At 31.5% G+C, this 72,089-nt stretch overlaps 7 protein-coding genes and 1 pseudogene across 9 annotated transcripts in view; 5 read left to right on the top strand and 3 right to left on the bottom strand.

Moving 5' to 3' along the window:
- The window catches only part of LOC130797286 (auxin-responsive protein IAA3-like), a 1,523-nt gene extending 1,323 nt beyond the window's left edge, over positions 1-200 (bottom strand). The window contains exon 1 of the mRNA XM_057659829.1: positions 1-200. This exon is cut by the window's left edge and continues 157 nt beyond it. Coding sequence (XP_057515812.1) covers positions 1-7 — 7 coding nt within the window. The 5' untranslated portion in view covers positions 8-200.
- A 21,243-nt stretch (positions 201-21,443) lies between these two features.
- Positions 21,444-25,960, top strand: LOC130797285 (auxin-responsive protein IAA16-like). The gene is made up of 5 exons (XM_057659828.1): positions 21,444-22,129; positions 24,508-24,728; positions 25,118-25,253; positions 25,357-25,418; positions 25,669-25,960. The coding sequence occupies exons 1-5, from the start codon at positions 21,789-21,791 to the stop codon at positions 25,704-25,706; spliced, it is 798 nt and encodes a 265-aa protein (XP_057515811.1). The 5' UTR covers positions 21,444-21,788; the 3' UTR covers positions 25,707-25,960.
- A 3,585-nt stretch (positions 25,961-29,545) lies between these two features.
- Positions 29,546-31,001, top strand: LOC130797283 (uncharacterized). The gene is made up of 2 exons (XM_057659827.1): positions 29,546-30,170; positions 30,249-31,001. Exons 1-2 carry the CDS (start codon positions 29,546-29,548, stop codon positions 30,926-30,928), a joined length of 1,305 nt encoding a protein of 434 aa, XP_057515810.1. The 3' UTR covers positions 30,929-31,001.
- Positions 31,002-49,295: 18,294 nt separating this feature from the next.
- On the top strand, positions 49,296-51,411 carry LOC130797282 (rRNA-processing protein fcf2-like; annotated as a pseudogene).
- A 588-nt stretch (positions 51,412-51,999) lies between these two features.
- LOC130797281 (phenylcoumaran benzylic ether reductase Pyrc5-like) lies at positions 52,000-55,571 on the top strand. 3 transcript variants are annotated; one of them, XM_057659826.1, is made up of 6 exons: positions 52,000-52,189; positions 52,278-52,412; positions 53,575-53,815; positions 53,898-54,101; positions 54,822-54,990; positions 55,126-55,571. In XM_057659826.1, coding segments are annotated over exons 1-6 (933 nt in total). In that variant the 5' UTR covers positions 52,000-52,006; the 3' UTR covers positions 55,127-55,571. The 3 variants fall into 3 exon arrangements, with proteins under 3 accessions (XP_057515809.1, XP_057515808.1, XP_057515807.1); XM_057659825.1 differs by having other exon boundaries at positions 55,123-55,571; XM_057659824.1 differs by having other exon boundaries at positions 54,822-55,571.
- Positions 55,572-56,134: 563 nt separating this feature from the next.
- LOC130797280 (LEAF RUST 10 DISEASE-RESISTANCE LOCUS RECEPTOR-LIKE PROTEIN KINASE-like 1.1) lies at positions 56,135-59,285 on the bottom strand. The gene is made up of 4 exons (XM_057659823.1): positions 58,097-59,285; positions 57,786-57,818; positions 57,447-57,683; positions 56,135-57,362 (listed from the first exon to the last, which is right to left on the bottom strand). Exons 1-4 carry the CDS (start codon positions 58,884-58,886, stop codon positions 56,329-56,331), a joined length of 2,094 nt encoding a protein of 697 aa, XP_057515806.1. The 5' UTR covers positions 58,887-59,285; the 3' UTR covers positions 56,135-56,328.
- A 1,522-nt stretch (positions 59,286-60,807) lies between these two features.
- On the top strand, positions 60,808-65,805 carry LOC130828459 (pathogenesis-related protein PR-4-like). The gene is made up of 3 exons (XM_057694447.1): positions 60,808-60,929; positions 62,842-63,127; positions 63,290-65,805. The coding sequence occupies exons 1-3, from the start codon at positions 60,808-60,810 to the stop codon at positions 63,476-63,478; spliced, it is 597 nt and encodes a 198-aa protein (XP_057550430.1). The 3' UTR covers positions 63,479-65,805.
- Positions 65,806-68,036: 2,231 nt separating this feature from the next.
- LOC130797279 (uncharacterized) overlaps positions 68,037-72,089 on the bottom strand; it is an 11,035-nt gene continuing 6,982 nt past the window's right edge. The window contains exon 2 of the mRNA XM_057659822.1: positions 68,037-68,945. Within this exon, the coding sequence (XP_057515805.1) occupies positions 68,915-68,945 (31 nt within the window). The 3' untranslated portion in view covers positions 68,037-68,914. The remainder of the gene's footprint in view (positions 68,946-72,089) is intronic.

Below are 72,089 nucleotides of genomic sequence, written 5' to 3'. Positions count from 1 at the left end.
TCTCCATTTTAGTGATGATCTAAACTTCAAGAGCTTAAGTTTGTATTTATATTTGGTATAATACTAAATACAAATATATGTGTGGTTAAAGCATAAGGCAAGGTGGTAATGGTATTATATAGAAGTATAGATGTAGAAATCTGCTAACAACCACTACTATAATTATTTGTCAGATTCCAATGTAGAAGACATGGAGAATAATCATATCTGTAGTGTACCTCACGCTGCGTTCTTATTGGTAGACAAGATTTATTATCAAGTCTTTATTTTTTCATTGACTTACTTTTTACCTAACATTACTTGATTTATATTATATCACTTCTAAAAAAAATTTGATACTTTATTTTCATTATAATACATGAACTATTCATGTAAAAACACCCATCAAAATAAAAAGCTCATAGTTTTTTTTTTATATAAATTTTTATTAATTAGATTATTTAGGTTATGTATAGAATACTTCTCATAATAAAACAATTTTATACAATAATTTATAATAATAGATAGTAGGATGTTTTATTATTTGGTTGATTTAGTGAATTTGTTTGACTAAATAGTAGCATTGAAATTTTTGTTACCTAATATATTTGTTCTAAACTACTTGTAATGATTGTAACATATTGCGTTGAGAATGAAATGTCACTCTCAATTGCATATATAATGGAACGGAAAAAACATTAAAGTAGGTATATTAGCTAGTTGTTATTAACGAGTTGTCTAATAAATTTTATTGTTAAGTGTTAGTTGTTTATAAGAGAAAAATTAAGTTAAATAGCTGAAAATAGTGAAACGCTACAAAGACTAGTTTTTCGATTTTAACTAAACAAATAATTTTTTTATTGTTTAATTAATGATAGGTCGTTTTACTACCAAAAATAATTCATAATTCACCTAACTAGTATAGTTGGGAAAGTAGGGTCGAACCACTGTGGAAGGACAAATAAAGTCACAATTTGAACCAAGCTCACTATTGCTAACGATCAAATGTTGGATTTTTGTTTATCTAAGTAAAACGCAAAAATAAGAGATGAATAGAATTCAATACTTAAAAACCTAGGGCTAAAAGGATTCACTATGCATCGATCATGATTTATGAACAACAATTGGGATAGGAATGAATAAAGGCGAAGGAAGATGTTGCTCTCGCAAACAAATTCGACAATTAAACAATAAAAACAAGCTATCGCGATTAAAGCTTAATTGTTCAAGGAAGGAAATCGTTCACTCAAACTCGCAACTCTCGCTTATAAAATTGAGCGAATAAAACTTGCAAATTGGCCAAACATGCAATCAATCTAAAAACCCATCAATTGAATCTCCTAAACAAACCAAATTTAAATCCTAAAATCGAACAAGAATCATGATCTTTTGCATAGCTTCACCAAACCCTAGAAATAAAACTACTCACTAAGCATATTAAAACTAACTAGAGATTCAATAATTAAATTCATGGAGGAAATCAAATTCAAATTTAATGGAGAAGCAAACATTCAAAAATAATAATGATAAACAAGAACAAGAGATTGGAATTGAAACTAATACCCAAATATAATGAGAATTACAATGTTCAAGTGTTGATTAACAATCCCCCATGGCAAGTAATATGAGAAATCTCTTCAATATCAAACCCTCAAAAACAGAGAAAAAAAAACAAGGAACAACGTCTCTCCTTCTATTACATTCCCTAATGATAAAATATAAACTGTGCGAAAAACGGTTATTAAAGCAGGACCGGACCGGGTTTCTGGAAGACCGGACCGGGTCCGCATGCTGGGAGTTTTCAGAGAGCAAAAATCGCAGGACCCGACCGGGTTTAGGCAAGACCGGACCGGGTCCGTAAGCTGAGCATTCATGCAAGTGATTATTGACAGACCCGACTAGGTTTAGAGTATACCCGATCGGGTCCTGGGCTTGGAGGCTTACATTCCTATTTCTCAATTGAAATCGCTCGGGTATGAAAATACCCGCCCGGGCCCATCATCATGTGCTTATTTTTCTTCATTAGAACACGGCAAAAGTACAAACGAGACCCAATGGGACTAAAAGCATATCCGAATGGACCCGTGAGCTCACAAAAGTGCCGTAGTGCGGTCTCGAACTCTGCCAAATCTCGAAGCACGCATCCTAATGCTCAGAAGTGATCCGCTTCCAATACAAGAGTGGAGTAAAATGGCCTGAAATAATCAAAGACACACAAAAACTCCAACTAAGCGTAAAATCACATGGAAAATGCGAAATCATACATCAAAATGCCATAAAATGCAAGGGAAAGAAGCATAAAAATATAGTATAAAGTGCATACATCAATTAACTATTGTGCAAAAAGTTATTTATCAAAGACACATGATGTGTGTTAATATAATTTGCTATAATTTAAAAGACAACATAACTACCTTTTCTTATTATACATTTTTACCCTTTCTATTTATTTTTTATCCTTCAAAATTATTTTTTTTTCAACATCCTTCTAATTTTTTTAAAAAAATCAATAACGATGTTTGAGGTATGTGAAACCTTTTTTGATAAAATTCATTAATTATTAAGGACGTGACTTCATTTCAGAAAAAAAAATAAAAGAAAATAAAAATGACGTGACTTTTTATTTAGGAAAGGGTAGTTTAAGGACATGGATATCCCAAATGCATGTATTTGGACAAGAATGGCAGCTAAGTATTTGAGGAAACTGTCCTAATGTTTTTGGGACAGGTTTAGGACAGACCTTACCACAACTATTTTGGAAAGTGTGATTATTATAAATATGACGGTTGAGATTAATTCTTGGGGTAATAAAAGGTTCTCTACAATCTAGGCCATTGGATCAAAGTTAGTGTGTGGGTCCTTACCACATGGCTGCCCTTATTTGACAATTAATGATCTTTGGATCTTGAATTATTCACTGCTAATTCATGAAATTTGGGTTCAGTGGATTTGTAGTTGATTTGCCTTTTACCATACTCTTAAAAGTTATGGGCTTAGTCCAAAATATTATATCATTTTGCGAAAATTTGAAATGTTTAATCTAATTTATCAAAAAAATGAACAAAATCATACAACTTTCAACTTTATTCCAAAATTAAGCGTGAAATTTCTAAATCTGAGGTTTAGGAGTGTTCGCAATTACTAACTGCGAACAGCCCTTTGACTAGTTTTGACCTGTTCGCAGTACTAACTGCGAACAGAATGCTCTACAAATACACAGATCAACTTTCTATTTTCCCATTTTCCCCAATTCTCAAAACCCTACCTTATCACTCGACATTCTCCTTCTAAAACCATAGATTCAATCCATCAATTCTTGCATTCCTCTTTCAATATGGGTTGGTACAGGGCATTCCACCACCTTGTGACACTGAACCCGAGCTGCACCTGATTTCGCGCAAAAATCAGGGTACGGCAAACTGGATGGAGATCAACTGGCACCACATCACTCGTTGGGATCATAGACTAGAGCCGTTGGCCCAAGGTGCACCGATCGATGTTCATGGCGCACCTACTACACCAGACTACATGACGTAGTTTCTCTCCATCACTCGCGGATGGATAACACCACGTGGCATCATCGCAGCATTACATTATGCATCTGTTGCGCCTACGATGACCCAATTCGTAAGTCTTTATTTGCATTTAAATGATTAAGTTGCCGATTACATAATATAATATTACATCCACTAAATATTAATTGAAGGCACAAGGTGCGACAGCAGTGATGCGGTACAGCCACGAGGAGCCGGCGAGGGAGATTGCGCAAGGCATGCTCGTCGGCACGCAGTTCCAGCACTTCATACCGGAATTCGCTGCAGAGTCCTCACCGACTACCGCCCATACGCACGTCTCATCTCCTGCTTATGACTATCATTTGGAGGAGATGGACCTTTCATACCCCGTTGACGTTGCAGGGACCTCGCAGGCTGGGCCATCACAGCCATCACAGTACCAGTCTCCTCCACTGCAGAGCGACACCCGAACACCTCTTGCTACCGTAGGAGGCGTAGGAGACCAACTCAGTCGGATAGGGTATATGAGGGTCGTGAGTGTTAACGTTTTGCTTTTGTGTATTTGGATCGATTATGAATATATATATATGTGTATATATATATATATATATATATATATATATATATATATATATATATATATATATATATATATATATATGTATATATATATGTATATATATATATATATATATGTATATATATATATATATATATATATATATATATATGTATATATATATATATATATGTATATATATATATGTATATATATATATATATATATATATATATATATATATATATATATATATATATATATATATATATATATATATATATGTTTATTTAGTTGTATATTTCAAACATTTGTATATATTTTGTTGTATATATATGTTTATTTACTTTATCATAGCCTCCAAGTTTTGACTTACAAATGTTCGGAGTTTTGACGATGAATCATTTCGCCTGAAACATACATTGACTTATAATTACTTAATCTAATGTCTCTAATGCAAATACAACAAATAACAACTCAATAATTAGGAAAAATAAAATAAAGGGGCTACTGCAAACAAGTCAAAACTGGTCAAACAGCTATTTGCAGTTAGTAACTGCGAACAACTATTTTGTCTGTTTTGATCTGTTCAGAGTATTATATTGTATGAAATGCAAAATGTATAACTTAAATAAAATAAACGACTCTTAATTTTGTAATTTTCTGCCTACTTTCCTCTTCAAATCCTAGCTCTTGTGTTCCAAAAAATTCTTCCCATGCAAAAAAGAATAATTAAGTATGCCAAATCTCCAACATATTCTTCCCTTGCAAGTGAGAATTTAATAAGGGTTCAACTAAACTTGAAACTTGAACTTACTAAAGCCTAAATAATTGATCAATTTTTCATAAAAAATTATGTGTATACAATTTGCAACATTTTCATTACATGGTATATAATCTTTAGCTCAGTGAAAAAAACACATGTTGTTCGATTGTTTCATATTAAGAGTTAGAGGATTAATGGTCTTATTGGCGATGGACTCTTTGGTTGAATTCTCCTTTATGGTTATCTCTTCAGACCCTAATCATAATTTATGAGCGTAAACATTGGGTACGATGATGATTGCCCCTCATCCTCCACCACGTACTCTGATGTCTTGGTCCTTTATCCCACATCGGCAAACTAAAGATGGTGTGCAAACTTTATAAGTTATTAGAGCCCTTCTTCTCATTGCCATATGGTTTTGGATAGTATGTATATTCTTGGCTTATTATAAATTTGTGCACTTATCGTATTTTTCCAATTAATATGCTGACATTCATAATAAATCCAGCCTAATTTAACAGTTTCCAATCTTCTACATTGAGCAGTAGTGTTTCATTGTCGGATTTTTATGGCTACTTTTAATTTGATGTGCTGTAATAATATTATGAAATACAATAGCTGTTCGAATGACCTAACGTTAGGGGAATAATCACGGGCATGGCATGCATGAGACAATTATTAGCTGGGACGCTTGGCAATAAAATCACTGTAATAGCTGTAGCAAAATTATAGAGTATAACGAACTAGTGAATGGTTTACTCATCTACAGAAGCGATCCAAAAGTTCAGTACTACAACCGATTAAAAATGGTAGAAGTTACTCTTTAAATTTATAAAGTAATATATTATTCTCTTTTATTTATAACATCTGTGATCTGAAAAGGGTTGGAAGACAGCAATCTATACATGTGTAGAATGATGTAGCCAAAGAGTTCTTTGACTCGAGAAAAAAACCCAGATGGAGAAAATCATGCAACAAGAGCTTGAGGATGAGTGAAGTTTAATCCGCACACTTGTATCTTACAACACAAATTGGATCATTAGTATAATTTTAAAAAAATAAAAATAAATGAGTAAATTAGTCATCATGTACTTTCTTCAATTTACATCAATTGTCCCATTTGGTTTTAAAACTCTATCCATTACACTAATTCAATCCTAAATATTTTTATTTGTGCATAATTAAAAGTTACAAAAAATTAATATTAATAATATTTGCATTAACACGAATCAAATAAGATCTTATTTGACTATGTTTTGACATAAACTAAAAATAAAATATAAATTGAGAGTGGTCGATAAATAATGTGAAATATCATGTGAGAAAATTCCTCTGAATCTCCCAATTTTATGTAGAGGGTGTTTGGCAAATGGTTGATAGCTGATTATAGTGACTAATTTGACTAACTGATTTTATTAACTGGTTTAACCAGTTGATTTTGAACCACAGCCTATTCATATCAATAAGTTATTTCAACCAGCTAATTCACCAAACACTAGCATTAGCTAGTTTGACCACCCAACCCTCTATATATATCAAAATAAACAAAAATTGCTCAATAAGCTAATTTACCAAACACCCCATAATAAGTACTAAGTAGTGCCTGGAGCACATCATGATTCATCATGAGTCGGATGGATGTAATGCATGATGCTTACCGAGGTCCGTACGTAAAGTCTTCATTGTAGATTGTATTCGCAGAAGCCATATTGATTTCTAATGCTAAAGGTATGTCTTTTAATCATCAAACATCATATCTGATATGTCTCGCTCATTAAAATTAAAAAAAATGTAATAAGCATATTATACATATAATCATTTAAAATAAAAAGTCTCAAATATTAGTTATACTTTTTATCCTTATTTATATTTTAAAAAATAAAGTTAAAATTTATTATTTTTAAAATCACGTCGAAATATATATAGGATAATGTTCTTATTAGATAAATTCACAAGGACAATTAAAAAAATTAGTGGGGTCATTATTCAATATTATGTTTCATTTTCTAAAAATGAATTTGTTGTGTAGTGTCATTATAAGATTTCATTCAAATACTCACCTAACTAGCTACTTTAAACATGAAGGATATATATCATGAATATATGGTTGGTATGGTTTGATACATGTAATACACAATCTAACCATTGCTTTGGTTTTTCATATCAGTCCACAAAAATTAGCCCTCATTAGTCTTTATCCTTTTAAGTGAATACAGACAGTCTTTAGGACTTGTCAAATTTTTAGCTAATGTTGAATACTTTATATTCATAATTAATTAGGTACAAGGCCTAACAATATAATGGTCATGTATTCAAATAGAGCTTACACTATATAGACAACAAACAAATAGAAGTATAAAGTTAATTTAACTCTTTTAACAGTTGCTCTTATGAGATACCGTCTCTCAAAGAGACGACATTAAAATAAGAAGTTCAAATTCTTATTTTCTCTTTAATTTGTATTGATTGGGCTATTTAACCCATATATTACGTCTCTTGGAGAAACCGTCTCTCACTACGGTTTGTGACCCTTAAATAATTATATAACTAATGAATTCAATGGGGGTTAATTTTTCTAAGGCATCTAATAGATGTTATAAGAAGAGCTTTTGTTTAGCTGACTTGAATTTATCATCTTTCGAATTTGATGCAATCATTCATTGAATTTAGCATTATAAGTAATTTTGATACTCCCTTATATTCTGATTAAAATGTCTCTTTTTACTGTTTATTTATCACTCACTCTTACTTTGTAATTTATTTTGTAATATCAACTTTTCTAATTTTTTAACCAAGCACAATTAAAGATTTTTAGGATTATTAATACATCGATAAGTGTGTAAAACAAAATGAAACATTTTGGAGAGGTTATTTTATACTATAACTATGATTACTTATTCGATTATAATAATCATCTTCTCAAATTAAAATCAGTTCGTCTTGTATGAGACCGTCTCACCATGAGACGGGTTCATATAATAGCCAATTTCTTCAATTGATTACTTTAAGATCATAAGAAATCTTTTTAATGTTATAAGTGATCATTTTAAGACAAAAAATATATATTGGACCAGCCCAATAAAATTGGTCTCACCATAAGACCGTGTCATTTGAGAATTAGTGAATTAAAATTAGTGACTTGGCCTATACTCATAAATCATGAAATGGATTTAGGGCTTAATCTTGTACCGACAGCCAAGTTATAGTAGTTGCATACATTTTATTGCGACGGTGACATGTTTGAATGTGAGAAAACAACCTTCAGCTGAATAGTTATGGACTTATCTTAGCTTTCAGGTTGTATATGTTTGACTGGTTGTTTTCCTTTTTTTCCTCAAAATGTCCCTCCAATTGGATGGTGAAGCTACATTATTGGATGCCAAATAATTACTTTGTTCCTAGCAATTTTCTCATTTGCTTTTTCACACTAGTTATCTAATTTATTTTTCAATCTTAAATATTTTTAATTATATATAATTAAAAGTTATTAAAATTGATATTCATAGAAGTTATACTTAGGCGAATTAAATAAGATCTCAAATGACTATGTTTTAACATATAAATTAATGTTAGAGTATATAACATATCCTGGGCTTCAAATATCAACTAAATTTTTAGTTGAGTTGGTTCCTTAACATGGTATCAGAAGCCAACGTGACAAAAGTTCACGGGTTTGAATCTCATCCACCCTTCATTTGAAGTGGAATATTCAGCGCCTATGCGCATTCATACTTCTAGTCAATGGACTCTCGCTTGAGGGGGCGTGTTAAAGTACATAACATATTCTGGGGCTTCAGCCATCAGCTTAATCTTTTTGTTGAGTTAGTTCCTTGACAATTAAGAATAAAATACAAATTAAGATTGTTCAATAAATAGTGTTAAAAAAACAAATATAACGATAAATGAGAATTAAATATAATTATAAATGTATTTGTCGTACTATACTAAGCACTACTCATATATCTAAACGTTAATCTTCAGTTGTGTAAATATGTGGTTTTAGGGCTTTTTTCAATGTTCTCTTGATAGGGATCGAATGGTACATCTCTCATGATTAAAAATTTGATATTATTTTGTCGGACACGTTACATGTCACAAATTTGATGAACAAAGTGTTTTAGTTCATAGAAATTGTAAAGAGATTAAATGCCTTGTCTTATACATATTTTATAAATTTTTAATGAGATATGACTCATGAGGTGATATAGAATTGCTATGTGAATTGGAGTTTGAGGAGGATAAAAATTATATTAAATACGAATGTTTTTAATATCTTGATGAATTTACGCATTTTTATATATTTTATTTTTAATTAATGGTATGTGCTTATTTTTAAAAAAATAATAACTAATACCAATGCTTTCATCAATAATCCTTTAATTTTTGGGACAAGATCATCATGACAATCAAAAAATAATTTAGATTCAATGTAAAAAGTGAAATTCGTCTAGTGTTTTTTTTCCATTCATTTTATCATATATTTCATTGTAAATGTAAAAATCAGATAACTTCAATTGCAATTTTTTAAGAATTGTAGAAAGTTTATATTTGAGAACTATATAATAAGACGAACCCACTAATATGTCATATGAATATATTTTCATACATATTGATGAGGATTCGTAGCTAGAATCAAAACTAAAATATATTTATTTGTGAAAAATATAAAAAAGTGAGAGTAATAATGAGATAAAAAAAGTCACTTCACATTCTTATGAAGTTTGCAATTAATTTATAGACATTGAAAAATATTGCAAGGAAAAAATTACTGTTAATATACATAACTGATTATATTGATACTAGTATAAAGACCTGTTACAATGCACGGATTTATTAGTATTAAAATATAAGAGTATTATGTTTTTTAAACAATGATATGATCATATATTATTGTTATCAAGTTAAAACTTTCACATTAAAATTTTATGATCAATATAATTATAAAACAATGCGATAGATACATTTTTTCAATTCCCTTTAAAGTATATTATTTCATTTTTTTGAATTGTTTTTTCACATGAAATTTTCCGGTTCTTTTAATCAATAGTGTGATTCAGTATAATATTGAAAATAAACTCTACTATTGTTTATTACTAATTGCTGCAATTTTCTCTATTTAGTTCAATAGATGTAACAATTGACCAATTTAGTTATTCCATGTGGCAAATCTATGTGAGGATACCGTATAAAATTTTCAAATCCTTTTAGCTAATTGTATGATACAATGTCATGCAATAGAATAAAATTAATTTTACTTTATTAGTTAAATAAATATAGCAATTGATTAATTTAATTATTCAATTTGACAAATTTTTGTGAATGTAGCACAATCTTTTTTAGTATCACAATCTTTTTAGAGTATAATCAAAATCAACAAAAATTACATGAATCATATAAAAGAAATGAAAACTCCTATTGAATTTGAGTAATTATTATTTTCATCTCAAAAAAAAGAGTAAATATTATTTGCATTCGTTTCCACTGAAATAATATAAACTTTTCTGAAAATTTCATTTTCTATTTAACTTGATCGATTTAAAAAAAAAAACATAATTACAAATTTTAGTATAATACGATTTCACCATAAGACATGTCTCATACTTGAGTTCAATAGTCTAATAATAGAAACTTTTAGTTTATAGGCTTCTTATTTTAAAGTTGTCTTATCATAAAATAGTCTCATACAAAACATGCTGTATTTTAATATATACTAACTCCATATAAATTTCTACTTAAACTTTTAATTATAAATAATACCCGTCAAAAATTGTTTCTTCCATTCTTAAAGGTTAGAAATTAGAAGTTAGAGGTTAGATGTTAGAAGTTATATAATAGAGCTATCTCAATGATGAGTGAAAATTTTATTCTGCAAGTGTATTTCAATGATGAAAATCCACAAAAACTTTCTTAACTGTTTCTAAAAAAAACTGCTTGTGTGGAAAATTTTCAGAAAATATCTTTTTATTAGAACATTTTTGTTCACCCAACATATAAGAATTTGACACATGTCCAAACAACCTTTTTTATTTTTTAAATAGTTTATATATATATATATATTATGCTCTATAATTAGATACCCATTTTGCTATATTTTAATATGCTTTAAATTTTTCAATTTTTTTTTCTAATTATACATAAATTAGTATTTAAGAAGTGGTGAGCTTTTTTGTTTTCTCATTGATTTGAATGAAAGGGAAAGTGTAGATATACATTTGGGAAAAAAAAATTTTCAACAGCAATGAGAGTATTCTTAGAATATGAATAAGAACAAACCAAGTAATAAATACTCGTATCTGGTTATTGACTATTTTTTCCTGTTATATGAAATTTGTGTTATACTCCCTCCGAATCAATTTAGATGTCCCATTTGCTTGGGCATGGTTATTAAGGATGGTGTGGGGTCCATTAAAAAGGGTAAGTATTAAAGGGTAAGTAGTGAAGGGTAGTTGGATAAGTAAGGTATATGGGGGTATATTCGTAATTACTTGTGTGAACAAAGGATATTTAGGTAAAAAAGATTGACAAAAATAGAAATGGGACAACTAAAAAGACTTTGCCAAATAAGAAAATGGGACAACTAAATTGGTTCGGAGGAAGTATTTTATTTTAGTTTGTTCTGTTAAATTTTTTATAATTTTTATTTACATATTTAATTTATATTTTTTAATTCATTTTATATTTTTTTACTACCTCATAATATTTATTTTTATGTTTTTTTATTTCTCTGCTAAAATTGGGTGAGGACAAATTTTGTGGGACCGACTAATGTATGAGGTATTGTACAACATCAATCATGTCCACAGGAAGAGGATCAACAGCCCATTTTTCATTTTTTGGGAGCATTAAATGCACACGTGTGGTTACGAAGTTATGGGCTTAAGTATTGGGCTCATGCTTTAAGCCTTAATTACCTAGAAATTAACAACAGATAATCAGTGGGCCCAGATCCAAGAAAATGACAAATTATGGTGGGGGCCCAAAACCCACGTGTGGGAGTATGGATTAGTTGTCATGGGCCCACTTGATCTGTTTTCATTGTAAAATAGTAGGAGGCATGTCATTTTCAAGATTTTTATTTGCCTTTTGTGTTGTCAATCCTTTAACATGAAAAAAACGGAAATGGAATCTTTAATAGCGTTGCATAATTACATTCATGGATAATGGCAATTGCTAAGGTTGATTGTCTTCAAACATCATCATATTTCTTTGATGAATTTATGGCCTTTAGAGGATTTCCCACTATACTTGTTTGATACCCTCATTATACGACCCAATGTACCTAAAAAATAGTGTCAAATCTGATCGAAGCCCAAACTCATCTTTTATACACGTTAGTTTTACATTATCATTTTCAGTTACAAGTCATCGTTTATAGTTGGGATCGCTATATTTCTAGTCCATTTTATATTGGGTCAAACTTTTATTATTGTAGCGCTATAATAGGTATATTGATCCTTTTATAAGAAAAAACCTTCTTTAAAAAAATTATTTTATATATGTTTTTTAAGATAAAATTTATGATAAAATATACATTTCGTCTTGTACCAAATCGTTTTATCATGAGATGGATTCATATAATTAGCTTATTTCTCTAATTGATAACTGTAAATTGTAAATGAATACTTTGAATTCATAAGTGACTCTTTAAAGCTATAAAAGTGATCACTTTAAAATTGTCATTGATCACTTTAAAGTTATAACTTTATAAGTGAATACTTTAAGATAATACTCACTTTTATTCACCCAATCTGTCTCATTTGACTTTTGACCATTTTTTAGATGGTCAAATGGGACCACAAATGAATGAAAAAAATATGGCGTTTTTAAATTTTAATAGGAGTAAAGTGAGGTTAGTAGGTGTAAAAGTGTAAAAGTTAAGTTCCATAAGGATAAATTGGTAAAGTTAACATACACAAAATAGAAATGAGACATTTAGAGCGACTTGACTAAATAAAAATATGAGACACTTAGGGTGACTAGGAGGGAGTAACTGTTTATATTATTGGGTCAACATATTAAAGATGTTTCATCATGAGACTGTCTCATTTGAGAATTAGCATTAAAAAAATATTTTTAAAAAATTTGGATCTGTTGGGTACTTGGGTTGATCTGAATCCTATCCAAACTTAGCAAGACCCGACCAAGAAATGACCCACTCAAAATTGACTCGATCGAAAGAGATCCACTCATCATTATCATAATTATCATCATCATCATATCTAGTGTATCCCGCTCATAAAAAAACTATGGGCAGAGTCCGGAGAGGAAAGAAAAGGCAGCAACTCATACCCATAAAGGATGGTGCTACCAAAGATTCCCTCAACTCGAGAAAGATCAGAATAAGTTCCTGCAATGAAAAAAAAAAAATTCACTCAAATCCTTCTATTTTATACTCCCTCCTATTTAGCCTACTTATTCCAATTACTTTTTTACACCTGTTGAGACACTGTTGTAAGTTGTAACCCTTAATATCTTTTATGTGCATAATTAAAAATTATAAAAAATTGATATTAATAATTCTTTATTGAGACCAATGAAATAAGATCTTACTTGACTAATAACTAATAAATTAAAATTAAAATACAAATTAAGAGTGATTAATAAATAATAATTAAAAAGTAATTGGGACAATTAAGAAAAATAGGAGGGAGTATGTAAGAAAAATACCATAGAAATTATGAACATTCGCTTTATAAAAAATTATGGCCCTTAGTTTTAATTTTTATCGGTTATCATCATTCTTATCTTGCTCTATTTTCACTACTATTCCTTGAATATGTAGAATCCTTCCACTTTGCACTCTTTTGTTAGGATATGAGTAAGTGGAGGTGGTTGGTTACAGTATTATAACTTACATCATGACTTCCTAAAATTCATGCTCATCTAGTGGGAAAGATTAGGGATGGATCATGTATAATCATGATCGGGTCCAACTAGATCCATATTTAGTCTATATTATTTTGTATGGATATGAACTCGAATATAGTATTATTTTGACACAAATTCAGATTTGACGGATGTATATGGTAGGTTCAGAATTCTAAATGAAACCTTAGTGGTGATTTTGTCACACTACAATAAATGCCACTGATTTATATTTTTAGTGTAATAATTATTGGTTTTTATTTTAAATTCCACTATAAAGCGATTTAGCAACACTTTATTTGGTCTTTCGTGGCATATGTAATTGTTACTATAGTTTATAGTGGTATTTTTAAAAAATGCCACTAAATGTTATATCGTAAAAAGTTTTAGTGTGATTTTTTATTATGCTGCTAAAAGGAATAATAAATATCACAAAATACTCCATATATACTATTAGGAATTTGAAATAGCAACATTTAAATTAAATACCGCTAAATATATGTCGCTAAAAGCAAATCATGTTGTGGTGTCAATTCTAATTCTTTTTGTTTAGGATGATTTTAATTTTTTTTCTAGAAGCTCGTTTGTTTTCTTCATGTGTTGATGAAGTTTCATTTTATTGTGGCTTTGGATACTATGTTTGGAGTTGGAAGCTTTTGGGTGGATGCGGTGGTCATCCTTTTTTTTTCGACTAAGTGACACAAACATGCGTATGTTGATGGCGGGCTGGCGGTGACCCCTCGTACGAATGAGCTCTAATACCTTACAGGCCGGTTTGATACCATAAAGAAAACTAAAGATGTTTTTAGGTTTTGAGAATACTTCATGTATTGTATAATGAACTATAATACAATCTATTTTTATACATAATTAAGGTAACTAATTAAGGAAAAAATGTATTGACAAAATATTAACAAATAAACTACTTTCCTACAAAGAAAATAGAGTGTTTGGCTTTGAGTTTGGGGCATGGCTAGAAATAATTGCATCTAAGTGGTGTGATTTAGAGAATTGAGAACGAGTGATTGAGTTTTTTTATTTATTTTTGAGGCATGACTTTTCTCAAGTAAAAAATTTAGATGTTATTTTTTTTTATGCTGCCAAATTTCTTAGGGTAAAAAATTAAAGTGTATTTAATTAAGTGCGTTATAGTGAGGATAAGTTTGATGCTGGCTCATATGAGATTTTTCGATCATTGTTAACTATATAGAATGATTATCTGTTTCCGAGATAAGTTATAATGGCCTACACAATGAACAAAAGAAGTTACTAATCAGAATTCTGGCTCTCAAAAAAAAGTTCATCCAATTCTTGGTCTAGTAAGAAAAAGATAAGAAAGTTGTTGAAATTCTTAATAGAGAAACTCGTTTTATTGATGTGATAATACCTAGAGCAATTACCTTCTTTTGTGAGTGTCTAGGGTATTTATATTGTTCGTGTAACATCAGTAGGGGAAAATTGGTTTGGATTATATTGATGGGATTTGCCCCACGAATCCCATGAAGGATTGCTTGGCTTTGTTGAGTTAGGGCAGCTCTTAAAACTTGGCCAATGCTTTTTGATTATATTGATGGGTTTGAGTTTGAAGCTTTCGTGTTCAAAACCTATGAATAAATGAATTTGGTTGAACCCGATTAATAATCATTTATAATAGAGATACTTTTTATCGTCGAGCGGAAAAAAAATTATAAAAAGCAATATTGATGATGAAAATAATCTTTAATGAGTTAATGTTGCTGATCTTATACCTCTTGGATAAATGTTATATTTTCAACATCCAAATTATAACGAGTCACATAATTTAGTTAGTCGCATTCTTAGAACACAAACTTTCACTTTATTTTTGTAATAAGAAGAGAAATCATAAATCCCAAAAGGCCAAAAGTACAAAGAAGTACTCTATTCAACTTGGATGGTACCTAATTCCATTTTTTTATGTGATGTTGATTCCAACCAATTCTATAGTAACTTTGGCAATGGTCCCAAGTTTATAGCCAATGCAAATTGAAGCCAGATAGCATTTATCTCGATCTAACTCATCTCAAGCCTAGAAGCAACAACAAAATGAATATAAACAAAATTAATTAAATGCGTCTAACAATAATTTTCTCGGGCATATATTGAGCTTTATGAAAGTATACTTTTTCAAGCATATAATAAAGATGAAAGGATTGAAACATATATTTTCAGTAAAAGGTAATGGATTCTATTTTCCACTATATGGAAGATAAGATGGAACCAAACATAATCATGAAGAAAGAAACAAAATAATATTAGGACAAAATTTATCTCGATTAATCATAAACCGAATGATGGAATATAATTTTGTAAAAGTGATCTAGTCTCTTATCAAGAATTATTATTTTACGGTTCAAAATCTACATAAATACATCGGCCTCAACTGATATTTTAGGGTTCAAAAAACCATATGTATTACCTATAGACTTCGAAAGTACATGATATCATCTCATCAAAAAAGTATGAAATAATTAGTTCATATGGTTATCATATATACACAAGTCTTTACATTTTACACATGTATATATTGTTATTATCTTTTAGATACTTCAAATAATTCGTTACAGCATATAATAATTAGTTAAAGTAAATAAGTTATTTTAATAATTTTTTGAAATTTTTGAAAATTTGATCAAAAAGATAATTATAACTTTATATATAAAAAGCTAGTTATTTGTTGTAAGTTAACAATTAGAAATTGTAGAACAAAAATGAAGTTTTTCTATTTTTCCTCTCTAATAGTTACTCTTTACTTGACTTTAAACAAACTTCAATAACTTAAAAGTACAATAGTAAACAACAAAGAAATAAAAACAGAGGAGAACGAAGTAGGTGCAAGCATTCATACTTACATTCTTCTAAAAAAAAATTGATTTGTTGATATTCAATTGTTGGATCATTCTAAAATTTCGTCAACTAATTGTTGGAGTTACATAGCTTTATTTTGAACAATTGGATCGTCATTTAGACTTTTTGTTTCTCTGTAGTTGCACCTGAATTGAAATTGAAATTTCAAAATATTCGTTCTTATCATTTAGTCCTTTATTAATCATCTTCGTATTCTTATTCTTATTTTGTTGTTTCCTTGGTGTATGCTTTGTTTTTCTCCATTGTTTTCATATTGTCTTCATCTTTAAAAGTGATTCTTAAACCTTTCATTTCAGATGATAGCCAAGAAGAATGCAACCTGAACTATTTTGTTCATCTACCATTTGATTATCGTGGTTCAATATAAAATCTCATTAGTATGAATGAATATAAATAAATGTGTAAATTTTTTTGTTTAATTTCTACACTACTCTCTTGATCTCATTAAATTTATATGTATTTTATTTCTCTATTTAACAACTTTAAATAAAATGTAATATTATAAAATAAATGGAGTATATATAATTTTGATAATTATATGGTTTAGAAAGAAAGATTTGGCACAAAATAATTATGTCTACAAAACTTGCAAAGTGTACACAAAATTGAAAGACAGACAAGTTGCCTTAGCAAATTCCAGACTGGAATTGCCAAACAAAAGGCATACAATCTAAAACCAAAAAGAATCCAGAAAAGGAGACTTTTCTTTTTTTTTCCCACTATTTATACATAAATGCTCCTATTTCATTGTATTCCTACTAATTTATAGTGTATTGGTATTGGTATTGGTATTGGTATTGGTATTGGTATAGGACTAACATATACAAGTACTTCTCATTTTTGATAAATTAATGTCAAATAAGAGTGACAAAATGAGTATAATTATACGCACATGGAGAAGGATGGGAGATAAGCAGCATGCCAGAATGTCACAAATGAATTTCCAAAACTAGCCTTAAATGTGGGTCCCAAGTCCTGCTTTGCGTCTCTGCCAATGAATCTCTCACATGGGATGTCCCTCCTTGAGTTGACCTGTCCCTAGTCCCCTTAACCAATTGATTGGTGGGACTCGCTTTTTCTTTTCTTTTCTTTTTTTTTTTTTTTTTTAATTTTCCATTTGCCTTTGCCAATTGTCATACCATAATTCCCTTTCCTTGAACCTCCCACTGTTTTAGCGTACGGCTATTAGTTTAAGGGTCACTTATTTACTCTTGCGCCGCTCTTGATTAATCCAACTAATTGATGTAGGGGTCTTTTGATACAAGGTTCCCGCATCTTTTGATTTTTTGGTTGACTTTTTTTATTGGATAGAATTACTATTTATTTTTATTGACTTTTAAATTATCTAGTTAAATCAAGTGTTTAATGATATATTTGATAAAACTATTTATTAATTGTTAGTAGTAAAAGAGTATATTTTCTTTAATCTTATTTAAATGCAATAACAAAATTTTCATGTGATTCGGTGCAAGATTTGAATCATTAATATCTTTAGTTACGTTCAAATAAGAATTATGAATATTAAGTATTTGAAAACTATAGCATGAGAATATAGAACAAAAAAGTTGAGAAAACTTTAAGAAAGTTGAGGAATAAAAATTGCAAAATGTACAAGTACTGTTGCATTTAATTAAGGCGATTATGAGGGTTTAACAATTAGTTTAATTTTTTTGTTGAGTTAATTTCTTTGTCATGATTTTAAAAGTCAGCATGATAAAAAATCACGAGTTTAAACTCCATCTACCCTTCATTTCAAAACAAAATATTTAGCGTAAACATCCACACTTTTAACCCGAATATCTCATGCGTAATGGGATGTTATGGAGTATCAAATATATAATAGGCTTGAGTCAAAAGATTTAAAGTGAAGGTTGACATCTCAAGATAAACTAATGGTTAAAACCTTAATAATAATCTAATAGGATTTGTCTGACAAATTGTTGTTAGCTGAAGATTGGAGTTGTTAGTTCAAGGTGTTGGCTGGTTTGACGAGCTAAAAGTATTAGCTGATAAGCCAACTATTAAGCAAGGAGATATTGTAAAAATTTATTGACTCTTGATTGTTTATTATAGTAAAAGTCAAAAGTCAATATAAAAAGATTATAAAAGGAACATTTTTATTTATATTGTTTGACCAGACAAAAAGTTTTAAACTAAACAAATTTTAAACTAAGAAAATTTGTAAATAATACTCTCCACTATTGCTCATTGATTCAAAATACCCTCAACTCTTATTTAATCCAATATACCCTAAAGTATTGGGATGCTTAACCTTGAATACTCCCAACTATTGCTCATTGACTCAAAATACCCCAAAAATAGCCGGTTGAAAATATTGTACATAGTGTTCATGGTTAAGTTAATAATACTTGGGGATATACAAAGTTAAATAATAGTTGAGGCCTTAAGAATATTTTGAATCAATTAGTAATAATTGAGAGTATTATTTATTAATTTTACTTTAAACTATTTAACCAATTAAAATGACAAAAGTAAAAAAATTAATGTTGCTCACAATGGTCAAACACTTCTTAATGAACAAGAATAAATTTAGTAAATTAGACTATCATAAACAACTAAACAAGCAATTTGTATAATTCGTTTCCGGTTGATTAGAAATTTAATAAGGTTTGCTGTACGGCTGCCAAATGAGAATTTGACACATGGCAGTTGCATAATTAATTTGTGTGCAATGAGTGAAAAGAACCGGCGTGTCTGTCGCACAATCCTGATTCTTAGGTAAATGCACCGGATTTATGAGACTTATTTAGCAGTATTTCATTAATTAATTTATCTTTATGGTAAGTTAAGAGTATGAAGTAGAGTATTAGATCATCTACCTCAGGTCAAATTGATGATGATTAATTGAGATCCGGGTAAGAAGCACAACCCATCTTGTTATGGTCACTGGTCAACTATTTATTATTTTTTCATATATTTGTTGTCTAAGTCAACTTTCACGTATTAATTATTTCTTAAGACTTTAAAGTTATCCAAAAAAAACTTTCGTTAGCCCTAAGGAAACTCGAACATATGACCTTTTGGGATACAATCTCGTAGCTCAACCTGTTGAGCTACCTCTTAGGGTTATTGGTCAAGAATTTCTAGATTTAAACAATGTCCTCAAATTAGAATTTTAGATACCTATGTTCCATTGCTTCTATTTGCATGTTTTTCTTGAGCCGAGAAAGACTTTAGCTACATCTTCCTTTATGAGTATGATTTACGGCCTTTTATCCTTTCTCAAACCCAAATTATAGTTTTTATAACTTGAATACACTGTCAACGATGATGATGATGATATTGATATATTTGTCTGTCCCTATGAGTTTTCTACTAAATAACAAACTTAAAAGGATAGAGGATATCTTAGGATATTTTTCTCAATGTTTTTACCAAAAATTAGAGTTGTTACGCTCGAGTTTGGATATGAAAACACACTTAAAGGGATATAGGGTATGATACACCTTTTAGCATTAAGTATGAACCCTTGTAGACACTTAATTTTCCACTAGAGAATAAAGTAGAGATAAAATAGAAAATTATTTAGTTACTTTTAGCCAAAAAAGATAATATATCAAATATTGTGAAATATCTAAAAAAAAATATTACAATTAATTTGAAATGAAAAAAGTATTTACAAAGTATGTCATTTAACACCTAAGTTAACAACTGATTTTTAATGCACTAAGACTCCAATTCTATGGATCTGGACCCCACCTCGAATATCAAGCAAGTAGATCATCTTAAATATTTGCAATGGCATAGCATCAAATGTATTGTCGAATGGAACAATGTCACTCAAGTAGTTGTGGTAGCTTATATGAGAGGAAAAAATATTGATTTTACTGATGGAGCATGCAAGTTTTTACTAAACGGGCTAAATGTTAACTTTACACTATGCACCTAATGGGGCATCACATTATCAGGAGGCATAACTGAGTCCACACATAAAATTAAGAAAATAATTTGTGATCACGGAAAAATCTTGATGTACACATAAAGGTCAAAGTGGATATTTCTTGAGAACTCTAGAGTTTTCAATTACTCCAAGTCAATCACGACATAAAAGTACCCCATACTCGCCACTTTTAAGATACCTGAAATTAACGATTACTCACATATTGCTCTTAGTTATTTGTGAACAAGCATTCAATCTCTTAACATATACTGTAATAGTTGATAACATTAATTACAACCTCATGTCACAAAGAAACCCTAATTTATGATCCAAGCTAAGATCATAATATACTTAGAATTGAGCTTTCTATATACTCCTTTCATATACTTACTAACTTGAGTGTCAAAGTAAGCCCCCAGGAGACAACCTTAGATCCCACCGGTGCTTGTTACTTGTGCATACTTGATAATGGTATTCCTACAAGAATAGCTAGATACTAAAGATAAATCTCTCAACCAAAAAACTTATTTTCAATCAACCTAAATACTAACCAAGATTAGTGCTAATAAATAAAATTTTGATCTCCAAAAGAAAAAAAGCTTAATATAATTAACACAAGAATTAATACTTTTAGCATTGTGAAACAATCTAATGAAACAACTAACATATAATTCCCAATAGCATATAGGACATAGGTAGGTACTCACATCTTAAATTATTCCAACCATTAAAAAAAAATAAAAGGGATTAGACAATATAATACTATTAACTCCGAAAGAGACAACTAAGCTTATCCTTTTCTTTTCTACTTTGCTCTCTAATTGGCTAGCAATTTTAAAACAAGACCCCACAAAATAGTAAAATAAAATGATTAAGTAAGATAATCAATGAAATTAATTAAAATTAAATTAATTAAATAAGGAGGTTTCCTTAAAGCATCAAATAGTGTAGGTTAATGGCAAACAAAAAGCCAACTTGCAAATGCATATAATGCATTGTCCACTACCCTAAACATCTCTCCTTCACTCCCGCACTTAATTTTTTTATATGACATCATTGTTTACGTCATTTTCCTCACTTAAACACGGATAACCGTCCATTTTTCCAACATTTTCCACGTGTCATCATCTCAATCCTCTTCCATTTCCTTCATGTTTCTCTCCCCTCCCTTATATTATCACCTCTTAACTCATACCCCCAACCCTTCTCCCCCCCCTCTTTCCCCCTATTCCTCTCTCTTCTTTCTCTCTCTAACCCGTAAAAAAACTCCCTAAAAACTACAAAAATTAAAAGTAAATAGAAATTAGAATCATCAAAATGATGAGTACTGAAACAGATATGTACAAAACGATAAGTTTTGAGGAAACAGAGTTAAGGCTCGGGCTTGGACTCGGGCTTTCAGGAGGAGGAACTTGTGAAGCAGATCAATTAGCAAAGAATAATAATGGTAAACGAGGATTTTCTGAGACGGAATCTAATCATGCTAATGTTGATTTGAAGCTTAATCTTTCTACAACAACTATTTGCACTACTAGTAATGTTGTTAAAGAATCAAAAATGGAGCAAACTCATGGTGGTGTTGATCAAAAGTTGAAGGACAAAATTGTTGCTTCTTCTCCTACTTCTACTTCTGCTGATCCTGCTAAACCCCCTGCTAAGTAAGATCTCGTATTTTTTTTATATAAATTATGTTAAATTCTTAATTTTAATTTGAGGGGTTCGTTTCGATCGTGATCTCCTTGAAGGAGGGTATTGATCTACTTTCTTTCCCGCCCTTCTCAGGTCGTGATAAGTGATAAACTTTGATTTACGTAGTTTTATTGTTTATATTTCGTGGTTCTTGATATGTATAAGTTGTCAGAGTTTATATATCCATTTGAGAAAAATATAGCAAAAAAATATTATTGGAATGAAGAGTGTGTGACATAAATTATGCAAATATTATCTTGTTTGAATCATATTGTAGCATAGAAAAATTTATGTTGTGGTATTACAATTTAATTTAACAAAGTTTAATCTTTGAACATATATTAGTACCCGTAAATTATAAGTACCCGTCACAAAATAAGATAGTCTCATATGAAAATTTGTGATATATATTTTGAAAAAAAGTAGAAGTTGTTAATTTCATTATTTGTACACCTCAAAAACATGTATAAATCTAGAAGAGAAGTGGCTAAAATGAGTAGTTGGAAAGAGGAAAGGGGAAGTGAATGAGATGGGTAGAAATTACACGTGTGAATGACACGAGGGACAGTTAAACACGAGACTGAAATTCAGCGCACACGTACGTAATAAAGTGAAGGACGGACGACTTTAGTACAAAAATTACTTTAGAGTTGGAGAGAGGGTTTAGATTCATCCGTTTGTAGCGAGTTGTTTGTTTCACAGAGAAAATGACAATTGCGTCTCTCAAAGGTCTATTTGGTGTCGGCTAGACAAAGCACTAAACTACACCAACATTTGGAATCTTTGCCTTTTCTTAATCACTCGTCTCCACCACCAAACACGTCCTTCTGTTTTTATGCTAATTAATGTGAACATTCATTGCTTTTAGATCTCTTTATATTTTGGTCACCCTTTCTTACGTAAATTTTATAGTTACCCACTTACTGTTCTTATCTTTTACTTTTTCTTTTTTTTTTTCTGAATTTTATTTTTAAGCGGGATTTATTGAGATAATGATGATGATTTGGTAATATTTATTTTATTTTTAAATAAGCTGATGGATTTTTAACATTACAAAAAATAAAAATAAAAAAGATTTTAATTTAATAAGTTAATTTGATAGATTTATTATAAAGATAAAACGATTAGATCAAAGTGTAGATCAAGGACAGATGATGTAGGTGATTTAATTAAAACTCTTTTAGTATTCAATATATGTGTTGGATCCACTATATATTTAGGTATTTTGGATTTACTGGTAGTAGATCTAAAAATAAATGTAAAAATTCATTGTTAAAGGTTTTCTTTTATTTTTTATTTTTTATTTTTGATTAGGACGAGAGAGTTAGAAGAGAATTACATTGAAGAATTTTTTCTGAAAATAATGTGTGTTTTCCGACTGAGATGATACTCGATTTCAAATCTATCTTCTTTTATTTTTGTTTTTGATGTATAAGGTCTTTTTCCTAAGCTTAAACAATTCAGTGAAAATGGAACAACTTAATTTTTATTTTTATTAATCTCATGGGCGGTAAGTCGGTAATATGATGATTTAATTTGGATTAAATTAAATTGATCATAATATAACAATTTCTCCAATTTTAGATCTGACTGGTAATTTGTCGTATACATGAAAAACATTAATTATTATTTAGATCGTAGCATGAGTTAGGATAGTAATTATTAGGTATACTTTTACTTGATTATCAACGGTCAAATATTGTTTTCCTGCTAAATTAACTAAAAATTTAATCTGATAATTATGACCCTAAAATATAATATATTATGACCCTAAAATATAATAATATACATGGTATCACATCATACGTGCAATTTGTGCTAAGTAAAGGATACAAATGTTAACAATTTTCAATCAAGGTGGAGGAAGAATATGTAATTAATTAAGGTCAACGTTTGGTTTTGACAACGAGATTAGGCGGACCAAATCCTTGTTTAGTCAATAATATTTTTATTATTTTTCAATTTTCTTCAATTCTAACTAAAGAAAACAAGTGTGTCTAGTCTGATCAAGTAAATAAACACTTGATTAATCTAATTCTTTTTTTTCAATTCAAACAAAGAAAAAAAGTATGTCTAGTCTAATCAAGTAATTAAACACTTAATTAACCAAGATTAGGCGAACCAAATACTTGTTTTGCTATTTGTCTTACTGTCGTGTACAGTTTAATTTATTTTCACTTGTAGGACATTCTCGAATTGACGTCTCACTGGTCACAACTTTCTTATGTCTTTTTAATGATTTGATAAGGCACAAGTTGATCAACAAATTATTTTATCTTTATTTGTCTATACTAATTATTAACAAATAAAACACTTGATTAACCAATTTTTGATTATATTTTTGTAGGGCGCAAGTTGTAGGTTGGCCACCCGTCCGATCATTCAGGAAAAACATCGTGGCCGTCCAAAAGAAGAGCTCAGATGAACAAGCTAACAACACAAGTGCAGCGTTTGTGAAGGTTAGCATGGATGGAGCACCATACTTACGTAAGGTGGACTTGAAATTATACAAGAGTTATCAAGATCTTTCTGATGCCTTGGGCAAAATGTTTAGTTCCTTTACCATAGGTATGATAACTTATAATATTATAAAGAAACAAATTGCAATATAAATTTTTACTGATTTGTCTACAATATATAATACATACTTTTTATTAACTGTGAATAGTTAGTACTGATTTTTGGGTTGTTTGCCTAAAATAATATCAATTTTTGTTTATAGTAAGTTATTTGATAAAAAATAAAGGTAAATTGATAATTAAACAAAAATTGGTATTATTCAATAAAAACACAACCTAATAAAGTGGTATTATTGTATGAAAATTAACGAAAATTTATATTCACAGTAATTTTTTCTATTATAAAGTAATTTTTAAATTTTATAATGTAAGTAGTAATTATTGATATGATATTATTGAGCTAATTGTGTTAATTTGTGAATTATTATTTTTAATTAGGTGATTGTGGGTCACAAGGAATGAAGGATTTCATGAATGAGAGCAAATTAATCGATCTTTTGAATGGTTCCGAGTATGTGCCTACTTATGAAGATAAAGATGGCGATTGGATGCTCGTCGGGGATGTTCCATGGGAGTAAGTTCTATTTAATTTTCGAAATTTTATCTTTTATGTGATCAGCTTTTAAAAATTTCACTCATCTTACAAAAAATTTATGATTCTTCTGTTTGATCAACAGGATGTTCGTAGAATCGTGCAAACGTCTTCGTATCATGAAGGGATCAGAAGCCATTGGTCTAGGTTTGTACTTCGTACCATTAAATTTTTCTAATGATAACGTTAGAGTATATAACATATTTCGATACCTTAACTATCAGTTTATGCGTTTGCTATGGTTGGTTTTTCAACATGGTGTTAAAAATCTTAAAATTAATCTCGAGCTTTCAACCATCAGCTTAAATTTTTAATTGAGTTGATTTTTTAATAGATAATTTTGTTAATTAATAAATTTGCATACGCTTACATATTTTTATTGCCTATAATTTTTCAGCACCAAGAGCAGTTGAGAAGTGCAAGAGTAGAACCTGATGATATTTTTTCATAATGTCCAATGTTTGCAAAATTCTGTCAAATGTAAAACTTGTCTTTTTTTTCTTTTTTTTTTGGGCTTAGTGTTAAAAGAAAAGCCTTTATATGAAATTTTTAAGTGATGGGAAGGCAGACCGGCTCGAGAGGGATCGAGCAAGACGTCTGGATGGTGTAATTTTTTTGGTTAAAGTTTCTCATAATTAATTATGTGAAGAAAAGTTGTTTTATTATTATATAAACTATTTTTATGTTTTTCTGTGATTGTGTTAAAAAATTATTACATTAAATGGTACATATATATATTGGAGTAAAATAAGTACTTTGCTTATGTAGACTACATAGATTATTTATTAAACAAACAAAAAGAAAGAACACAATGAAGGAAAATAAAGAATAATTATAATTTTTTAATAGCAATGAAGAAAGGAAATATTTGATGATTTATAGTAGTATTTTAGTTCTACCTTTTTTTTTCCAACTTGATAGTAACTAATTAAAATTTGTCAGATTGTTATTGCTATTGATTGATAATTATGAGACGGTCTCATATAAAATCTGCCGAATAAATATTAAGGATCCTAAGGGAAATTCTTTAAAATTTTCATTTTAATTTGCGTAAAGTAATAACTAATAAGTTTAAAGAGAAATTTTATAAGAATATTTTCTGTAGGACAAGGCTCATTTGTTTTATTCCTCGGTTTTTAGTTGTTTTTTCCATTTTTAATATTTTTATTTTAAGGTGTGTTCAGACAAGAATAACCTAATTAATTTGTCTTACATAAAATATATTTATACTATCTAAAAGAGTATTACATATTTACATTTTTACCAATTTTATTCATAATGGAGTGGAATTAAAATGAGAGTATTATCATTATGGACTAGTCTAATTTATTACTCCCTTCATTTTCAAATGTTCTTCTCGTTTACTTTTTGCACAGTTTTCAAAGTAAATTTTGAGTCTTAATAACTTTAAATACGCATTATAAAAAATTATAAAAAATATGTAATAAAAATGTATATATTAAGAAGAGTTTAACGAAATCTCAAATGAATATTATTTATCATTTATATATATTTTAAAAATTTTAATTAAATTTTTCTCTTCAAAATAAAATATTCTAACATAAAGAATATTAGGAAATGGAGTGGGTAATTTATAATTAAAGGATTTGGATTTTTATTCTCATAGAAAAGAGAGAGTGATGTCATGGGCTATATGAGTTTGTCTGCAGTTGGATTGGTTTGGATTCCAAAAAATGATGAAAATCTTTGAAGAGATATACTGGTCTGGAATAAGCCATTACGCAGAATGGACAGCCTACAAACTATTTGTTTATTTAATTTGTTAGTCATAGTGGAGACAATGCTGATTATGATCCGTGAATTTTGGTTCTTATTGCCTATTGGAGCTACTGCATGTGCATTTCTTGGGTCATACAAATTGACTATAGAGTAAAATACTTCTATTTTTTATTTTGGATCAAACTTTTTTATTTCTTTATATTATTCCACCTAATTAATTTCAAAGCTTGTCTAATAAGGTCTTAAAATTTGGGTTGTATGTTAGAGTCGCTAAATTTCGCCACCCCTTTTCATTTTATCGCCACCTTTGTAAAATTACATTTTTGCCCCTGTATTTAAAAAAATTACAAAATTGCCACTATACTTAAAAATCAATTAATAAATGTAAATCACGTTTAATAACACTAATAAGAATTTAATGCGTAAGATTTGTCTATATATATGGAATTCTGAGATGCGTATGAAGTACGAATTCAAACACGGTACTATCTCTCTAAAAACTGGTACTATCTCTCTAAAAAGTGTTAAAGAAGTGGTAACCCGTAATTGGTTAAATATGGCTAACGAAAGCGACTATGAGTCGGATGCGGTACGTAAAGTTGTCGTTGGAGAAATAAAAAAAAAAAAAAAAGGCGCACAAATCTGGGCGGCTGAACCATGGTTCAGGCGCATAAATTTGGGCGACTGTGATTTTTTTTTCCGTATTAATTTTTTTTAATTATTATTATTATTATTGTTAGTACTATTTTTTATTTTCCGTATTAATTTTTTTTTTATTTTCCGTATACATTTTTATTCTTGATAAATTTAAATTTTTAAGATTTTTTTATTTACGTAATATTTATATTATTATTAAAATTGTTACTTAATCTTGTCATTATTATAATTTTTATTGTTGATAATTTTAAATTTTTTAGATTCATTTATTTACGTAATGTTTTTAATTTGTTGTTGTTGTTGTTGTCATTATTATTATTATTATTATTATTATTATTATTATTATTATTATTATTGTAGTCATTAATGTACTTAATTTATATTATTTATATTTCAATTTTGCAGGAGTTTGAAAACTTTGGAGACAACGTAGACTACTCCGGTAGCTTTGTTACGGATAGGGAATTTATCTCCTTAGATGAGTTACATAGTTGGGCCGATGCGATAGCAATAACAATCGGTTTTCAATTTACACGTGCTTCTTATAAAAAGAAAGAAGGACGTTCTAGAGTTAGTGTCTATTTAAGATGTCACCGCTATGGTAATATTAGGGATGATGTACATAATCTAGATAATACTGCCCGACCTGGTTCTAAAAGTAGAAGTTGCGGGTGTAAATTTATGATTGTAGGAAGTAGTCGTAAACCACTAGAAAAGACCTTGGACGGTAAGGGTGTGTCCTGGTGAAAAGGGAAAACATAACCACCCGTTCTTGGTGTACATAGATGGTCATGTAAGGGCAAATAGGATTAATGTAGACATTCGGGAGCACATACGACAGCTTAGTGCAACCGAAATGCAACCGGCCTTTATTATGAATTCTATTAGAGATAATTTTCCTGGTTTTTATGCTAGTATGAATCAGATATATAATATTAGACAATCAATAAGGAGAGAAGAGATGGAGGGTAGGACTCCCCTTCAACACTGTCTTCATATGGCCACAGAACTTAATTATGTGGTCTGGACAGACTTGGATAACGAAGGGCAATTGAGCAGACTATTAATTTCAAATCCTACCTCTATCCAAATGATACGTACGTGGCCGTATGTTGTGCTGATAGATACAACGTACAAAACGAACAAACAAAAGTGGCCACTATGTGAAGTGATCGGAATGACGCCAACCAATCACAATTTCTTGGTTGCGTTTTGTTTGATGCGAGATGAGGCGGCTGTGTCGTATTCGTGGGTGCTGCAGGGATTGAGAGATATTTTCGGCACTGCTCAGACTCCTAGCGTCATTGTAACCGATCGAGACGAAGGTTTATCTGCAGCTATTCGTGACGTCTTCCCAGGTAAAAAGGCTTTGCTGATTCATTATTGTGGTTATAGCTAATGATAATGTCTTAATTACGTTCAATGTTTTATTTAATGTAGATGTGCGGCATTTGTTATGCATCTGGCATATTGGCAACGACGTTGAGAACATGGTGGACAAGTTGTGTGGCGGCAAGAAAAATCAACAAGGGCAGGTATTCAGGAAAAGTGGATGGAACCCCTTGGTTGAAAGTTCTACGATCGAGGAATATGAAGATAGATGGCAAGTGATCGTCAGTACGTGGTCGGTTAGGAACAAAAAGGTCGTTCGGTATTTGACTGGAACATGGATTCCACTGAGAGAGAAATTTGTCCGTGCGTGGACGAATGATTGTTTACACTTGGGTAACCGGACTACCAGCAGAGTTGAAAGCCAACACTCGTCTTTTAAGTATTACCTTGGTAGCGGTAATAGCTCATTCGATACCCTTTTCAAAAGGGCACACGCACAAATTACAAATCAGCAAGCTAGAATCCGACAAGCGCTATAGGAATCCATGTCTTCTGTACCAAGATCGATGCGACAGCATTACTTTAGACCTCTATATCGCCACGTATCTCTCTATGCCTTGGAGCAGCTCCAGCTTGAGTATAACCGCATGTTAGAACTCGGTGATTTTGTGTTTAACAAATGTGGTTGTGTACTTCAACAAACCCATGGATTGCCGTGTGCATGTTATTTACATATGTCCATCGGATCACATGGTACTTTGTATTTGGATGACATTCATGAATTCTGGAGTACTTTGAGGTACACAGAGGTAGGAGACGAAACCGATGAAGGAGTACGATACCCGAACGCCAATGACAAAGAGTACTTTCAATCTCTGGTCGAAGTCCTCAAATCCGATCCCGCTGTTGTTCACCGAACGTCTCAGTTACTTGAATATGAACTACACCCAGATGGCGCGGAAATACCTGAGCCTTACGCTAGTCCACCGAGAAAGGGAAGACCAAGCACAAGTAAAAACATGAGAAGGAGAAAAAGTTCATTTGAATATAGCAGATCATCTTCTCGCGGTCGAGGGTCTACATCTTCTTCCCGCGGGAGATCTAGTGGCAGATCTAGTGGTCGAGAGACGCAATCCTCAGTAGGAATTAAGTTCAGTTTCAACTTATCCGGTACTTGACTTTATTTTTCGTTTTTTGCATTAATTCGTCTCAGTTTACGCATATTAACTTTATTTACATTTATTGTAGATGATCCTGGAGGTCGAGATTTTTCACACTTTCCATGGCCTAATAACATCCCATTTATCCTTCCTCCTTACTTGTTCGACTGGATTAATGTGTTAGGTGATGGTAACTGTGGATTTAGAGCAATTGCTGTCACAGAGCTGGGAGGCGAGGAAGCATGGCCTCTTTTAAGGCGTGCTATGAGTATGGAAATGCAAATGAACAGAGCGCAATACCTAACTTTGTATCTATCCCAGGAGTCACTAGACGAGTCTATATTCAGAATAGGTTCACACGCAAATGGACCTGCTCCTTTCATGCACTGGATGGATGCACCGATGGCTTTGTACTCTGCAGCAACATTTCTAAACATTGCCATTGCTTATTATGGTTCTGCTGACGGTGATTCGCAATACAACTGTTTGATTCTTCCGTTAAGGAAAGCATCGGGCGTGAATAGTGTAAATAAAGTAATACATATATGTTGGGTTAATAGAAATCATTTTGTTCAACTTTTAATGAACGATGATTCGTCCCCTTTACCGCCGATCCATCAAAGTTGGAAACAAGCAGCTGACAATTTCACCAAACATCTTGACACACATTTCAGTACGAGGATTATGCTCTGGAATAATCTACGCGGGCCACGATCACAACCAACTAATACCACCGCTGACGATGCTGTAAATTTAGATACTCCATAGAATTTATACACGACATTCATTATAAATTGTATATAATCCATAATTATACTATTGTGTATACGAATGACATTCATTGACGAAAAAAAATGCAATAATTAATGTAAAATAGTTTCAGTACAGACTATGCAGGGTCATGCCCTTTAAAAATTTGCCATTCTTCAAATAAATCTCTACAATCATTAAGGTATATTTCTAACGCATGTCGTTGACGGGGGTTCAAATCCGCAACCTTAGCAGGTAGTCTTGCCAGTGGAGCGAATCGACTGGGCCATTCATTCAGGAACTGAAAACACAAAAGGATAATGTCCGTTATTAATTCATTAAAAAAAAAATCTGAAAAAAAAATGATAATAAAACTCACGTATTCAGATCTGCTCTGAGAAGGACCAGGACCGGAAGTAGGCCCTTCGTCCGGGGCTATGTACGGGTGTGAGCACACTCTGAACCAATCAACGTAATTAGGTTCAGCCTCTGAAGGAACAGAAGCCCGACGAAGTCCCTGCTCAACAAGGCGGGCACTATAGGGGAACCTACTCTATGCCTCCAAATATACAGCAGAAGAAGGAAAGGTCACGTAGTAGGTACCGTGTGCTGGTCGGACAGCCTTGGCTGGTCTAATAGGAGCGGGAGGAATAGCCTGCACGAACCCAATCTGTCGCAATGTCCGCTCCGGCAAATACACCTCCACAACATCAAAGCACGTGATACCCCCGATTACGGTGGTGCGTGGGTGATCATTCAGCAACGCACCAGCAGCAGAATTGTAGGGAGTCCATTCAACCTGCATACAAGCGAAGTTCATAAAAAAATACTATAAATTGAAAACAACATGCATGACAAAATGTAATGTACAGTACCTGAGTCTCCGTCAATGAATCAAGAACCTTGCGACAGTCCCTCAACCTGTCCAGCTCACGACATGGTTTTTTCGGTGTCCACATCTCCGCCCTAGTCATGTTTGGCACATCTTCTCGGCGAGCATGAGGGCGGAAAGCGGGAAAGTACTCATAGATCCATGTCTGCAGCAATGTGAGGCATCCAGCAATGGTCTTGCAACCAGCCCTAGATGCCATTCCGAGCTGCCTGTACAAGAACGCCAAGGTCACCGCACCCCAGGCCACGTCATGCTGATCGTCGTTCACGGCAAGTATCGGGTGAGGTCGCATGCCAATTCTGGACTTATCCGCCAACAAGGTAGAGCCGATGACAGCCATGTAGTACGCTGTCTTCTGGGTATCCATGGCCTGCGACCTATGACACAGCCGCATCAATTTAGCAACGGTTATGCATCCGCCGGTGAATGAACCTTTACGCCGAAGCTCAGACAGAGGCTCCCCGAACAGATTGGTGATACCAACCTCCCACTCCGCCTCCGAAGGCTCAGCCGGCAGAGAACCTTCAATAGAAATACCCAATATGCGTTGCACGTCGTGCAACATAATCGTCATCTCTCCCCAGGGCATGTGGAAGGTGTTCGTATCCGGCTGCCACCTCTCGACGAACGCAGATATCAAAGCACAATCGATGTGCTGGTGCATAATGACCGGTAGTCGGCCGAGGGAAGTGGCAGGTAGAACATCGTTTAGCGCATCGGACATATCCTTCAGTCCGATGATGGACTCCACCGGTCTCTTTCTAATACGGCAATCTAGAATGGGAGGCGTACGCTCGGAGCCGTCATAAATAAGTTTAGCTATGTGCCCGCCATAGCTAGGGATCAGTCGCGTATCTGTCGGCCCACCGGGCTGGGGTGATGTCACTAACCAGTCCGTGTTATTGGACTGTGTGGGCCTGCTCTCCTGTGGCGGCTGATTATCGACAAAACTACGTCCTGCGCGCTCAGATACGGCAGAAGAACTCGGGCCGCCTCGGGCAAATCTGTCGTCGGGGCCGCGAACAACAGCCCAGTCCAATTGGCGAGACTCAGTAGCTTGGAACTGAACATCATCAGCATCATTATCATCATCACTATAAACCCCCCAACTACTCTGGAGGCTGTCAGCCTGGTCATCAATAGGAGTACGCACTTGGTTCAGCGTACTCGACCTTTGGGCCTCACTGTGTCTGACAGCCTCTTCATGCCTAGCCCTCCTAGCAGAACCCGTCACCCCCCTCTCATGCGGGTCCCCTCTAAGTAAAGTAGGCCTTGAACTATTACCTCTCAACAATTGCCTAAAAAAACCTTTTCCTTTTCCTTGATTACCAGCCATTTTCTACAATTTTTACAGTTTCATTCAAACATAAATAATAATTTAACAACAAAAAATTTAACATACAAATTTACACTAATAATTTATAAAACAACATATGAACATATTTTTAATAATAAAAAAAATAACAATCACATTAATAATAACATAATTAATTATAATAACATTAACATATATTTAATAAAAAAAAATACAATCACAATAATAATAAAAATAAAATTAATAATAATAACATTAACAACAATAATAACATACTTCAAAATTTAAATTAATTATTCCTAAATATACCGAAAAAAAAAAAAATTAAAAAGGAGTCGCCCAGATCTGGGCGTCTCCTTTTCATTTTTTTTTCTTTTACATTCAAAACAATATATAAAATTTACTAAAAAATATAAAAATTACACATTACAACATACAAATTTACAATAATAATTCAAAATTTATACCAATTAATCCTAAATACACGAAAAAAAAAAAAAATTTCAAAACAGTCGCCCAGATCTGGGCGGCTGTACCCCGGTTCAGGCGCCTAATTTTGGGCGCCTGAACCGGGGTCCAGCCGCCCAGATCTGGGCGACTCGTTTTGAATTTTTTTTTTTCTTTTGCAACTAATTAAATTAAAAATAACTTACCTCGATTAATAATTTGGGGATTGTACTTAATTTTTGCTCCGAGATTTAGCTTTAGTGAGTTGTATTTAGTTGTAGTGAGAATAATTTTAGTTGGAGTGTGGTATATATAGGAATTTTACCCTTAAAATGTTGTTAATTTTTTATAAAGTAAGGGTAAAATGGTAATTTACTCAGGGGGGTGGCGATAAAATGAAAAGGGTGGCGGAATATAAGGATTGGGATAATTATTTCACTTTAAAATAGACATAGTTTAAGAAAAATAGTAGTATATTAAGAGTAAGTGATATGTACGGTTAGGGCTCTATATAAAAATTAAAAAATTCTCTTTATCATTAATAATTTTAACTTTTAAGAGAATTTTTTTTAAAAAAACTTTTCAACAGAATTTAATTTAGAAATTGAAAAAAAATTAATATTTTATATAATAATTTTGACTTTCCAAGAAATAATAAATGATAAACTAATAAAATATATATTTAGATTTTTATGTTTTTAAAGTAAAAATAATATTAAATTATATAAATAAAAATACAAGATTGTTTTTCATATATAACCCTTACAGTTGTATTTATGATTTTTCATAAATTAAAGTAATAGAAAAATAGATTGACATAAACAAAAGTAAAAGTATAGATGTGGAGTTACTTACTAGAGAAAAGAGTGAAAAATTAGGGTGAAAAGATACCAAAAAGTAATCAAAACTAATCTTTTTATTCTACTAAGCAAATACCCAAGAGATATGCTTTTAGACTTCTTTCTTTTTCTTTTTCATTATAATTTGTTTTATTTTACTTTTTCGACTTACTTTATACTCCATTTAATTTTCACCTTTAGTAGATGTAAATATTATTTTGTGTTTACTGAATAAGACACATAAAAATAACAAGTAATGTAAATAAATAAATGGATAACCGAAGGGGGTCATAAGTTACACCTTTAAGGCTTAACTCTCTTTATGTTGCTTCAATCAAACAAATTTACTTTATTGATTTATATTAATTTATTATTGAAAATATATAAAATAAAAAGACAAATTGTAGATTTAAATCTACTTCATATATGTGATAAAAAAAACAAGTATGTAGAAATACGATCATTAATAGTCAGAAATTTATTATCAAAAAAGCAACATCCTACTCCTACTCCGTCGCATCCCATTCAATTTACATCATTTTCTATTTTAGTCCGTTCCACTTAATTTATATCATTTTTATTTTTGGATAACGATCCATCACTTTGTTTAATCTCATACATAATATTCTTTTAATTTCATCGACACAATTCATACACTCTCTTCATTTATTACTACTTTTTTAAAAGCACCCATCTTTCTCTTTATTGCAAATCAAAGACGACGGAGGCAGTATTTATTTATTATACTCCTAGACTCGTACATGAATACTCTATCTGTTTCTTTTTGTTTTTTCCATTTACTTTTTTGCACAGTTTTCAATGTAAATTTTAAATCCCAATATCTCTAAATACACATAATAAAAATACGTAATAAAAAAATACACATTAAAACAAATCTAATGAGATCTTATATGGATATAGTTTATCTTCTAAATATGTGTCAAAAACATTAATTAAATTTCTCTCTCATCAAGGTGAAATATTCAAAATGGACAGAACTTTAGGGAACCAGTAGTTATTATGAATGATTTTATTTGATTTTAAGACATTATAATAGATATTTTAATTTTAATTTTATTATTTAATTCTATGACTTATAACTAAACCGTATATATGTATCAATTTCTTATTTTCTTTAATTTTTGTAAATTTTACTTATTTGAACTTATTTCACTTTGCCTTATATAATTAAATTTTAAAATAAAAAATTGTAGCTCCAAATTAAATTGATCGAACATTTTTGGGAAATAAGCCATCAATCTATCATTGCTACAACGAACTTCTCTCCTTCATGGCCTCCACCCGCTATAATATTTTTATGGGAAAAGTGTTAAAAAGATACTTAATAAATTTTTTTTTAAAAAGTACCTAATGAAAAAAGTTTTGTCAAAAAATATTTAATTAAGAGTATTAATTAACGTTTTTCTTTAATGGACCGTCAAATATAACGGTTGACTGGTCAAAATTGTAAATTCTTCTTTCTCATTTTCAATTTTTTTCAAATTCAATTTTCTCATTGTCTTATTCCTCTACTTTTTACTCAAAAACGAAGTTAAATTGAAAAAGAAATTGAAGATGAGGAAGAAGAATATTTTATTTTGACCAGTCAACCGTTATATTTAATGGTCAACTGAAGGAAAACGTCACTTGGTACCCTTTGGAAAAGAAAAAAATTTTATTAGGTGTTTTTGGCAAAATTTTTTTTATTTGGTACTTTATGGATAAAAAAATATATCAGGTACTTTTTGAATATTTTCCCTATTATTAATTTATTTGAAAAATTAATAGATTTTAATAGATTTTCTATTTTTTTGAAAAATTTCACATTAAAAGTTTATTATATAATCATCATGATACCCCTATTTATAGAAATTAAAAAACGTATTTTAAGATAAGAATAATAAATGTCACATTGCATTATTATTATTATTATTATTATTTATTATTATTATTATTATTATTATTATTATTATTATTATTATTATTGTTGTTGTTACGGAACAACTTTAATTAGGTAGCCATGTGATGCAAAGTAGGCGGCTCCAAAATGCAATTGGAAGCAAAGCTACTTTCATTATTGAATTCTTACGTTGATTATCCCGAATCACCCGCGAAAGATACATCGTTCCCATATTTAATCATTCAACTATTTTTTTTATAATTAAAATCATTCAATTTGATCTTCCAAAATTCTTTGTTGAGTTGGTTGTTTATTTTGTAGAATCTTGATTAATTTAATTTGAAGCATATGATCCAAAAAATAAAACCCATCTGGAACGTAGGTAGGATCTTAATGTAATAGAATCGTGCTATCCTATTTATAGCACGATCCTACGATAATTGGATCCTACATGAGTTGTTTCAAACATCAAATATTTTCATATGATACAGATTTCACTTACATTTAAATATATATTTAAAATAATTATATCAATACCTTTATAAAATTTAAGTTTTTCTTGATTTGCTGTTTAAAAATGATTATTAAAGTATTTTTCTTTCAAAACTTAATAGATGAAGTCAAATAAGTTTTTACTTACACCTTAAAACATAAAAAGAGAACAAATATAATTGTTAATAAGTAATTCAAAGCATATTAATGCATATTTATAGGTTCACAATATCCTACAATCCGATTCTACCGATTTCGATCCTGCCCCCTCAACGATTCTAATAACTTTAAGTAGAACTACTTTTTTGCTTAATGGATTGCTTTCAATTTTTCTTGAACAATAATAGTGTTAGTTTTATTTCATCTGTCTAATCAAATTTATCACATATATATTTTGTGAAAAAAAAGTGGATGGATTGGAATTATATGGAGAGAAGAAAAAACGTGTAGATACGAAGAAAAAATAAGTTAAATAGTGTAGGTTATGATTAAATATAGAAATAGTGTGAGTTTGGTGGGAAGAACTAAAAAAATGGGCAAAAATTTATAGTAGAAATTAATGGTATTTATTATTTTTCTTTAAAAATAAATCTAGATGATTAAAAATAATTTACAATCTAAATAACAGTCAAGGAAAAAATCAAATCTTATTGCAATTGAAAAAAATATTATTATTCTTAGATAAGATATTAAATTTAATTTTCATATTACTGATATATGCTTTTTCTTTTCTCGGGCCCTAGCAATCTCAAAAAAAATATATTTGCCCAAGGGGTAAATCTTCCATAAGAAATACCAAATCCAAAACCCAAGAATATAAAAGTGTTGATGCTCGGTGAATGTAGTATACATTTTTTCTTGATTTGTTAGTTGTTAGCCTTTTGTTACCAATTGTTCAGGTTAATTATAATGTTTTTATGAGCGGTAACAATAAAAAATAATTATTATTGAAAGTTAGAGCACTACACATGTTTTCACTTTTTTTACTTGAATTATTTTTTTTATAATAATAGTAGCTTTATATTATTCGTGTTATTTTTTTTTATGATAAAAAATTATTTTATTACGATATGACTTATTCCACTTAATTTGTATGGCTTATCAACCATTATATAACTCAAACAATGACAATATTGATATTTCCTGCACTATTAAACAAAACTAATTATATTTTTCAAATATAAACCTTAATTTATTTGTTTTAATGCCCTATCATTCGCTCATAATCCCATTGTGAGCAAGGGTAATATTGACAATTATTCTTGAGTGCAAGTAAAAAACAGAAAAAATATATCCTTTATGTGAGAATTTTACTCATTAAATGTTGCAATTTTGCAAATTATCACAAAGCACTAATCAAAAAAATAAAGAGCATTACACTATTAACATACAAATAAAATAGAAAAATAGAGTATATACTAGAATACTTCTACTAATTTAATTTAATTGTTGCTTTTGGTTGGGCACAAATATTAAAAAAATGAGAAGACCACCTAAATTAGTAGACTCGTGTGTAATACTAGGTATTTTTATCTTGAGAAAATAAGAGGACCACTTAAAATAGTAGACTCATGTTTAATATTAGGTATTTTTAATATTAAAAAATAAAGGAATCACTTAAACATGTATGTTTTCAATTGAAAATGAGACAATCAGCTAATCTTGTGAGAGACCGTCTCTTAAAGAGACAACCTGAAAATAATAATAAGTCCACATTCTTATTCTCTCTTTAAGTATTAATTAAGATATTTAGCATATATATTTATTGTGTCACTTAAAGAGACAGTCTCTCAAAATAATTTGTATTTTAGAATTATCAATGTCTTTTAATTATAAGTTGTTTGCACAATGAATAGATAAAGCAATGCGTACGAATTGAGCACTATCTATATTGGATGAAGTGCCTTGATTAATGATCTGCAAAGTCGGTGAATGCTTGATATGGTAGTTTAAAATTGATGTGAGGGAATATGGACTACTAATAAACATCAAAAGTGAAGATTTTATTTGACTTATTGAATCTTACCAAACCACCCAATCGATGCACATCTTTACTAGCTTTAGTAGGGTTTGCTACCAAATTGTTTGAGTGGTACGCATATATAATACTTCTCTCTTTTTTTTTCTACATTTGCATAGGTATAAAAATTAAGAAAATATAGACAAAACATAAAAAAGACAATTATATCCTTTATTTTAATTTTAAATTGAACATGAAAAAAAAGAAAATTAACTTTTATACAAAAAATAGGGGTAAAGTAGATATTTATATAGTTGATATAAAAGTTAATGATATAGAGTAAGATAAAAATAGGGTAAAATAGATATTTATATGATTGTTTTATTACTAGAAATAAAATGTAGCAAGTAATATAAAATTTGCCAAAAATGAAAAATATAGTAAGTATTATGAAACGGAGAAAGTAACTACTAAAAACTGCTCTAAATATATTAATGTGATTTTTATATTTATCAAATATTATTTTGTGATCCCTTTTATTTGCTACATAATATTTAGAAAATTCATATAATTACTTTTATAATGTAGCCAAATTAATAATATAGAGATAGTATTGATTTATATTTAATTTGTAATGGTGACGATTAATTAACATTATAAGTAAAATTTGGTAATATTAATTAAACTATATTTCAATGATAAAATAAAAATAATATAAAATTACAATTTATTAAGTTCAAAATGTTACAAAAACAAATTAAATCATATAAAATAGCCTTTGATCAAAGAAAACATATTAGTATGTTACAGAAATATCATTAAAAGTAGTGTATGTTAAACCAAAATTGATCAAATACCTTTGTGTAACCATATTGAACTATCATTAATACTTGGAATTTAATTTACTTCATCACCAACACGTTAAATTTATTTATTTATTTTTGAGGTGACACGTTAAATTTAGTTTAATTTTAGATAATTTGAGTTTGTTCAGTTTAATTAAAAGTTAGCTTATGTAATTAAACATTATTATTATGGCTCTAAGAACACTGATTGGTTAATTAATAAATACAATAACATACCGTCGTACTCAATATTGAACGCCTGGTGACTAACTAGAGAGGTAGTAGACTGCCCCTCATACAAACAAAAGTCTTTTTTGATGATTCTTGTTTTCACTTGTGCTCACGCCGACAACTTTTTAAAAGTTATTTATATATTACATTTACTATTTCACACACAGTACAATTTATTATGAAATTCTTTACAAATAAGCTTTAGTTAAAAGAAGATACACTTTGTTTATATGAGTAATAGTAGTAATAACATAAATCTTTTGGTACTCTTTCTTTTATGTTCTTAACTTGAGGGTATTATATACACGTATACACCCCCACTTAGGATTGCTAACATCTTTGTTACACATTCAAGTTATAATCTATGTGCTCTAACGACCCGTTTAACATGTGGTGATAAAGATGGTATTGAGAATGAAAAACTATTGTAATTTTGGTTGAAAAAACTTTTGGTTACCTTGATGGTCATGCTTGTCTAACTTCAATCATCTTATTTTCTTCATAAAATTCATTCCAATGCATTACGATTGGGAGATGTGGTATTAGATGGCAATGAAAATTTGTAAACAAAATAACTTTTTTGTGATCAAAGTTTCATTACCATTGGAATGATATGAAACTTTTGATGAAATTTTACACTATAAATCATTCTCATTACTACCATTTAATACCACTAACCAAACGGGTCGTAAGATCCTACTCATATGACCATATTAGATGAACAAACACTTTTAAATTAACCAGAATTGTAAGGTTGCTTTGATAACTTTAACTTGTAGTACGATATCACTTAGAACATTATATTGCACATTTGATGACTATAATAGCACCTCACATGTCTAGCAATGCGCAACTTTATGTAGTTCTTCGGAAACTATGTGAAAAATGAAACTCAAGAGAGATTTTAATTTTTGAAAGATATTCATATTACAAAGAAAAAGGATAACAAGCTCTATTTATACAAAAAATAACTGAAGAAAAAACTAACTTTCCTAAAAATAGTCTAATCCTAAAAAAACCTAATAACCTTCCTTAATAATAGGAAGTAATTAGTAAAACCTAAATATTAACCGTTATTTTCTACACTCCCCCTCTAGTTGAGTGGTAGGTCTTGAACACCCAACTTGCAAAGTGTCACTTCAAATACTTTTGTTCTTATTGCTTTCGTAAGAATGTCCGCAATCTGGTTCTTGGATGTGACGGATGGAAGACTAATAACTTTCTTTTCAAGTTTCTCTTTTATGAAGTGACGATCTACTTCTATATGTTTTGTACGATCATGTTGAACTGGGTTCTTCGATATCCTAATTGCAACTTCATTATCACAATAAAGCTTACATGGTTTAGTTTGAGAAAAACCAAGATCATCTAACAACTTTCGAAGCTGTAAAATTTCAGTTACCCCTTTGGCGATACCGCTGAATTCTGCTTCAGCACTAGACAAAGATACAACCTTTTGCTTCTTACTATTCTAGGTTACTAGATTACCTCCAACAAAAGTAAAATATCTAGAGGTTGACTTTCTTCCTTCCATCTCTATCTCCTGCCCAATCGGCATCAGTATATACTAATAAATCAAGATTTTTTAAACAAAATACCTCGGACACACTTTCCTTTGAAATATCTAACTATCCTCATGATGGCTTCGAGATGATCAATTTGAGGAAGATGCATAACTCTACTCACAATTCCTACCGCGTATGCTATATCTGGTCTGGTATGAGAAAGATATATAAGTTTACCAACAAGTCTCTGATATTGCTCTTTATTAGCCAACTTAGCTCCCTCAACAATCTGTAAACCATGATTAGCTACTATTAGAGTTTTCGCTGGCTTGCAATCAATCATCCCTGTACTAGCGAGTAGATCAAGAATATATTTCTTTTGGTTTATGAATATTCCGAGCTTCAATCTGAGAACCTCAATTCCAAAGAAGTATTTTAGATTTCCAAGATCTTTCATTTAAAACTTTTCAAAAATTTTACCCTTTAACTTTGCTATCTCTTCCAAATCATCTCCTGTTATTATCATATCATCAACATATATTATTAGACATGTAATTTTCTTTTCTCGTGCTTTTAAGAATAAAGTATGGTCTGCATTATTTTGTCTATACCCAAATTTCCTCATAACAAGAGTGAATCTCCCAAACCATGCTCTTGGAGATAGTTTTAATCCATATAAGGCCTTTGTAACACCCCGAGATTTTAATTACGAAATTATTTAATATTTTAATAACTTTTAAAGATTTTACAATTATATTAAATTATTTCTGAATTAGTTTTAATAAATTTCTTGCATATATGAATTTATACATGAATTTAAATGTTTACTTTTATATATATATATATATATATATATATATATATATATATATATATATATATATATATATATATATATATATATATATATATATATATATATATATTAAAAATATAGTTATTACGATTTCTTAAATAAAGAGGTTCGAATCAAAATGATTATTTTATTAAAATGTGTGAACCCACGAAGGTGAGTCTCTTAGTTGGGTTTCGCAAGAAAATGAATCAATATAAATATAAATAAATAAATACACCTAATAATAAATAAACATAAACATAAACATAATAATAATAATAATAATAATAATAATAATAATAATAATAATAATAATAATAATAATAATAATAATAGTAATAATAATAATAATGTCAGTAGTACTAACAAGGATAAAAATCCATAAAACCCTAAATGCTCAAAACGTAGCCGTCACCTCTACTCCCTCTCTTCTCTTCTCTCTTTCTTTCACTCCCCTCTCCCTCACGGTCCATCTACAGCCCACGAGAACCATCGCAACAGGCCGCCTAGCAGCAGCAACCGACTGCGTTTTCTCTTCCCCACGACAACCACCAACAGCCGACCCAACTCCTCCCTCCAAGGGCAGCAGCAGCTGCGTTTGCTTCTCTTGACAGCAGCAACAACTGTTTTGGCTTCCCCACCGTTACCGAGCTCCATCTATGACACCATACTACAACAATTAACTATAGTTTCGCCTCTTTTTCTAGTCCCACCATTGTAAGCCACCTTTTCTTCCATTGTTTTGATTTTTTTTTTTACTTGTTTCTAATTGCAATTTTAACAAGTTTATGAGTTTGGTGTTGATTTTTGTGTGATTGTCATTGAATCTTGTTATGGGCAAGAATTTGATTGATTATTTGAATGTACTTATGAATTGGATTTTTGAAATGAATGAAAAATGTTGAACCTTGTATTATTTTCATTGAACCTTTTTATGGGTAAGAGTGCGTTTGATGAGTTTGACATATTTATGGCTTAGAGTTTGAAGTATGAATGAAAATAATGGTTGTGTGCTATTTTGATGGTGTCTTCGTACATGAGTAACTTTATTTGTGTTGAATGTGGGAGTTTTGTTAGGCATGACACTCTTAATTGGCCTTGTTGAAGTAAAAGAAATTATTAATGTTGATTACAAGTACTCTCGTTAGGTTATCGAAGTTATAATTAATGATATTAGTAAGGCTATGAACATAGTGTCAACTGTTGAGAATTATTAAAGTTACTTGTTATGATGTCTTGATCTTAGTTCTTTCTAACCTCATAGAATATAATAAATGATATTGCGATGTGATAACCTTAAGATTCGTCCTTGTCGTCATATTAGCACTACATCAACGTTAAGTGTGAATCGTGTTTTATATTAAGATGATGTGAATCGTTATAACTCAAAGTTAGTTGGTGTAATGAAACAGTTGACATAATCCTTTTATTCTTTGTCGATGGAAAAACTCGTGTTATTGTTGAATTGACGATTATGCTTGGTGTTGAATGAGATGCGTATGTGCTAGAAGTAATTGAAAACTTGTCGTGAATGGATGATAATGGTTACTTTGGCTTTTAGCTGGTATGACAAAGTAGTTAAGAGAACGTATTAGTTCTATTCATAACTAATATAGGTGCCCACTTCATAAGAGGAAAGTAGAACCTTAGTTGGGTGATTTTGGTAACTTGTGGTCGTGCAGTGACGCTTGCAGGCACTACACACGGTAATTAATTATCATATTCATCATTTCAAAGTATTATCCATATTTCATGATTATATGCATCGTATGAGAATTATAGAGCGCCAGAAAGTAAACGATGCTAGTGCATAGTCAAAATGGTGATATAGGCAAGTAGAATGAAAGCATTAGAAGACTGTGAGAACAAATTTCTATATAGTAGAGAACGCACCATGGTTTTGTGTGGTATCAAAGTGATTTCCTACTTATTCAGCCTTGATCATGATTAGTTGGCGTGACTCAACTAGATTATGTCCGATTGATTTAGTAGTCCCCTAGGCGAGATCCGACGGGATCACCGTAAGGGGAGTATGAGCATGCTTGGGTCACTGGGCGTCGGGTGACCGATACCGCCCCTTGACCGAGGTATTACCATGCGGGCTTTGCAAACCCTAATATGGTAGTACCCCAGTGTGTTAGTTTTTCCCAAAGGTAGGACCCGAGAGGGTCAGCTGGAGGGGGCATGAGCTCATACTTTGCCATGGGCGCCAGGTGGCCGATAACGCCCTTGGGCGTGTCACTATGCCATGAATAGAGAAAAGATCCACTACTTTTGAATATACTTCGAGAGATTAGTAGTTTGAAAGAGAAATTATGAGTAAATAGAGGTGTTTAGATAGATGAGTAGACTCGTTATTGCCATACTATATCGTTGTCTATAGTTTTGTTCCATGACTCTAATTGTTACAAGTTCATTAATTACTAACGTGTATGCGTTTGTTGTTGTTATTTGTTCATGACTCTCTATGATGTTCCTACTATGACACATTTGACTATGGTCATTATGTTGAGCAGCAGGAGGATCATAGTTTGACATGACAGGTATAGGAGCTTCTTTTGCATTGCATTGGGGAAAAGAGCAGAGTACGGTCGTAATAATTGTGTACAAGTTGCCTAATACTTGTAGATTTCATATTACTTGTAAAGTTTTCTTTTGGATTGTATAATTTCTTTCGTATGGAGCATATGACTCCTTGTATGATCCATAGTTCCGCTGCATAGTTTTTGGATGTATAGTAGTGAGAATACTCCTTTAGTATCCGTCAAATCGATGCGTTAACACTGGAACTACGATCCTTGTTAGAGTTGATGATTTGAGAAGCCGACGATGATTCATTCCGTCGTGACATATTTTTGAAAGGCATTAAAGGCCTTAGATTAGTTTAGTTATGTTAATCATTTATATATACTTGTCACATCCTCAGTTTTAACTGAGATGCTGCCAAAATTTTCACTTATTCACCTTTTAATTAATCTAGATTAGCAACAATTGAAAATAACTAAAATTGTATCAATTTTAGCAACAGGAGAGGAGAAAAAGTCTCAGAGAAATCAATCCCATAGGTTTGTGTAATTGTTGTAAGATTTGCAACAATTGATCCATTGAATTGATTGTTGGTTTTCTTGATTGTCTCTAGAAATATTTTGTACACTCATTTTTGATATGTGATGAAACTATGGGTTTTTGAATTTCATTTATCAAGTTGAACCATAGGCTCTAATACCATGAAAAATAGAACTCAAGAGAGATTTTAATTTTTGAATTATATTCACATTACAAAAAAAAAAAAAAGAATAACAAGCTCTATTTATACAAAAAATAATTGGAAGAAAAAACTAACTTTCCTAAAAATAGTTTAATCCTAAAAATAACCTAATTCTAAAAATATCTAATAACCTTCCTTAGTAATAGGAAGTAATTAGTAAAACCTAAATATTAATTGATATTTTCTACACTATGCACGTCGTACGTATATGCAAAAAAATAAAATTGCAAATACTAATGATAAAACGAGCATAACTCTCTCAATTTTTGATTTTGGACTTGTAATATATCGTTTAAACCGTAAAATCTCGAATTTAATCTCTATTTGAAAGCTCAACAAAAACTTTTACATTATGAAAGATATATCTTTTTTTTAAGATTAAGATGACCCTGCATTTTCTGTTCTTTAGCTTCTTATATTTTTATATTTTAGCATTGTTTTTTGCATGAAGTATATATTTCTACCTTCATAGAAAACATTAAATAAGTGCTTTTCCATTTTTCATCTAAATTTTTAAACGTATTAATTATTTCAAATTTACACACTGAATACTTACAAAAATCCTATTATTGTTGAATGTGATTTTGCATTCGTGGTGTAGCTATAACATTGAAATCCAAAGTTGAGTTGAAAAAAGGTAGAGTTGGAAAAAAAAATGAAAAATAACTAGTTAAAGAAGCGGGTTTATTTATATGGATATGATATATACTTCTATATGAAATTATGTATGAGCTACTGAGAGAGCGTTTTTTGGTGAAACGATCTCAAAGTAAGGAGCATATATGCTAATAATTGTGTTAGCTGGAGTGTTCAACCCTATAGGATGAACGTCACACAGTGAAACTGTGAGATCGTCTCACACAAGAATTTTGCGATTATGAATATGGATGATTGAATCATTGTAAAGAGTTAGGGTTCGGTCTATTAAAGGTCCTAATCAGATCCATCATATGAATGTGAATGATGATTGGGTTATTAGTAAGTCTTGTATAAGACTATTTTATCATTAGATGAGTCCATAGAATCAACTCATATCCCTAATTGATCACATTAAGATTGAAAGTGATCATGTTATTAAGAGTATAACTTATATAAGCGATCACTCGAAGACTATAAAAAATGATCAATTTAAGGTTATGTAATATTAATCACTTAAAATTGTATACGTGGTCACTCTGAATTGTAAGTGATTATTTTAATACTGTAAATATACATTAGGTCAGCCTACTAAAAATCAATTGGTCTTGTATGGGATAGTCTCACCGTGAGACGAACCCATACAAACGGCCCATTAGTAAAAGAATATTAAAGAGAATGAAAATTGAACTCCTAAGAAGTGTTTTTTTAAAAAAATAAAATAAAATAAATGTAACCGTTTTTTTCAAAAAAAATTTGGGATGGCCCAATTGAAGTCGTCTCACGGTTAGACGACCTCATTAGAAAATTAATCAATAAAAACAATCTCATCGTGAGCACAAATTCTTATATGAGATGGTCTTACCGTGAGACGTGCCCCATACTTGAATTAAATATTCTGATAATAAAAATTTTTAGCATAATAGACCTCTTGTATAGACTTGTCTTACGATCAGACGGTCTCATACAAGAGGTGTCATATGAGAATTTGTTTTGGGTCATCATATCATATAAAAAATGCGCCTTAATTATAACAATATAAGGGATATGACTAGTATAAAAACTCGTGCAATGCACGATTTATGAGAATAAAATATATAAAAATATAATTTCAAATAATAATGTAAGTATTATGGTGATTAAATTTATTGAATACATGAGCTTTTTAAAGTAAAAATTAAATAATTATTTTTTAAAAATTATTTATCAAATATATCACTTTTCATTCAATTAAATATATCAAATTTTAGATCAGATATATAAAATTGCTTTAATAACTTAAATAAATATTTTACCTAATTTAACTTCAATTTTTAAAAAATCAAATTCTAAATTAGGCAAATATTATTATATAATTAACTATTATTCATTAAAATAATTCTATTTGTCAAGACTCTCTAAACATAACACTTGTCATTTTCAGGCATTGATACGTATGATATGATATAATGGGCTAGATTAGTGTTTTTTCTATAATGAGGGGTTGAATAAAGGCTAAATGTGCCTGCCATAAATCCTATCTCCCTTTTCTGTGATCTTTCTCCCCTTATTCTTCCTGTTCTTCCAAGTTCTACTTCTCAATTCTATGAACCCTATAAAAATTTCCCCGAATCAGACATAAATCGTATCTTGGTATAATTATTTTGCTGGGAGCCGGTAGGCATTTCCATCAAGCTCGGTTTTCATAATCTCTCTTCAACTCTTCAAGGTAAACAAATCCCTAATTTTATCTTTTTTCGTTTGATTTAATTTTCCGGTTACTCTAATTTGCGGAATTTTTTTAACGAATGGGATGATCATTTGCCAACATTTCAATCATGATCAGAAAAACAGTGTAATTTTTCTCATTTACTCACGTTAATTGAATTGTAGTTTTACATTTAAGTATATATCTCAAGTAGACAAGTAGATGGAGAACTTTGCCCTCGTCAAAAAAAAAAAAAAATGTCCAGATTTTCTGTTATAATTCTTGTTCTATTTCGGTTGTTTGAAATGTAAGGTTTAAGCTTTGTGTACTCTCTCACTTTTCTAGTTATTTATTGATTTTCTTTTAGTCAGTGAATTAGTACATTTTTCACCAACATAAGTTTGCAATATGCTTTACAGAGAGTGTTGAATGCTGCAATATGATAGTATTAGTCTAAGCAATTTCTGAAAGTTGGATGCTGGAATTTATATTAATAACGTATGGCTGTTGCTAGCACAAGTTATATCTAGGTAAACACTAGGAACTTGTTATTGCATAACTAAATGATGCTTTGGATTAGCCTAGCAAGTGGGTTTAGGGAGAACAGTTGGTTAGTATGTTTAGGACATAGTTTCTTTGTTCTTTTAATTCTGCTGGCCTTTGGTCCTTATTTTTGCTATCCTTGATAAGGCATTTGGTCATTGGTGTTAAATACTAGTAATGAGAATGATTTTTAGTTTTAATTCTCATAAAATGTGTTATGTACTTATTTTCATTCTCATGGAATTACAGTTCTACCAAAGAATCTAAACAAATTCTCACCCTCAAATATGTTTTTTTCTTCTTAATTTTCCATTAACCTAATATCACGTTTTCGAATAGTAAAGGAAGGTAATGGATTTTGTGAAGAAAAAAATGATTGGAGTAGGGCAATTATGATCATTTACCTTGTCAAGTTGTTTTTCCAAGTTAAATTGCACTAAATTTCGTATTATTCATCATTTATTACCAATTACCAAACGGGGTGTAAAAGTTAAATTCTTGATAGATGTAGACTAGAATATGTTGTTTTCTTGATGGAGGTAAGGCCCAAGATTTTAAATATGAGTTGCGCAGCTTAATTCAATATGGATTACAAGTTATTCTTAAACTATATTCTAAATTCACATTTACAAGTAAATTACATTATAAAAGGAAAATGCAACAAAACATCAGATAAAGCTGAAATTTTGCTAGTAATTCTTGGTTAACTTTAATAGCTGCAAACTCCACAATTAAAATAGAAATTAACTAATAAAGCAACTAAACAATGGGAGACGTGAAATATTAAGAAAAAGCATCGAGTACATGTTTTGCAAAATTTCAAGTCTGTTACGATAACCATTAAATTTGAACAAACTTCACACATCAAAGACTAATTGAGACTAGATGGAATTTCAATGGGTTTGCAGGCTGCAGCGGGGCATCATCTCCTTCAGCTTGTTCCACTGCTATTATCTTCCAGTTAAAGCTTGATTTTCATTGCCTGAAAAAATGTCGGAAAACCAGCCTTTGATTGGCTTGACCTGGGAACCCAAGCTTCCATCCTTTGTACCTGCCTCATCCTCTTCCTCCTGGTCATCTAAGTCCCATTTCGCCCTTGAAAACAACTTGCTGTTTAAACCTGCTTCAGAACTTATTGATGGCTCGTAGGTTGCTCCAAATGATCCTACAAAACTCAACAAATTGCTTCGAAAACAAGTCAAAGACACTGCCGGTTCGAAGTGGTATGTTTTGTACCTATTCAAATTATTGGACTTCTGAACTTTATTCTCCTTTTGTTGAATTTTTTTGATAAGTTTTGTTGTGGGAAACAGGTTTGATATGCCTGCCCCAGTTCTAACTTTGGAGTTAAAGAAGGACCTCCAACTACTAAAGGTTAATTGTTTTGAAGTTGTTAGTTGTAATGATTACTTTTTTTATTTGATTTTGCAAATAAATCTAAAGAATAAAGCATGTCCATATTTATTTTATTGGCTGAGTTGTATATGATTTCAATTCTAGTGAACTTGGGTATTGTATAGGTGTAGTAACATTGTGTTTTGACAGTTCAAGAGATTTCTCATTGTGTTGGTCTATATTTGGCAGTACGATAATTGTATCACCTTGTTACAAGCACTGATCTCAAGGGCCTCTAAATAGTTTTTCCCAAATTAGATGGACTAAGAAGTTCCTTTTAATAGGTTTGAATGGACTATGGATTATATGGACTCTGAATAGGTTCATAGTCTTATTTGATCATTTACTGAATGAATGAGGTGTTTAGATTGTTAAGGTGGGTTTTTTCATTGATTTGAGCATAAGAATGAAGTAGGGAGAATGTTCAGATGCCTTGGGTTCTTATTCCAGAATAATGATATATCCAACAAGATGTACTCCATAGACCTAAGTGTGGGTTGCAAAAATGGAGAGCGGCTACTAGGATATTATGTAATTGAGTTGCACCCCTAAAACTAATAGACAAGTTTTATTGGACAACCATTAGACCAACACTACTATATGGATGGACTTTTAGAACAGATCTTTTTTGAATAAGCTTTGATTATTGATTGATTGATTGACTCTCTTCTTAGCAAGTCTGTTCTTACTAAAATGATTATTTAGAGCCTTGGGATTGTAATCTGCCGTAAATATTATGGAACATAAGAAATATATAGGTCAGCTTATTATAGGCTTTAAATTTTAATGGTCATGGTAACCTACATGATGGTGCTATAGTAGAAAGTAATTTTCATACATGATATTGTCCAGACAATTACAATTCCCCAATGATTATGCTTCCCAGACTTGTTCCTTTGAATACTAATTTCTGGATACAAAATTGCTAACTTACCTCTGTTTTATTCAATTCTTATCGACCTATGCAAAGGCTTAATGTAGGGAGCACTTTAGTACGTTCAGAGTTCGTTTTGTTTTTAGAACCAATACTATTACCATTTTGAATGTCTTGCACTTGGCTTATTTTATGTTCTTTTAACTGGTGACAATGATGGCTTTATTCATATTCATTGCAGTTGAGGAGTGTCATTGATCCAAAAGACATTACAAGAGTGATACCAAGTCCAAGACATTGCAGAAGTATTTCCAGGTAAATCATATTTTGTACAATTGTTATGCCTTCATCGCTGTTAATATATTTTAGTGTCTTCTATCTCATAATTTAACGCCAATAAGGCTCCGACATTGTTGTTGTTATTGTCATGATTTATCTTTTTTCCACTGTAGGTGGGCACTATAGTGGAGTCCGCATCAGATTTTTTTCTCTGCCAGGCTCACTAAAAAGGAGAGGAAGAGCAGCATTGCTGACGAGCTGCTTTCTGATGGGTCCCTTGCACACTACAGGTAAGTCGTGAAAATGTTACTCCATTGTTAGTCTGTGAAGCCCTGCAAATCTTCAGAATCCTTGCTGGTCTGCTAACATACCCGATCTTACCTTTTACCCAGGAGACGCAAGGTAAGAGAAATTGAAGACCAGCATCGAACTGGTGGAAATGAAAATTGGAAGATAAGGGGCAAATCTACTCTAAAACGAGCCAAGAAGAAGAGGCATATCCCAGAAAAGAGGCACACATCTTCCAGAAATGATAAAAAGCGCTTCAAAAGAATCTAACTGTATATTCTGAGACATGAAATACTTTGATCAAGTTCGTCCACAGACCTGGCAATTAATTTGAAGTTGATGTTTAAACAGGGCATCTAGATCTTCGTTGGTTGTAAAGCAATGGTGGGGCCAAGACCCGTTGAATACTTACTAGCTCGTAGTCATGACCTCTATTAGGTGCATTCAGGTTTTTGTTTCTTGTTGGGGTCAATTTGTTTGATTGCTTTAGATAGATTGCACGAACTTCGTTTTTGCTAGACGAGAAAACGTCTGTCTGATACCCAACTTGTGGGTGCAAACTTTGTTGATATAATCTAATACAATACAGTACTTGATGATGAAACATTATATTATTAATTTTTAATTCTAAGTTGGTCTTGCTCTTGTTATACTTCATTATTTTAGTTTCTAGTAATTTTATAAGTTTTCCAATGAGCCATATTGTTGTTGGTAAGAACAAAAAAGAGAATCTTTCAGTTGTTAGTAGTTGGAGCAGGTCATACTAAACAATGCTCTGATTCCTTTCAGAAAAGATCATCCGAAAAAACTGGGCATCTGTTTTCTGTAACTCATTTGTAATTAAAATTCTTTTGAACATTTGTTAATGGCGGAGAAAACCCGAATCTTGATAATCGGAGGCACTAGACATCTGGGCAAGTTCATAGTAGAAGCAAGTGTTGAAGCTGGAAATCCGACCTTTGTCTTGATCAGAGATTCAACTCGTTTTCCTTCCGCCAAATCTCAGCTCCTCACGACCTTCAAAAGTCGTGGAATCACACTTCTCCATGTATCCTTTTCTAACTTATTTTCCTGTTTCCTTTTTTTCTTCAATGATTATGAGACATTAATGTTGGAATTGAAATCTTATGTTGTAGGGAGACATATATGATCATGACAGCTTAGTGATGGCAATCAAACAAGTTGATGTAGTGATCTCAACGGTGAGTACGGATCTCATTGATGATCAAGTTAAGATTATAGCAGCCATAAAAGAAGCTGGAAATGTCAAGGTAATTCAATCTGCTATTTCCTACTTTCACAAAAAGATGGTTTAAAATTATATTCCCTGCTTTCAAAGAAAGCACCTTATAATTCATGAAGTACACCTTAAAAAAACCTTTTTTCACTTATTTGGAATAGTTCTTTGATTTTGAAATAGAGTTATGAGACTTTTAGAAATTATAGAATTTTTTTTGAGTTATAGCCTCAATAAATAAAAATGACATTACATATCTTCTCGGTAAAAACATGCGTATGTTTTTTTATTTATAGTGGCTATAACTTGAAAAAAGCATTCATGACTATAATTTCAAAAAGCCTCAAACTTTATGTTTTTGACAATGATTCTTCAAAATATAATGAACTTATATTAAATGACTCATTAAATCACGTGTATTTGTTTTTTATATGAATTACGTATGTATGTTATCAAGGATCAACGGAAAACAACCTCTTTGTTATCACTAACAAAGGTAGGATTGCGTACATTTGACCCCCAAAACCCCACGTACATGAGAGCCATTTTATGGCTTTGGGAAAATAGAATGTTGTAGGCTTCTAGCTTTCGAAATCCGGTCATCTTTTGTCTTTAGGAAAAATTACCAAGAATAATCCATCCTTTTCATGAGTTTCCTACAATAATCTCACCTATTTATTAACCATGCATAATCTCAATTTTAGGGGGTATCTGCCAATAGTAAACTCGGGTAATCCGATAACCTACTATAGTGAGTAATTTACCAAAAAAGTAAACAGAAAATTAATGTAAAATTAGAGAAAATTTTTGAAAATTTGCACAAAAATTTTTTTAATTATAAAAAAAATCAGAATTTTTTTAAACATTTTATTTTAATTTATTTTTTTTTAAAAAATAAAATTTGTTATAGCAAGTTATCTAGTTACCAGGGTTTAGTCCAGAAAAACATTCCCAAAGTTGGTATTATTCATGGTAAATTAATAGGTGGGATTATTATAGGAAAATCATAAAAAGGTTGGTTTATTCTAAGTAATTTTTCTTTGTCTTTATTGATTTGCACCATTTTGATCATTCATTACACTTTCTTTCAATTGATATGTCTTTAATTAGGAGGATTGTGAATTGTGATGTTGTCTTTTTGTTAGAATTAGGATGTGCTGTGCATATGATCCATTGACTAGTTTGACTTGTTTCAGAGGTTTATCCCTTCAGACTTTGGAACCGATGTAGACAATATTGAAGGAGCTATAGAACCCGCAGCAAGTTTTTTTGAAGCCAAAGCAAAAATTCGGAGAGCTATTGAAGCCGAGGGAATCCCTTATACTTATATCTCTTGTTACGGATTTGCAAGCTACTTCTTGGACACATTAGCCCAAGAAAATGCTACATCTCCTCCTAGAGACAAAGTAGTGATTTTATCAGATGGCAACGCTAAGGGTATTGCTTTGACTTCTATTTCGTGTTTGTATTCTTGTTTTCCATCCTACTTGAAATTGCATTGTGGTTTGCCTTGTACTAGCAATTTTCAACGATGAAAGGGATATTGCTACGTACACAGTAAGAGCAGTGGACGATCCCAAAACTTTGAATAGAACCCTTCACATTAGACCTCCGGCCAATATCATGTCCTTCAATGAAGTTGTTTCGTTGTGGGAGAGAAAGATTTGCAAGACGCTTGAGAAAGTTCACATCCCAGAGGATCAAGTTATCCGTAACATTCAAGGTTAGTGAAAGGGAATAATAATATGTGTTAGTGTTTTTGTTGTTGATAATGAGTTTAGTCATTCAAATTGACTTCATATAATTTAGAACTAGGTAGAGGTTTTAGGTGAAGAGGCTCAAAAAATTCATATTAACATCTCAAAACTATTTTAGATGAGGGGGCGATATTACAAGAATTTTTTAATAATGTTTGACAACGTGAAGTTCATTTGAAAATAAGAAATTCAATTTTGGTATTCAAAGTCATAGATTATTGGAAAGGACACATATTTTCTTGGACTTTTCTTGATATGATATTTACTTGGAATTTTCAAAATTTGATATTTGGTCAATTTTACATTATTATTAGAATGCTATGACATCAGCTCAATTTCACATTTTTTAAATTATAGATTTTTCGATCACGGTATTTGATCTGATAAGTCATTTGGAAATGAGTTTCAGGTTGCCCAACATGACGTTAAGGTTTTTTGATCTATTGGTATTATTTTGACAGTAAGACTAACACGGATTCTTGACTCATAAAATAGAGTTAAAATAATTTGTTTGGCAAATACACCGAATAAATGATACTTTCAGTGATTTTTGGGAGTGGGCCGTAGCCCCCTAATGAGTCTAATCCTCTTTTAGAATAGGTGAATTCACCCATTATGTGCATATTTTGACATCATCTGTTTTATCTTGTGTATTTCATGAAATTCCACTCTCCTTCCAAATGCAGAATCTTCATTTCCGAAGAACTTTGTATTAGCTCTTGAACATGCTGTTTTTGTCAAAGGAATTATGACAAGTTTACAGAAGAATCCTTCCGTTGGCGTAGAAGCAACTGAGCGTTACCCAGATGTCAAGTACACTACTTTGGATGAATATCTTAATCAATTCATACAATGGTAGCTTAACTTTCCTTTCAACTACTGCATTTAGCCCTTTGATGTTCTTAATTTGTTCTTTGATTGTATAAAGGAATCATTAAATACTTGTCTTCTCTTACTTTTCTTGTTGGGTCTTCTGTTGTCACCTAGAAGAGTACCCTACATCTTCAATACCCCCCATAAGGATGGATTAGAGCAGACTATGGTTTTCGTTTTCTCGATTGGAGAGTGGAATAGCCAAGAAGATGAAACTGATGCAGGGAAAGTGGAAGACAATGATCATATTCAAAGCTATGTTTGGAAGTCTTTGTTAGAATACCATTTTGTCGTAATTTTGATAATAATTAATTCTTTTTATTACTGTGTTTGGATAACATTTTCGGGAGGGGAGATCGGTGTTTTCTTTCCAAATCTTTCGGGTGTTAAAAGGATTTATCTTTTTTAATGTGAATAAATTCTTCCATCTAATTCCTTTCCCTCCGTTTTTTTCCGTTAGAAAAAATTATTATTTATCTTACGATTCCTTTTTGTCATTTAAACAAACAAGTGAGACTTTCCTTATTTTTTCCCCTTTCCCCTTCCCCTTTCCCATTTCCCTTCCCTTTATTTTTCTCTCCTACATAATAATAATAATAATAATAATAATAATAATAATAATAATAATAATAATAATAATAATTATTATTATTATTATTATTATTATTATTATTATTATTATTATTATTATTATTATCTATCCAAATAAAGTATTAAGGTTGATTTGATCAACAAGTCCTAATCCAAAAGTTTGCCCTTCAAAGAAGCTAGGACTTAGAAGATAAAAGGATTAACTTGCTCCTAAAAGTCTTTCAAGTCAAGGACCTTGACCATCTCCTGTCCTTTAAATAATCATGTCAAGTCTTATTTTCAAGATAAAAGGATTGTACATTCTTGTGTTTCATCTAATCATATCCATTTACTCCCCCATTCAGAGATCATAATATCCTTACTCTTTTTTATTCAGGCAGGCAGTTAGGTAGGTAGTGCCCATCAGTTCAAATACTGTGTATTACATATACCTTTGTAACTAAAAAGGATCTAACAACTATGCCAAAACCTTAATCCCAAACAATTAGTTCCTGCTACATGCCTACCCGAACGAATAGATCAGTGCCAGTATTCGTCCACATGAATTCCTTTTCTTCATTCATTTTGATTTTCTACAATCTCACAATGATTCATTATGCAGAATCTCCTCTATACATATTTACATCTAAAATGATATGTACAACATTATTAATGGAAGTATTGTTCCTAATGACTTGTATTTAAACACATCTTTCAACAGCATTTAGTTAACACTGACGATGTTTTACCTTACTTACTGGTGCATGGCGTAGTGGCATTACTAACCCATTTATCCATGACCGAAATTGGGGAAGATGAAAATAACCGATTAGTACTCAATAATCGAACATGATCATCCTCCATGGGTGAAGGTGATGGGTCATTTATATGCAGCGTCACTACTTCCACCTGGATGTCTTTAGCCATCACTTGTTCTTGCATTGTGTCATGATCATTTTGATCCATCGGAGCCTGCAATGCTTCGTAATCAGCACCCTCGATCCTCTTAAGACCCTCCAAAACATCATTCATTGATGGTCTAAACCACTTGTCATGTTGCAGGCATCGGAATGCAAGCTCTGCCACAGAAGTCGTCATCCTCCTAACCTTGGAGTCCAACGCGAACCCCAATTGTGGGTCAACTAGCTCCTCGAATGCACGACGTTGGATCTTGTTGATCGCATAAGTTGATAAGTTAATCTCATTACTACACCTGTCTAAATCGATTGCTGGCAAAGAAGAAATGAGCTCAATGAGGACTACACCAAAGCTATAAACATCACTTTTATCTGTCAGCCGATAAGATTGGAAATACTCGGGGTCTAGGTACCCTGGAGTTCCTTGTGGTGCTGTCGAGACATGGGTTACATTAGTCGGGAAGAGTCTTGAAAGCCCGAAATCTACCACTTTTACACTGAAGTTGTTGTCAAGAAGAATGTTGTTGGTTTTGACATCACGATGAATGATGTCGTTAGCATGAAGATATGAAAGTGCCGAGGCTGTTTCTATTGCAATATTTAGACGAACAGGCCATGGAAGCGAAAGCGATCCTGAATTGTCTTTATGATCACCATACAAATGGTCAGAAACCGTGCCATTTTTAATAAACTCATACACTAGGAGGAGTTCCCTGCTCTGGTGCGAAGTGCACCCATAAAGAGAGACGAGGTTTTTGTGCCTCAAACAGGTTAACAATTCAACTTCGTTCATGAATTGTTCTACCCTTTTGAACGTCTTCTCATACAGGCGTTTTACTGCTACTTCTCGTCCATCTTTTAGTTTTCCTAAGATGCAGTATTTCGTATTAGTCGAATGGATCTAGAGTCGTACTATTTCAGATTACAGTAATGCAAAATCAAGCTTATTACCGTAATAAACTGTTCCAAAGCCACCATTCCCGAGTACTTTAGATTCGTCAAAATTGCCAGTTGCTTCTACCAGTTCTTCATATGAGAACACCGGCAAACCAAAGTATACGTTTCCCTTTCGCAGGTTTGAAGCACTAGTGTTAAGTGATGCACGTCGACTACAAGATCGTAGCCTCTTAGGATGCCAGAATGCTCCTCCGATGATCGCGATGAGAACAAGTATGCTTCCTGCAATGCCTGATAATTGTTGAAGCTACATCAGCAGAATTACATGGTATGACAAGTAAATTCTACAAATCCTAGTATAATTCAACAATATGAAGCTCATTATTCAATTACCTAATCCTATAATTAGTCCCAACCTTTTCACCTCTGCACACAAACAACGAATTGTCAGCACACATCACCTGGGGCAAAGCAAAAATACACAATAATTTTTTAGGCCTGTTTATGTTACATCTTTTCGTGTAACTTTGGGTCTAGAACGCAAGTAATTTAAAGGTCTTTGTTCTACACAATATAACATAATTCGCTTTTTGAATTCGCAATTCACTCAAATTTGCCCAAAAATAGCCCAAAATCGACCATAATTCATTTTTTCCTATTCGCGAGGATATTAGCGAATCATGTGGCACTGGTTCTACAATTACCTCTATCAGGACACGACAACGGATGGGATCCATCTCGGCAATGACACATAAAGTGACCGGTAGACGAATCCTCCGGTGATCCACACCTGCCACCAGACTCCTCACACTTAGAACAGGCAGTATCATCAAAGTACTTCACTTCAAAGCGCCATTCATTCAAGATACTGATAAGTGACACATTACTCTTTCTGAGTTCATCAAATCCTCTCTTATCCAATGGAAAGGTAATATTATTCTTACACATATTCAACTTTCTTATCCTGCTCATATCTGATCTTTTATGAAAGTAATAAGCTGTTCCATTCTTTGTCTCGACACCGTCGTAAGTATCAGAACACTTAAACTTCTTGTTCTGATACATGGATACATTAGAAGGGCATCCATAGAATATGTTTATGCCTTTATATGTCTTATTAGGCTTTAACATTGGAAGTAAGCTTATATTACTTGCATTTACATAGAAACAATGTTTAAACAACACTTCCATGGAAAAAACTATTGTTTTTGATGAAGTATTAATGTTAATAATACTCAAACCAATGTAATTAGAACCAAAAATATGCATAGTAGAATTGTTTCTTCCATAATGATCTCCACAACCCAATCTAAAGTCTGCCATCCCACAAAACTTGGGTCTGTTTTCACCCCAAAAGGGGTACCCTACATTTTTGATATGCCCACATGAGTATGGGATGGAACATGCTGTATAGTTTGGGTTATCCTCTTTTGATGTAGCTAAGAGGAGGAAGAAGGGTATGAAGGGAAAGTGTCGAAGGAAATAGATAGCCATTTATGAGTTGAAATGTGTTTGAAAAGTATGAAAAATAAAAGTTTATGTTATTTTTTTAAGGTTGGAGTGATATTTAAATGGTTATAGCATCTAAGGAAACAATGAATGGATATCTTGTAAGACGCTAGAAGCCAAGAATTGGTTCACTATACATGTACTAAATTCTACTAAGGGTCTTAAGTTCACATTATATATTCACTTTTACAGATTTTTAGTTGTGCGTAAGTTAAATACTACTTGAAAAAGATGGTAAAATGATTTAAGATTATCTTTTCGGAGGCACATATTTTTTGTGGGGTAGATTGACCCACTTGAATTATATATTTTATTTTAATCTTTTTTATTAAAATCATCATGCCAAGTGTATATTGCTTATAGGGTAGTTTTCTTATTAGTGTGTAATATTTAATGTGAAATTAACTAACTAAACATTTATATATTAATTTGACCCGACGCTATTATAATAAAAGCAAATGGTAATGGTACGATGTTGAGAGATGTAAATGAAAGTTATGTGTGGAATATACTATTAATTTTATTTGGTTGTTAATATTTCTGAGACGAAGGAAATAATAAATGTTTTTTGGACAAGTATATCAACTAAAAAAGCGATGTAAATTTTTTTGTCCTTTTTAACTATGTTTATAGTAATATAAATTTATTAGTTACACTTTATATGATACTCCTATTATATTTTTTTTTTTCTGTAGTTTGAATTACGTTGTCGTCATCATCATCTAATCCAGTATATTCCGCTCATAGAAAAAAACTATGGACAGGGTTTGGGGAGGGAAGAACGGAGAGCGCGGCCAAAAGAGTCCCCCGACTCGAGAAAGATACGGAGACGTAGCTACACGGAAAAGATAAAATGCAGTTTGAATTATAAAGTCTTGGTTTAACTAAAACAGTAAAAAAAAGTAAGATTATATAGATTCATCATATAAACTAAATATTACTCCATTAAATAACATAATAATAAGATGCTAGATCAATAAGTTAATCACCATCATTATTCGGTAACACGACCTCAAACAAGAAACCTATATCAAACCTATATCCTTATAATATGTAGGAAATAATTTATTAAATCCATTAATGAGATATCTGTCAGTGAAATCGTAGAAAAATACTCCTTATCAACTTGGAGTGGAAGAAGGATTAATTTCGAGCAAAAATGATGCTTCTACTCTATTTTGAACTTGTTTCCATGAACTTTCCACTGATTGCCTATTGTCATTGAGTAGACTAAAGCCTTATCGTTAACTTTTTCACATCAACGTTATTTTCAGATTAATACACTACCTACTCGATACATTTTCAAATATATATACTTAAAAAATATAACTTAATATTAATGGAAAGTTTTACTATTCCACTACAAGATTGCTTTATCGACCTCATGGGGATTCAATTTCTGGAATTTTCTAACTCTTAAGTTTATTTGACTTGTATAAAGGCAATTTTCACCACAATATTTAGATCGTCTTTTATTTCATTTAAATACTTGTACTAACTGTTCAACATGTACGTGGAGTATAATAAAAATTTAAACTACAAATTATTTTCACTACTACCAATTAGTACTAATAATCAAACTGACTGTAAGAAATCAAATTTGCATTCTTAAAATTTAAAACTAAATTTGAACAGAATCAAAAATAACATATGCATAGAAGTACCTTCCAGAGTTGTTTATTTTGATGATTGGATCGAATTCTAATCATATGCTTCGAATCAATTTAAAATCGAATCTTGTCTAAAATTAATTTTTATGTAATTTTAAATTTATTTTAAAATTAGGTCAAAATAAAATTTGACTATATGATCAAATAATTGTAGAGTTTGAACACTTTTACCTCGAAGATAAGGTATATGGTCATTAAACGAAATTAAGGTAAAACAAATCAATTAGACTCGGAACATGCTACGCCTTGGCTGTTTACAGTCAGTCAACACGGAATTTGAAACCGTGGGAATGGGACAGATTGGAATTATACTACATGATTGCATTCTTATTTCTGGAGTCTGGTCACGGGTGTTTGCGTGAGTTGAGGTGTATCATTTTTATAGGTGACGTGGTGAGTTTAATACTATTTATTAGTGTTTGTTTGACGAAAGACTGTTTCCTGAAGTTGTTGGTTGGTTTGACCAATTAAAAGTATTGGCTGATAAATTAGCTGTTTAATTAATTATTAAGGAGATGTTAGGTAAAATTTGCTAATTATAAGTTGTTTATGAGAGAAAAAAGTATGTCAAAAGCGAAAAGCCAATAAATTTGGCTTTAAAGTTAGCTTCAGCTAGCTTAAAAACTATTTACCAAATAAGTTTTTAAATGTTTGACCAAACAAAAAATCAATAAAAAACTAATCGCCAAACACTCTATAATCATCTCCTTCTTTCAGCCCATCCTATAATTCAAATATTCAATAAAAAAAATACTCATTGTTTCAATTTAATTTTTCCTCAAATTTTTCTAACATAAATGTTATCGAAATTAAGAGAATTGCTGACAACTTTAGCAATTATATGTAAAACAACTAATGCTGCTCAACTTTTTAAAATGCCACATTTTTGCTTATTTAAAAGTAATAAATCTATTATTAGCACTTCTTTCGTTCTCCATATGTAACATTGCTAATGACAATAATTCTATTTTGAACCGCTAAAGAAAGTGCTGGCGTGTGGCGTCAAATGATATATCTATTGAGATACGTAAATGTTTAAGGCGGATTGGATTTACTTGGCTAATTAATTTATTCAATATAAGATATGGACGAAAAATAAAATTGGAAAATTTCATGAACTAATCCTGAAATTTCAGCTTCTTCATGTGGTTGACAAATATTTTTTTTAATCCATGTGGTGACTTTGACATTCCAACTTTTTCACGTGGTAGACAAAAGAAATTTTTTTTGGTAACTTTACGTTATTTTTACCCAGTGTAATGACATTTTTATCAAAAACCAGACGTCGTGATCATTCTTATTAACCACATATTTAGAAATTCAATCGAAAAAAGTACCTAATTTAAAAAACTTAACAGTTTATCTACCACATGAAAAAATTAAAAGCGCAAGGTCACCACGCGAATTTTGAAATATTTGTGGAAAAGCTAAAAGCTCAAGGTCACCACATGGAATTTCCATATATCTATTGAGATATGTAAATGTTGGTTTTCCATATTTTTGTTTGTAAATTTGGTGAAGTGATCCCATATGTCGGATATTGGTTTCACAAGCTCAAGGTCACCACATGGAATTTCCATATATCTATTGAGATATGTAAATATTTGTTTTCCATATTTTTGTTTGTAAATTTGGTGAAGTGATCCCATATGTCGGATCTTGGTTTCACAAGCTTCCTCCTTTGTTTGCTCATAGCTTCCTCCTTTTTGGTTTCATTACCATCCTGATCATCCACCTCATTTTCATCGCAAATTACAAAAAAATACATTAGATTCTCAATTAATGTTTCGGATTTGGTGATGTATTTGGTGATGTCCGGTCTGGTGTCTTGACTGGTCTGGTCTGGTTTGAAAATTTTCCAGACCGGAATTTCTGGTCTGGTTTGATTTTTCTGTCAAACCAGACCAGAACGGACTGTGTGTAGCCTTAATTACAAACACTTGTTCGAGTCCATGAAATTCAAATACAAAATAATTACAAAAAAGTAAAAAAATGTTTAATTGTATAGGGTCTAGGGTCTAGGTCTCAAAGTCGGGTCTGGGTCCGGGTCTGCACCTTGGGACCATGACTTGGACCCGTCAAATATTTTCTGGATCTAGATCCAACCCGGATCTGATGGGTCTAAAAAATAAGACCCAAATCCTTAAAAAAAGGGCGGGTTCGAAACCGGTCCAATAAATTCCTGAACCCATGAGCATCCCTAATGTAAATCTCAAAGCAAATATTTTCCTATAAATTGATCAAATAATCACAACACAAAAATATTAAAGTACTCATAGAAAAAACAATTATGGGAGAAAGAGTGTTTTGATGATAATGGTGGTGTGGGTGCTAGCATTAGCAATAGGCACAGCAGCACAAAGTGCAAGTAATGTTAGGGCAACATATCATATTTATGATCCAGAAAAAATCAACTGGGATTTTAACAAAGCAGGTGTATATTGTTCAACTTGGGATGCCAAGAAGCCTGTGTTATGGCGCGAAAAGTATGCTTGGACTGCTTTTTGCGGTCCTGTCGGTCCTCGAGAACGAGCTTCTAGCGGCAAATGCTTCCTTGTATGTTTGAATTTCTTTCACCATTATATAAAATAGAATATTTAACATTACATATACGCAGAATTTTTCTACCCTTCTTGCCAAATGAAGTATCACGTGAAAGGGTGTATCGTTAATTATTAATTTAAACTTTTAAAGGAGTTGATTTTGACGTGTTTGCAGGTAACAAACAGAAGAACAGGAAATAAAGCGATAGTAAGAATCGTGGATAAATGCGTATTTAGCGTATTAGACCTTGAATATAGTGTGTTCAGGCAATTGATACCGAATGATGGCTATGCTAAAGGCCACCTTCAAGTCAATTATCAATTTGTCAATTGTGATGATAACGATGTCGTATCTGCTCAATAAATATATTTACGCATCATTGCTTGTGTCTTATGTCTTAATTAACTCGCTCTTTGAATAACAAATTACTCTTATTGCACTGTTTGGGAGGTGAAATGAATATTTGGACATTAGAGAATGGGGCATTTTTATTTTGGAATTTGGTTTTTGTTGGCTTCACCCCTTGAATTATATGGTTTTATATGATGGGAGTTAAAGCCCTTAAAATGTTTATTAGTGTCAAAGTATTAATAAGTTAGAATTATAGATATCTTTATTGCTATGTTTTATCATTGTTTTGAACTACATGTTTTATTTAGCATGGCAAATTAAGTTCAATTAGTTGTAAATATTAAGAGTACACGATATAGTCATTACTATGCTTATATGTTGAGCCAAGTCAATCTTTGCTCAAAGAAGTTCAGAATATATCGAGATATATTAAAATGTCTTCGATATTATCGAAAGCCTCTATGATCCTTAGTTTGCTTATATTATGGAGAGATTATATTCTCCTTGATTATCTTCTTGTTAGTCATGGTCGTGGTCAACAACACAGCATCCCGCACAAAGTCAGAATTCGAGAGAAAGGTAACGAACAAATCATAGTAGATTTTTTAATACTAAATTTGTCACACTAAACTATATCATTATCATCATAATACCCAGTGTATCCCGCTCATAGAAAACTATGGTCAGGGTCTGAGGAGGGAAGAAAGACGACAGCTCATCTCCATAGAGGAGAGTGTAGGCAAAGAGTCCCTAGGCTCGAGAAAGGTCTTCAAAGAGTTTGTAGAAAAATATAAAGTAGAATAAAATACAGATATTATTTCATTATATTATGTTTTAGGAAGTCAAGATCTTTTTAATATTTAGGACATTAAGGTTATTTTGTTTCCTATTATTTAGGTTTAGGTTAATATTTTGTTTCCTTATTTTAGTCATAATCTTTTGTATAAATAGAAGTGTTACCTCTCATTAGTAATTAATACAAATCCAGTATTCACCAGACTAAACCCTAACCAAATTCCGCATTATAATTTTCTACATGGTATCAGCGCCATAAGGTTTTCCTGGATGGAAAAACTCTATCGGTATTTTATCATTGATCATAATCGACGAAAATTGATCTAAACAAAAACCAAATCAAAACAAAAGACAATCAAACCAAACCAAAACAAAACAAACAAACAAAAAAATGATTTCAATGGCACATGTGGAACAAATGTTCTTCCTCTTCTAAAAATTTAACCAAAAAATCAATACAAGACCAATAGTATCGGAAAAATTGAACTACCAAAATTACACCACCAGGTGGTGTAAAGAAATGAAGACCGAAATTAGTGATCGGGGGAGGCTCAATCATATCACTATCGTCCCACCGACCACCACAATTGAACAATGGGAGCAAAATGATAGTATGGTGATGTCATGGATCATCGAAAATATTGACAGAGACCTTATAGAATGTTTTCTTGACTACACTACCACCGCTCACAAACTATGGACAAGAATTTAATTCATTCTCGGACCAATTTCGTTACCTCATTCAGAGTGAGGTCGCGAGGGGGAGAAATAGAGACAAGGGAGAAGAGTCAAAAGAGAACCGAGAAGACCAATCATCAACCGCCCACGGCCCACCCCAACAATGGGTGAACGCCACCAAAGCTCAGATAAACCGAACCGGCAGCAAGATCAAATTCAACCAAGCACCTCTCGATGCCTGGCCAACGTCTGAAATTCTCAACAAAAAATTGAGACAAGCCCCTTATGTGGGAAATGTGGTCAATATCTACAAGAGTTTGAATGCTTCTTTCTCTATACATATACTCAATTCAGATATTGAAGGAAATGAAAAAAAGCAAGTCAAACTGGAGAGAGAAATAGGGATGGAGATAATTGGGGCAAGAGTTTACTTTTCAAAATCAATCCTACCTATTTCCCTTGACCCACGCAAATCCCTTGACCCACAAAAATCAATCCTACCAATTTCCCTCATGAAAATCCCCTACTCATTTACCTTACAAAAATCCCTTACAAAACAAAGAAAAAAGAAAAATCTTACCACCCATAAAACCTAAACCCAAAACTAAATTAAGACCACACTCCAAAATTCGAATCTTTGATCCAAATAACAAAATAAACCAGCCCAATTTATTTTTTGACCTTTTATCTAAATCCGAAAATTGAAAGTTAATTATGAAAAATTTGCAGAGGAGATAATCAAAATTTCCTTTGTAAAATCAAAAGATCAACTAGCGGATTTTCTGTTAAGGCGATTGGATTCGAAAACTTGAAAATTATTGTGCAAATTCGATTTCGGTGATCCCGAGACCTAACTTGAGGGGGAGCGCAGGAAAATATAAAGTAGAATAAAATAAAGATATTATTTCATAATATTATGTTTTAGGAAGTTAAGATCTTTTTAATATTTAGGATATTAAGGTTATTTTGTTTCCTATTATTTAGATTTAGGTTAATATTTTATTTCCTGATTTTAGTCCTAATCTTTGTATAAATAGAGATGTATCTCTCATTAATAATTAATACAAATCCAGTATTCACCATACTAAATCCTAATTAAATTCCACATTATAATTTTCTACAGAGTTATCACACTAAACTACAAAAATAACAATTTTCTATATTTCCCTAGAAAACAACTAAAAACACAAAGTATAGCTATTTCACCAAGACAAAGGAATAAATTGAAGGAAAAATTACCCTGAATAATACAAACTTTCACTGATTTTCCTACAATAATACGAACTTTCAATTAACCATGAATAATACGAACTTTGATACATATTTCCCGCTGGCATACCATTTTACCTGTTACCGGTAAACTCACTCATTCCTTTAAAATTTTTTTTTGGCTAATAAAACTAAGTAAGAAAAATTATCCTGAATAATATGAACTTTCACTGATTTTCCTACAATAATACGAACTTTCAATTAACTATAAATAAAATACGAACTTTGATACATATTTCCCGCTAGCATAATGAAGAAATGGGGAATTTACCGTTTCTCCAGGTAAAGAACCGATTAGGTATGCTAGCGGGAAATATGTATCAAAGTTCGTATTATTCATGGTTAATTGAAAATTCGTATTATTGTAGGAAAATCAGTGAAAGTTCGTATTATTGAGGGTAATTTTTCCTAAATTGAAATGGCGTATCTACAATTTTTTGTAATCAGCATTTAAGAATACACTCCAAAACAAAAAAAAAAAATTAAAACAATCTTAATTACCCGTACATCATAATAGTTTTAACATTTAGTAGAAATACACATTATTTTTTATTTGTAATAATAATATTCATACTTAATGTGAGTTTACTAGCTACCACACCTAAAAGGTGAAAACCTCTCACATGTTTAATGTGGACATTGAAGACTAAGCAGTACAATAAGGAAAAAACAAATTCTTTTGAGTTGTTTAAGAGATCATCTCCAATTAAACTGGCCTATAATGAAAAATGTAGAGTAAAAATAGGTATTAAAGTATATTGGGCTGGGTCTGAGAAACGTCTCTCAAGAGATTGACGGAAGGAAAAAACTATTTGCAATTAATAAACAAATAAATCTTAGTCTTGAGTTATTCCCCCCACTTAAAGGAAGGCCCATATAATAATATTAAATATTGGCTTTAATATATAATGGGCTCATATGTAATTATAGAAATAATAAAAAAAATGAAAAAAACGTGGGAAACTATAAAAACTAAATAAAGGCAGCATATTGGGAATTGCATATAGATAAACGCACAAAACAGTGAGTGAGCCAGAGAAAGAGAAACGTGTGCGGGAAGTTCTTGTCTACTCGATCGAAGGCTATTTGTGGTCTTTTTTCGTCAAATTTTGACACGATGTTTCTGTCTATCTAATTTATATATTTAACGGTTGGTTGTCGTTTTGTGCATTGTAAGTGGGTAATTTGTATTTTGCCCTAATTTATCCTAATTGTTATTTTACCACTTTTGAGTGATGATTTAGGGTTATATGGTATTTGTGTTGCCTCTAGTATTATCTAGAGAGGATTTTAGTTGTACCCATTAATTTTATTGGTGATTAGTGAAAGAGTTTGGTACCACTTACGGTCCTGTGGTTTTTTCCCGCATTGGGTTTCCATGTAAAATATCGTATGTGCTTTACCTTGATTGTGGGATTATTATTATTTGTATGATTGAATTGATTATTTTTGTTCATCTAATAACACAATAAATTATTGAAAAGTATTTTTTGATGATTCAATTTTCCTTAGTCTTTCCTTGTTTCCTATTTGCCATGCTATTAGTATCTTGTCCACTTCTTTGGAGTCCACATTGTCAAACACCTCTTTGATAACTCTTTAACTTTGCCTCACAAATTACTACTTTCTACTTAGTTTCTATATCTAAGTTTACGTAATTCATACAATTTCTTAATCAAAGATAACATTGTTTCTTTTCATTGTTGGCTTGACCTCCAAATTCTAGTCACCATGTCGTATTCCTTAACACGATATGTCCTCATGATTCCCTATGAATCTCATAAGCTACTCTAAGTAATATAATTTTTCTTCTTCATCCAAGTGCTTCTACACCCAACTTCATCCTCTAATTATAAACGTAATTTATCAAATTTTTTTACTACAAAATATAAACTTTTAATCTCCATTTTTTAAATCTCGTGATCTTTTTAAATTTCTTTTTCATCTGAATTATATAAAATACGTGTTGGGCGGCTACTAACTACACTCTTTCTTAATATAGCCTTATAATTTAGGCAACCACCTTGATACATCCACCTTATCAAAAATTAGTTGAATTGCGTTGCTCTAGTGCAAAAAAACAAATTGTATAAAAGTGCCAAATCCAAGTTGGCTCTCAATGTGCATTCTTAGTTTCATAACCAAATCCTCCATGGGTGGTCTCACTTTGAAATGCATAATGACTGGCAATAAAATAGCACGTAACAGAAAATGATCACTATTGCAGTGTACCTCGTTAAGGGCTTCACGTTTATCAACCAACTTGAGCTCTTTCTGCTCTTTATCTTCCAATCACTTATGAGTTAATGCAATTGCAGCAATAGAGTTCCCACTCTTAATGGCATAATGCAAAGGTGTATTCCCTTCATAATCTTGCACCAATCTTTGTGTGTTTGCTTCTTGAATCTCAAATAATTGCTTCCCTGTTTTATCGCCCAAGGAGCTACATGAAAACTTTTCGCTCTCAGATTTTGCGCATCTAAAAATGTATTTGAAGCTTCAATTAGTAGTTTACCAATTTTACACTACTCTTCCACTTAGCAGCAATGTGAAGCGGAGTGTCTCCGTTATTGTCTGGTTTCATGCTGAGAATACTGAATCGGTGCATTTCTAGCTGCAGTATACAGTTCCTCATCCATTTGTTTCCCCATGAGTACTTGTTCCATCAATTTCTTGTGCGAAGTTTTTTTGAATCAGCCATTATTATTACTTGATAGATGTACAACTCAAATAATGCCTGCTCCAATAACCAATAGTAAATACTATAGTCTATACCAGATTCAAATATAATACATGTTTTGGGAAGCTGATTTGAAAGTAGTATCTTAGCCTTTTTAAACAATTTTGTAATCTTCCCCTCGTAATCCTTTTACAGGCCTTCTGTGGAAAGTGCTTTTTATGAACCACAATGAATTATTGAAAAGTATTTTATGACGATTTAATTTTCCTGTTGAGTCACTTTTTACTGTCAAGTCACCTACATTTGTTATTCCCTCCCATTCAATCAAATTTACTATTTGATTTTGCACACTTGCCAATTCACTATTTTAATTTTAAATATCTCTAATTGATAGATTAAAATTAATAAAAAGTTGATATTAATAAAATTTACATTGAGACAAATCAAACAAGATCTCACTTGACTATGTTTTAACTTAAAAATTCAGAATAAAATATAAATTAAGAGTGATTGGTGGATAGCGGCTAAAATCAAATGAGACATTTGATTAGAATAGGGTAGTATTAACTTTCAATATTGCCAAATGAGCATGTGAGCACGTGCACAACACATGTGATACTCTAATTTGCAAGGTTTGTTATAACCGTATCTTTTTCGAAGCAAATTGGCATAAATACACCTAAATGCATCCAATTATTGTGTCAATCTTGTATGATCAGAATTTAACCAATGCATAAACACATTAACCCTTATACATAATCAATTGCTCTATTGTAATTCGTTTACTAATTTCCTTACAAATCACGATAAAAAAAAATGAATTATGGTCGGTTTTGAGCTATTTTACGGTCATTTTGAGCGATTTTACAAATTTAAAACGTGAATTAACTAGCGAATTATGTTACACTGCTTCATTGTGTTTCATCAATCAATAAAACCATCTAAAATCTAAGGAAGATGTAACCCACATTAGTGAACTTCTGTAAATCTTGTGTGAGATTGTTATTGCTTCAACTTCATGTTCTTGCACTGAATTTCTAAATTTTGTTCAACAATTTCAATTTCATAAGAAAATCGCTATATCCTTGTTTGTGGGTGTTTGAGAACATTTTCGCATTAGGTTTCACCTTAATATTTCAAATGAGAAGTTTCATAATAATTTTTCGATTTTTGACTGGTGAAGATGAGAGTCATCTGGAAATAAATTAGGCTCCACAATGCGATGGATGGATAGTGTTGAGAAAAGAACGAATGGAGATATTATTTCTAAGGCTTTGAATGCAATCTAGTTGTGTCTCTTAAAGAATACATTGAAAAAAGTTTTTAAGGAGATGCTACCACAAAGGGGATATGGGATAAGTTGGAATCGTTATCTATGGAAAAGAGTGTGATCAATCGGCTCTTCTTGATAAGTCAATATAATAATCTCCTATTTTAAGAAGGTACATCATTGGAAGCACACCTTAATGAATTTTATTCTTTATTTATGGATTTGAAAAACTTTGATGTGAACCTTGATGATAAATAAAAACTTGGCTATTTACTTAACTTGTTCTTTAGCAACATCTTAAAAAAACTTTTTTGAGACCTTGTAGTATGGTTAAGAAAATTTGAGTTGTGATGATGTGAAGAACACTTTAATTCAAGGAAACTTGATAGATAGTCAATTGTTACAGAAAACTCATGGCACGAATAATGCGTTATTTGTTAATTAGAGAATGAACCAATTGAAGGGTTGTAAAGGAGCCATGAAGGTGGCAAAAATAAGGGTAATTCTAGCCTTCTAAGGATCCTGACAGGTCAAAGACTTGTCAATATTGTAATTTGAAGGGTCGAATCACGACGAACAGTAGGAAGTGGATGGGAGAAATTCCAACGAAAAGGTGATTGGTGATACATTTGGTTCCTTCTACGCAAGATATCTGTATGATAGCAATGATGGGGGTATGCTACTAGCCACTCATTAGTACAAGTTCATTTCACATGACTCCCAATACTAACGGGAATGATGTGTTTATCATAACGTCTAAATATCGGTCGAAACCGAAAGATACCCCTTGATATGGCCCAAAACACAATTCTTACACCTTTACAACGCAACCGATGCAATGTGATGCGGTCTTATTTTTACACTATAGTATAAACAGATGTGAATTGAGTTAGAGACAGGGATGGAAGAAAATCCACTACATGATAGTTTACTCTTATAAGAGGAGATCTTGTAACTTGAAGTAAAAAAAAAGTAAGATTGTTGGGCTATAAATGCCGAAGCAGAGTTTCGAAAGATTGCAAAATGAATTATTGAAGTATCATTGTTGAGAAAATTGTTATCTGAACTTAGTTTTGCCAAAAAATAGTTGTGATCTTTTACGATAATAAAGCAGCAATTAGCATATTTGAGATTTCAGTTTAACATGATTGAACTAAGCATGTTGAAGTGGATAGACACTTTATCAAAGAAAATTTATGAAAACGGTGCTATATTAGAGTTCGAACAATGTGTTTCAAACTCCAATATTGCCAAGATCGAATGTATGAAGTTTAGTGACAAACAAATTACGCTATCAATGATATCGATGTTTGTAGGAGAAAGTAAAGCAATAAAACGACACAAAAATTTAACGAGGTTCACTAAACTTAGGCTACGTCCTCCGGTGTATAGTATCTCTTATATTATCAAAGGAGTTCAAAAACTCTCAAATATGAAGAATTACAATAGAGAAGAGATATAGGCTAGTGTTTGGCTTGGGGTGTATTTTGTGGATGATAATTACAATGTGAATAAGAGCTCTCTATTTATAGGAGAGATCACACTAAGTAACATTAAGTACATTAAAGCTATGAATAAATGATAATGAAACATCCTCAGGAACTTGAAGATTCAAAAATAGCATCCTAGGAGCATCAGAGACATCGCTCGACCAAAGCAGAGGCTCGCTCGGTCGAGCAGCCTGGTCGAGCGGACTATAAGAAGTTTCTGGTTGCATTCTGTCTGCTCGCTCGACCCATTCTGAAGCTCGCTCGGTCGAGCGAGCTGGTCGAGCGGCACTTCAGAGGGCTTCTGACAGTATTGCTCGACTTGCATAGTAAAACATCTTAAACCTTTGAACTACTTCATTAGATCCCATAACTTCCATGAATAACTCATACTTCATTACCTCATTAATTCATACTTTAATCATCATCATAAACCACAATTAT

This window comes from Amaranthus tricolor, chromosome 12 (genome assembly GCF_026212465.1).
Source record: "Amaranthus tricolor cultivar Red isolate AtriRed21 chromosome 12, ASM2621246v1, whole genome shotgun sequence".
Classification (NCBI taxonomy): Eukaryota; Viridiplantae; Streptophyta; class Magnoliopsida; order Caryophyllales; family Amaranthaceae; genus Amaranthus; species Amaranthus tricolor.
The sequence above is the reverse complement of the archived record's forward strand: the minus strand, read 5'-3'. Positions and strand labels throughout refer to the sequence as shown.

What these genes read in the sequence shown, in the direction of transcription:
- LOC130828459 (XM_057694447.1), top strand. Translation starts at nt 60,808, where the DNA reads ATGCTACGCCTTGGCTGTTTACAGTCAGTCAACACGGAATTTGAAACC. An exon ending in GTCTGGTCACGGGTGTTTGC is followed by an intron (nt 60,930 to 62,841) that starts GTGAGTTGAGGT and finishes AAAATATTAAAG; the next exon opens with TACTCATAGAAAAAACAATT. An exon ending in CTAGCGGCAAATGCTTCCTT is followed by an intron (nt 63,128 to 63,289) that starts GTATGTTTGAAT and finishes ACGTGTTTGCAG; the next exon opens with GTAACAAACAGAAGAACAGG.
- LOC130797280 (XM_057659823.1), bottom strand. Translation starts at nt 58,886, where the DNA reads ATGGCTATCTATTTCCTTCGACACTTTCCCTTCATACCCTTCTTCCTC. An exon ending in GGGACTAATTATAGGATTAG is followed by an intron (nt 57,684 to 57,785) that starts GTAATTGAATAA and finishes AACAATTATCAG; the next exon opens with GCATTGCAGGAAGCATACTT. An exon ending in CTTTGGAACAGTTTATTACG is followed by an intron (nt 57,363 to 57,446) that starts GTAATAAGCTTG and finishes ACTGCATCTTAG; the next exon opens with GAAAACTAAAAGATGGACGA.
- LOC130797283 (XM_057659827.1), top strand. Translation starts at nt 29,546, where the DNA reads ATGTCTTCTGTACCAAGATCGATGCGACAGCATTACTTTAGACCTCTA. An exon ending in GTTCAGTTTCAACTTATCCG is followed by an intron (nt 30,171 to 30,248) that starts GTACTTGACTTT and finishes CATTTATTGTAG; the next exon opens with ATGATCCTGGAGGTCGAGAT.
- LOC130797285 (XM_057659828.1), top strand. Translation starts at nt 21,789, where the DNA reads ATGATGAGTACTGAAACAGATATGTACAAAACGATAAGTTTTGAGGAA. An exon ending in CCTGCTAAACCCCCTGCTAA is followed by an intron (nt 22,130 to 24,507) that starts GTAAGATCTCGT and finishes ATATTTTTGTAG; the next exon opens with GGCGCAAGTTGTAGGTTGGC. An exon ending in GTTTAGTTCCTTTACCATAG is followed by an intron (nt 24,729 to 25,117) that starts GTATGATAACTT and finishes ATTTTTAATTAG; the next exon opens with GTGATTGTGGGTCACAAGGA.
- LOC130797281 (XM_057659824.1), top strand. Translation starts at nt 52,007, where the DNA reads ATGGCGGAGAAAACCCGAATCTTGATAATCGGAGGCACTAGACATCTG. An exon ending in GTGGAATCACACTTCTCCAT is followed by an intron (nt 52,190 to 52,277) that starts GTATCCTTTTCT and finishes CTTATGTTGTAG; the next exon opens with GGAGACATATATGATCATGA. An exon ending in AGTTATCCGTAACATTCAAG is followed by an intron (nt 54,102 to 54,821) that starts GTTAGTGAAAGG and finishes TTCCAAATGCAG; the next exon opens with AATCTTCATTTCCGAAGAAC.